This window comes from Pogona vitticeps, chromosome 10 (assembly GCF_051106095.1).
Source record: "Pogona vitticeps strain Pit_001003342236 chromosome 10, PviZW2.1, whole genome shotgun sequence".
Lineage (NCBI taxonomy): Eukaryota > Metazoa > Chordata > Lepidosauria > Squamata > Agamidae > Pogona > Pogona vitticeps.
The window spans coordinates 6,403,214-6,475,302 of NC_135792.1; the positions used below are offsets into that span (position 1 = coordinate 6,403,214).

The 72,089-nt window shown below is 43.4% G+C and overlaps 1 protein-coding gene and 1 long non-coding RNA gene across 3 annotated transcripts; one reads left to right on the top strand and one right to left on the bottom strand.

Annotated features, from left to right (window-relative positions):
• Window positions 1-17,394: 17,394 nt before the first annotated feature.
• Window positions 17,395-27,507, bottom strand: LOC144584412 (uncharacterized). The gene is made up of 3 exons (XR_013538636.1): window positions 27,420-27,507; window positions 26,954-27,134; window positions 17,395-18,285 (listed from the first exon to the last, which is right to left on the bottom strand). It is a non-coding gene; the product is annotated as an uncharacterized LOC144584412 (long non-coding RNA).
• On the top strand, window positions 27,386-41,100 carry IRX6 (iroquois homeobox 6). Of its 2 annotated transcripts, XM_072980644.2 has the most exons (7): window positions 27,386-27,518; window positions 29,423-29,677; window positions 32,181-32,299; window positions 34,444-34,751; window positions 35,093-35,719; window positions 39,679-39,790; window positions 40,402-41,100. In XM_072980644.2, the coding sequence occupies exons 1-6, from the start codon at window positions 27,474-27,476 to the stop codon at window positions 39,783-39,785; spliced, it is 1,461 nt and encodes a 486-aa protein (XP_072836745.2). In that variant the 5' UTR covers window positions 27,386-27,473; the 3' UTR covers window positions 39,786-39,790; window positions 40,402-41,100. The 2 variants fall into 2 exon arrangements, with proteins under 2 accessions (XP_072836745.2, XP_078236616.1); XM_078380490.1 differs by lacking the exon at window positions 27,386-27,518 and having other exon boundaries at window positions 28,854-29,677.
• The last annotated feature ends 30,989 nt before the right edge of the window (window positions 41,101-72,089 follow it).

The window sequence follows — 72,089 nt, forward strand, 5'->3', positions numbered from 1 at the left end:
AAAGATGAAGATCTGGAAAGATATCTCTCCACAGTAGCTCCTGGTCAACTAGCAAGACACGGATTTTCTCAACCAAGCAAAAATAATTGCAATTCTGTTTCATTTATTTATTCTTAAACCTAGTTTTCCAGATTCCCAGGTAAACTAGCATATGCAATATTAGCAAATCAGGGTTCAAGTTTTGTCCTTCATTTTGGTGGTGTAGAAATGGCCACCCCATGAACATGGCCCTATTCCCGCAACGCAACAGGAATAGGGCCATGTTACAACTCTGGGATTCTAGGGCCGCCCAGGATCTCAGCTTGATTTCACACAGAGCTAGGACTCATTCCAAAATCCCCTGCAAATTATCATTTTATGTCTCTCAGGAGCCTGTCCTATTCTTCTCCAGAAGCCCACTGGGCAGTAGTAAGAGGGGAGTGTGGAAGAGCGATGGCCAAAAACAGGGAAGATAAACAGCGTCACAATTAGGAGATGGCCATTTGCTATCTCTTCCGAAAAGCATCTTCAAAGTTGCTGTGTTGGTGAAATCAACAACATAAAGACCAACCTCGCTGCTTCTTCACAGTGATTCGAAAAAGCTCTGTTTTGGAATCAGAGAGCAAGTGAGAGAGAAGGCTATTAGAAAAAAGAGAAGGGCTGACAGGAACATTTAAAGAAGTGACAGCCTCACTCACATTTTGGTCTGGCCTTGCCCTGTACTAGTTTCAATACAAGCATCAGGCAGCATCCAGCCTGATGTTTTCCTCAAAAGAAAACATTTTTTCTCAAGCTAGTTAAGGCAGTTTATATGGGGAAGGTCTACTTTGTACCGTAATCCTAGGGCAAAGGTGGAGATAGCCTGGTTTCTTTCTTTTTGTCATTTGTTTGGATAGCTCAGTGAGTTCAGCATCTGGCTGCAGAGCCAGAGGTTGGGAGTTTGATTCCCACCCTGGACCTTCAGAAATAAGAGCTAGCCTGTGTGACCTTCGGCAAGCTGCACAGTCCCAGGGCACCCCCAGAAGAAGGGAATGATAAACCACTTCTCTCTGTTGCAGAGTTTTGAATGTTTACTAAACTCCTCTAGCTGTGCAGAAGAATTGCAGGGACTTACAAAGCAGAACCAGTTACAAGTGCCTTCAGAGTATACTACCCCTTTTTGCTCTCATCTGCTGGCACTTACAGTCTCAACAACTGACTCTGAAACACTGGTAAGAGGAAGAATAAAAAAAAAATCATTTTCTCACAGTTTGATAGATCAAAACAGCATATAGTAAAAAAAAGAGACTGCTTGGGGCTTCCAACAGACTCCTGTAGACTACATTCCAACTGCACTCTAACATCACTGACTGCGTAACTAACTCCTAAATGCCAGCAAACAAAAAGGAGAGAGGGAAAGGGTCTTAAGCAGAGAGGTGTGGCTCTCTTCAAATCAGAGGCAGAGAAGGAACAATTGGTTACTGCTGGATTGATTGACAGTCATCCCAGCCCATCTTAACCTACTAAAGGCAGCATACGAGGTTGAAATAACTCCAACACTCTCTACTTAGAAAAACCTAAGAAAGGTCACCCGAAGTCAGAATTGACCTGATAGCACGTGATCTTTATTGACTGAATCAGCTTTCAACTAGCACGGGGGCATCCTAAACATTCCCACATCCTCCAAAAATTATGCCTTTATGTAGTTTCAGAACAATTGTACTGTGCCCTCCATTTAAAAAAAAATATTATTAGCCACTAGAGGGTGCTGAAGGGAAAAGCTAATATTTTTCTAAGTGGGGGGGAAGGGAGATGGGATGATGCAGAAGTGGTTCCAGCCCTCTGAGGTCTAGGAATGGTTGTGTTCAACCAGTGAGTTTCTGCAAATCACCCACGCCTGCACTGCAGGTATCATCTAATGAGAGCAACAGATAATTCCCCCAAGTGCTAACTTCTAAACCATCCATAATTATGCCCACAAAGCGCACACCTCCTTTGGAAAAAAAAAAATCTGTGAATTACTTTTCAACCAAGAATTTCCAAGGTGACTCATTAGCTCTTTTTTAAAAATTAAGGATCTGCAATCATCAAAAATGAAAAGGGAACGCGGGTTACTTAAAACATCAGTCAATAAAATCCATAATTCCAATAAAAGGCAGCAGAGGAAAGGATCTCTTTAAAAACTTTGGCGAATTAAAAAGAAGTGCTATTCTGGCAGCAAAAGGTGGGGACAGAAAAGCTTTTAAATCTATCAATCAATCAATCAGTGAGTCAATCACTCAGTCAATCCATCAATGAAGCTAAGTGAGCAAAAGGAGGAAACCAGCCCCTTCTTTGTCTGCAAATACCAGGACCTGCTATTGCCCTTCAGACAGGAAAAAGTTACTTTTGAAGACCACAGGTTTCAGATTCCCCCCATCCTCCATGGACACGATCCGGGCAGTTCTTGGACATATAGACCAAAGGTTGCCATAGGTCTCCATCTGGTTGAAATCTCAAGGAACTGAGGGAGGTTGCTGCGTTTCTAGGCCAGGAGACAAATCTCAGATTGAGCAGCATTAAAGGACCAGAGGATTGGACTTTTGCAGGTAAGATGTAACTCCCATGCAACACAATTATGGAATCATAGGAGAGAGTATTCAATTCCTTGGGGAAGGCTGACATAGGACATGAACTGCTGGCTAGCTCAGTGGTTTAGGTCTCTGGCTGTGGAGCCAGAGGTTGAGAGCTCGATTCCCCACTGTGCCCCTTTAATGGGGACTGGACTTAATAACCATAGGGTCTCTTCCCGCTCTGCAGTTCCAAGGTCATTATAGATCAAATCCACTATATATAAAATCCATGGTTTGAGACCTGTTAGAAGCCAAATGAATGGTTAAAAATCTGGTTTCCCTTTATTGAACATTCAAATTCAAGTAAATATACAACCACTCCACCTATGACTCATGCTGATAGATGGAAATTACAGATGGGATAATCGTATTCATCTTCCAGGGGAGATGAATATGAATATCACTATCCCCGGAGATGACCACTCAGCAGCTGAGTGGGGAGATTCCCCATTCCACCTCCTCTCCCGAGTGGTCAGCTGCACAGAGAGGCAGGGAAGTGCTGACCAGGTGACTTCCACAGTTGGCGCAACACGAAAAACGACGGCGCAGTGCGCCAACCCTGTGAGTAGTAAGTGGACCGGGTGGTTCTGGAGGGTGGGTCCAAAGGGCTCGGCCACTTATGTTGGCAATATCCGTATTCGTCTCCCCTGGGAGACAAATACGAATATCCCATCTCTAATGAAAATATGTTTTGAAGAGATATTGATTTTTTTTCTAAACCATTTATAAAGCACCCTCTAATTGTTACTGCTTTATTAATGAACCCATTTCTAAATGAATTTATTGAACAGTGCCTTTAAAACCTTGGGGGGCCCTCTTTCCCCCCCTTCTCCTTCTGGTGCTAAACTGACTAGTTCAGTCCAGCGATGTGCTTCTCTCTCAAGCCTTACTTTGATGACATCATAAGGACCCCGCCTTGGTTACAGATTTTGGACCTGTGATTTCAGGAATTGAGATGTTGCTGGTAGAACAATCCTATTTGGACAACAGTTCTCAGAGCAAGTCCCTCCCATGCACCCGTTCCATCCCCGTTCTTGTTCTTGGGCTCAGGAAAAAGCGAGCTTATGCGCCTGACACAGCGTGAGTTTTCCTAGAGAAAGTCTGATGTTTCTCAGAGCTCTCTTGCAGGAATCTGAAGGATACATCTGCATTCTTCAACCACTAAACCTCAGTGCTGTAGTGGAACTCAGGCTTCCATGGTCAAACCACTGGGACTCATTCATGATCAGGGATGATGTTGGAACCTCTCCTACTTGTCACTCAAAGAACAGCCAAGGCCAAAAATCAATCAATCAATCAATCAATCAATCAATCAATCAATCAATCAATCAATCAATCAATCAATCAATCAATCAATCAATCAATCAATCAATCAATCAATCAAATATGACTATTTATTTCGGGGTCGAACCTTGCTGAACTTGACTGTTGCTGCTGAGACCTCACCAAGCTGATGACGCTGACAGAAGGGCAGCCTGAAATGATCACAAAATAAATGCTCGTGAAAGTCCGGTTATTTCAAAGAAACTCATCTTGCGCGGGCCATGACATCACCCTGCAGAGGAAGCCTTGATGCCTGCCGAGCAATTGGGAAAAAAAAAAGAAATTTCCTAGGTGGGGAAAAAGCCTTTTCTGCTAATAACCATTGACAACAGACCATTATCTCATCCGCCTGCCTGCCTTGTTGTGCCTTTAATGTGTACACTTAACAAAATTAGCAAGAAAAATCCCTCGCAACAGATCTTTAATGAAGCCTCATCATTACTTTTGAGAGTTGCTTTTTATCTGGGCTCGGTGAAAGAGCATCACCCACAGCTATAGCTCAGCATGCGCAGATTGTAAAATGAGAGGTTCTCTGTGCTGGGAACTTCCTATAGACCATTCCACCACATATTTAATATATATATAAAGCCAGTGCCATGCTAAGACTTGTTGCTGCCTGAGACACAACAGCAAATCATTCCCTCCCCGACCCCAACCCATTGCCCCGACTCCAAAGTTTGCAGGGCAAGTAACTTGATTTTGTCACCCAAAATGGAAAAACCATAACTGGCTCCCCCGAAACCTAGCATAAGAACAGACCAAATAACTACCAATTTCCATCACCATCATCTTACCTTAGCTAAAGATAGGGTCAACTGCAGAGACATTCTACTTGGAGCAAGGGACACCCCATTGTGATGGGAGGAGCTTTTACAAGTATCGTCTCCCCTAAAGAAGATGTAGGAAATAAGGTTGCCATGGCAACAACATCCCATTCCCTGAACTTTCAGGGATGCTAGGTCCATTATGATATCAGATGAGGTGGACTCTTGTGTAACATTTTCCCCTCCCCCCAAAAAATAGTGATGAATGAGAAAGAGCGAATGAGACTCAAGATGTGGATTTCCCACACAACCTTCTAAACAAGGATTAGGGGTGCTACACAAAGCCCTTCCTACTGAGCCAGTGAGGCCTGGCATTTGTTGCGGGGTGGGAAGACACCCCACACAGTAAAATGACGCTTTCTCCCCCATTGGTGCTCATCTTGAGATCTGCCTCACACCCTAGAGGCTCAAAGAAGCACAACAATTTGCTGAGACTCCATGTATAAGACTATAAGGTAAAAGTAAATGTTCCCCTTGACAATTTTTGTCCAGTCGTGTTTGACTCAGGGGGGGCAGTGCTCATCCCCATTTCCAAGCCATAGAGCCAGCGTTTGTCCGAAGACAATCTTCCGTGGTCACGTGGCCAGCGCGACTAGACACGGAACGCCTTGACCTTCCCACTGTTGTGGTACCTATTTTTCTACTCGCATTTTTGCATTTTGCATGCTTTTGAGCTGCTAGGTGGACGGGAGCTGGGACAAGCGATGGGCGCTCACTCCATCACATGGATTCAATCTTACACGTGATGGAGTCTCGTGTAAGTATAAGGCCATACTTTTGTCGAAAATCTTTAGACTAAAAATTGGGGGTCGTCTTATACACGGAAGTAAGCGGGTAACGACATTACCTCTTATGTGGCTCTTTCCCTTTTCATTACTCTCTATTACTCTCTATTACTTGAGAGGGAGTGGAACCACTTGCAAAAAATCCGAAATTGTGTGGTACTGTATATTCTCTCTCTCTCTCTCTTTCACACACACACACAGAGAGAGAGAGAGAGAGAGAGATTGAGAGACAGAGAGCACACTTCTAATCACATAATGTACAGGAAACATTAATTACATTATCAGCTTTTCTTTTTCACTTTTTAAAAAATGGCATTTTCCTTCCAGCAGGTCTTCCTTGATATCTTAACTTAAACTTCATTTGCAATCCTATTACAAGGCGTTACAGGGCGAGCAACGGATCTCCTCTAATAACTGAGAAACGGGACCTGGTTTCGTATCACTGTATCCTGCTGAACTAATGAGATTGTTCATTTCATAACTTTGTTTCCATTTTTTTTTTGTTTCATGGAAAGAGAGAGAGAAAGGGAGGGGGAGACACTCTGGAAAGCCCTTATGCATTTTATGAAGGAAAAGGAGAAAGGGAAGGAAAAAAAAAACACCACCAAACCTTTGCGAAATTCATTAAATAAGCATAAAAAATTCATTAAACAAGCGAATTGCATTCACGGCAGCTGCGGTGCAGATGCCCTTTTCGCAATGTAAAACTCCATATTGGTTTAACCTTTCATGTTCTGTTATTTCCATGTGGAGATATATATATATATATATCTTTATTCAAGGAATGAAAATTAAGTCCTGATCCCTTGATCTGGAGACTGAACGAAGTGTGTTGGCCAATATAAACAGATGCGGCTGAGCCCCAAACAGTCTCCTTCTTATGGGGTCTTGGGAGTATGAAGAGCAGGTGAGATGCTCAACTTGGATTGGGTTACCACTTTGGTGGTGTTCAAACTGGGAGTCAGAAGGACCCAGCTGCCTGAATGTGTTGCCACACAAATTATAACAACATTGTGTTGCACATAGAAAACAGTGAGACAAGACTTAGCCCAGCTCTATCTTTCTCTCTTTTTTTGCATAATTTTCCATCAGCAGTTGAAACCCTTTGGAGAGCAGAATTTTCAAGCCGTGGCTTCTTCCAGAGCAGGGCCTCCTTGTTTGGTACCGTGTTTCCAGATCACAAAGCGTCAATGAATTTTTCTGCTTCCTCGGATCACCAGGTAGGCAAATCTCAGGTCAGGTGGTGCTTCAGGAAGAAAAACTGGATCTTACTGTTGTTGTTCTTTAGTCATTTAGTTGTGTCTGACTCTTCGTGACCCCATGAACGGGCCCCATGAAGGCCCTCCTGTCTTCCACTGCCTCCCGGAGTTGGGTCAAATTCATGTTGGTCGCTTCCATGACACTGTCCAACCATGTCGTCCTCTGTTGTCCCCTTCTCCTCTTGCCTTCACACTTTCCCAACATCACAGTCTTTTTCAAGGAGTCTTCTCATGAGATGGCCAAAGTAATAGAGCCTCAGCTTCAGGATCTGTCCTTTCAGTGAGCACTCAGGGTTGATTTCCTTCAGAATGGATAGGTTTGTTCTCCTTGCAGTCCAGGGGACTCTCAAGAGTCTCCTCCAGCACCACAATTCAAAAGCATCAATTCTTCGGCCGTCAGCCTTCTTACTGTACCCTGTGGTATTAATGACCGAATCATTCCAATGCAAAGATACTCAGCTGATGCTTGGGCTGGCTGGCTAAATGTGAAGTTGTCAGCACACGGGTTGTGCACATATTTCCTCAAAAGCCAGTGGAGATCATCCATCCAGTTTGTCTGACATATTTTGCTTTCTTTTTCCCCCACAGATTTTTTTCCATCCCTCATCCAACGGCCCTGTTCTTGTGACATTGCAACTCACAAAGATAAGACTCCACCTTGAAATCTTGACATGGGAAGCAGGGTGGATTTGATTTAAATCAACCCAACTTTTAAATCATGTTATAAATCATGACTAAATTTTTTTAAAATCTGATTCTTCGACAATGTTAATCTCAAAAATCAAAATTATTATTTAAATTGTGACTGAAGTAAAATAATAATAATAATAATAATAATCAAAGTTTGTTTTAAATTGTGATTTTTATCCACCTTGGGAAGCTGCTATGTGAGCTAGGCTGGTTATCAAGAAAGAATTGACCACAGAAAACTATGGAACCAATTGGTCTGGAAAGCTTCCCACAGCTGAGCCTTGGCTACAGGCCACACAAACCCACCTCACAACTTCTTGGTGCTTTCTGTATACCACCCTCGATGCAGCTGGGATACAGGGACAGCTGAACCCTCTCCTGTGTTTAGTCAAACTAGAATTCTCAAAGGCAATAACCCTTCAGCTATGGGGAAACATCATCGTTTGGCGCTCAGTAAAAATGACAGCGAGTGTAGGCATTAACACAACCATCTTTTCTCACACCACTGCCATCATCTTCCTAGTAGTTTATTCATAAAATATACCTCCTTTGGAGAGCATATCTGACTGAGCAGGCCTCAAAATGGTTCTTCAAGGCATTTATCTTAACCATTATTAGATTCTGGCTTAGGTCTCCCTTGACATTTTACTCTGGCAACCAGGCCCCGAGGTTCTTCCAGAATGCTTAAATATAGCTCCTCTTTAGAGAATACCTTTGAACCCCAGGCAGCATTTAAAAGCACCATTCCGTCTCTCTGTGTGTCTGTAACACACACATAAATATCTATAATATTAATGCGTGCTTTTGTGTGTATAATAAATATACACGTGTGACTCTATGTGCATATTCATAATCTTTTCCCCCCCTCCCTTCACCAGCAATTACTAATTTAACAGACAGAAATACCGCTATGTTTTATTGATGGTTTCAATGGTAAATTTGCCTTCTGTATACGCTCTGTGAGCATATACCAGTATCGGACGGGAGAGAGCACACATTACTGTGCTTAAGGCTCCATTCCTAAATGGAATTTCTAGGGAGTAAGCCCCACTGGACACAGAACACATGCCTTTGGGTAAACATGATAGGTTTGCACTCCAAGGCTTTTTGAGTATTAAATGCTCTGATTCATGAATTTAAAAAAACGGTGCATGTGGGTTGTTTTGCATAAGACAGCAAAAAAATGTGCTATTGGGGATGATCCAGGGCTACTTATAAAGATACAAATAGCCCAGCCTGAAAAGAAGAATGGAAACCCATGCAACTTAACTTACATCTTAGCCCTTAAAGATATTGCTTCAGATTGAAATCCCTTTGGATTTGGCTGAATGCAGTCATAAATGCATATCTACACGGAAATGGCATTGCAAAGGAATCACACCATTGGTAGGAGTGGAGGCCTGGCTGGTCATCTCACCACAGTGACCAAGAGTTTTGTCACCCCCTCAAGAGATCATGGGGAAGAATGTCTCCCAAAGGTCCTGAATCTGTGTACCACAAGAGATCACGGCTACAGCCTAAGACCAAGATGTCAAAAATTGTATGTTTTACCCCTCCTGATCATGGTTTCTTTAACATAATGAATGTGAAGTATATCTTATGCAGAATTCCTGTCCCTGTGCAATCATAATTGTGCAATCGTAATCGTAACTTTTCCATTTTTGTGAAGCTAAGCATACACACACACACACACACACACACACACGAACAGGCTGATTGTTCTCAAAGACTCGAGCAACCCACCCTAGGCTACCTCTTGCCCAAACGCACATTAAAAAGCAAGTTGCCTTATTTTCCCATTTTATGAAAAAGTGGCAAAAATGAAATGAAATAAAGCCAAACTGAAAGCGAGTGAAGTTTTTGTGACCCTGACAAAACTAATAATCGTAGGATCAATATCTCAGAATAAGGAAACATTTCCCCTCCTCATTCTTCTATTTGTCTTATAAGGAAAACCCGAGTCCAGGTTTACATTTGTCCATAGGTCCCAAAAAACTCAATGTACAGCTTGTTAGAATAAGTATGCTTAGGACGGCACTATCATTCTCTAAAAGTACATTTGAACATACTTGCTTTAAGAGAGCTTAATTAGGTGGTGTAAATCAGTGGTCCCCAACCTTGGGCCTCCAGGTGTTCTTGGCCTTTAATTCCCAGAAATCCTGGCCAGCAGAGGTGATGGTGAAGGCTTCTGGGAGTTGTAGTCCAAGAACATCTGGAGGCCCAAGGTTGGGGACCAGTGGTATAGACAATTAAAATAAATAAATGGTGTACTACTGTTCTTGCTTCAGAAGATGTTTGTCACCTCACTTACTACAGAACCAAGGCCCACTGACCCCAATAAGATAAGATAAGCCACATTTGCTTGGCTCTTGTTTAGAACAACTAAAGATGGGCCTTTGTGCCTATGGAGAAGCTGAGTTTCAAATTAGGTTAACATCAGCAGATGGCAAAAATTAAAGAGATGCACATTGCTCTTAAATGAAGGAACAAAAAGTGCAGATCCACCAGTAAGATTTTCTCCTGTTAGCTTCCCATAAATCAAGCCATCATGTTTTTCTCTTCTGCAAACCAGACTGAAGGGATCTCTCATCGACCCAAAATGGGAAACAGCTGCAAATGATGGGATTTTGGCCAATTTGCAGTTTTTTCCCCTATCTCCTTCCCTTCCAAACACAGTTGCATTTCGTTCAGCTCCACTTGGGAAACAGAATTAGTCCAGTTTATGAGTCAGGGCAAAGTTTTGCATGGATAATTTGTTTTTCTTTTAATTATTTGCTTATGTGCGGTCTTCATCTTCTAGAGTAAATCATGAGTGTGTATATCAGCGAGGGTATCCCCTTCAACCAGTCCACAACTCAATAATGGTACACAGATTGGGAGATGTTCCTCCCTAGACATTATATGGATTTGTACAGTATATTCATGTTTCTGGATCTCTGAGAAAATAATGATTTCTAGTAGAACCATCCAACCTAGAGCATGAACACAAAGGAACTAGGAGACAGCTACTACGGATGGGATTTTTGGATTTCCTGGACTACCAACACCATAATTCTCCATCCCAGGAGTTCTATCTTCCTTGAAGGCATCTTTCAAGCACCATAATATGACGAGCCTGAGAGAAAGCCTAAATTAGAAGGCTTTGAGGCTTAGTGAGGACAAGCGGCACACAACTTCCGATACAGAAGGGATGCTCCCAGCTGGCACTGGGGCAGAAACAGGAAGCTAAGTGGAGCTTTGCCTCGTTACACCTCAAAACCTTCTAATTTAGTCCTTTCTCCCAGGTGCCTCCCATTAAGGTGTTTGAAAGGTGCCTCCAAGGTAGGTAGAACTCCCAGGGTGGAGACTTATGGTATCAGAAAATGGTTCAGAAAATCCTTAACAATTACTTTGAACTTTTGCAGTGACATCAGGGCACCAACATGAAAAAGGAGACCGAAGGCAGAGGTTAGAAAGACAGATCCCAACATCATAAAGTGAAACACTGTAGAAAGGCAAATGTTTATCTACATGCACACACACACATGTGCGTGTGCACACACAGAGTGAAACTAACTAATTAAAATAAAAAGGAGAGGACAAAAGAAATTTTAAGAACTACTGACAATGCTAATCCCACTGAGGGCATTTTGACTCCTTTGGATTAAATTTTTTTTAAGTATATCTACAAGGGGATATGGTGGCGCTGTGGGTTGTGGAAATGATCCCTGCTAAATAAGAAAAACCGGAATGTGTTGTGAACAAACTATATTTTCAGATGACCAGAGTTTTCTACTTAGGACCTCAACACCCTTGAAGCAAAAGTTTGGAAACTTCATAGCCAGCTCATTACATGGCACTGGTAAGTGTGGGAAACTCAGATGTACAGTTGTAATAAATGACCCTTAGAAGCCAGAGTTGGACCTTTTCTCTGGTTATGCTTTGCCCCCTCCCTTTTCATCACACACTATCAAGCAAAACAGCACACACAACATTAAAACAAAACTTTACACCGAGGCGATGTGAAAACAAAAAAAAATATATTTTCTGTGAGTATAAAGTTCTCAGCTATGCAAATCCAGTCCAATTATATCAACTGGTAAATTAAGAAATGAGCCATTCCAGGCAGAAAAAAAGAAGTTATAATGTAGCTACGAACACGGAGGCGAAGAAATAAGCAGGGGGAAAGAAACCTCCACCTCACAGAGATTCCTTAATGCTATTCCTTTCCGTATTTGCCTCTTGATGTACCATATGTTGTTGTGAGTCGCCCTACGAAATGTTCATAACAAGACTGCAATTATAAGGTTTGTTGAACTATAGAGCCAAGATTCTGCTTATTTGTATGTAATTGTGTGTGTTGGTGAACTGAAGCATCACAAGCTTCTCTCTCTGTTCTTGACTCCGGGAAAATATTTGGCTACCAGAAGCTGGAAGACTCCACAATAGATTGGAATTGAACAATAAGTAAAAAAGGGAAGAGCTATATAAACAAGTTGCTGTTTCTCCTGCCACCTGACTTGTACATTTCAAGGTTTGATTATGAAACATTAGATCTGCGTTTCCCGGAGATGTTGGCAAGTCTTTGGGTGTGGGTCCAAAGCCCGACCTTGAGTCTTTGGTACTAAGTCCCAAACCCCAAATCCTGGTCCCTAGTAAAAACAAACTTTTCCCCCAGGAAAAAAAGGAAAAGGTTCCATGTGGTTCCAAAGTTAAGTCCAAGTCATTGGGGAAAAAAAAAAAAAAGTCGAGTCAACAGCATGACTTAAGCCTGACTTGTGTTTGGACTGCATCTACTTTTGATGCATTTCCCTTCCCAGGAGCTCACCAAACATGTAAGAATCATGTCCTACGTTTGCTTTTTTCCTCTGCCCTCCCAATCCCTTTCCTTTAGTGTTGTGCCTGCTAGGATCTGAGCCTGAGAGCAGGCGCTGTCATATTATTGATATGCACCAGCCATCCTGTTACAGCGGAACAGTGAAACAGCAATCCTTTAAGCAACAAATGCCCAACTCTTTTCCCTTGTTGTTATTCAGTCTCTCGCTGAGACTTTCTGCGGCTTTGAAGAACATTTTCGAAGAATACTGTTGGAACATCATTCTTAAGCAAGGGCAGAGGGAGAAGAAAATCAGGTCTAAAGTAGCACATTCCTTAGGTGGTATTTCTCATAGTTGGAGAGCATATGATAGTATTTAAATTTCTCTATTCTGTTCTTGTCTGAAGAACTTATTGTGCTCTTCACAGTATATTTGGGCAATAATTATTTCCTTCCCCTAAACACAAAAGCCGCCGCTTTCCCACATCCCATCATTTTATGACACGTGCCCTAAACAGAAGAGACACTTTCATAACTATTGCTGGCTTGTGTTACCAGTGAGCTAATAGATTAAATTCTGTTTCACTTATGGCCAGTTTGTGTGTATTGACTTATTCCTGAACACAGAAAAATCCAGCTGCATAATGAAAAACACTGTTTTTTTGTTATCATGTGGGCTGTTTTTTGTTTGCTTGCTTTTTGCTGCTTGAATGTGTCAGATCCAGACTGAAATCCTATTGTTTAATACATTAAGTCCCAACTAGAGTTGGTGCATTGAATGCATGGAACGTAAGATGGAGATGACTCACAAAATCCTCACTGATTCAATGAACCTACTCTAGTTGCAATTCACTATGCTAAGCAACAGGACGAAATGGAAATGTCTAATAAAAGGGAAAGGTATAATATTAAAGTTGCAAAACCATGGCAACATACACATAGGCCCAGTCTTCGATATCTGTCTTCATGGAAACTCTGGAGAAAGACTTGTTGTAACCATTTTGCAATAGGTTAGGCAACAGGGGAGGCTGGCGGCTGGGCTGTTTAATCTGAGATAGGCCTGATTTCAAAGTCCCCCCAGGAGCTGGCCAAGGTGCTGAACCGTATTCTCAAAACAACTTCAATGTCTTGGATAATACCATCTATAAAATTCAATAGAAAAAGCTGGAGCGGATGCATCACCCCGCTCATTTTGGGGAGCCATCTTGTGAAAAAGCAGTCAACCATGGGCCAATTTTTCACTCCTACCCATGAGGAAAAAGAGAAGCACTTTGTTGCCATATATATATCGAATCCACATGACGGAGTGAGCTCCTGTCACTTTGTCCCAGCTCCTCGCCAACCTAGCCATTCAAAAGCATGTAAAAACGCGAGTAGATAAATAGGGACCACCTCAGTGGGAAGGTAAACAGCATTCTGTGTATAGCCGTTCTGGCCACGTGACAACGAAAACTGTCTTCGGACAAATGCTGGCTCTATGGCTTGGAAAAGGGGATGAGCACCGCCCCCTAGAGTCGAACATGACTGACTAAAATGTCAAGGGGAACCTTTACCTTTACCTTTATATGGCACAAAATGCAAAGTTATTTGCAAAAAAACTTAATGTAGTTTTGGTGTAAAATACAAGTTTTCTTTGGGGGAAAAAACCCTTCTTCCTTTTTATTTTCACAAGGAGTATGAAAATGGGGGAGGGAAATACACAAAAATTGCTGGAATCTCATCAAGAGAGGAGAAAACTTTGGAAATTATTCATCCTTGCCTGCAAAAATGAACAAGCAAAGATTTATATCCTTGATATGAATGATGTGGATCAAATAGTTTCAGCTCAACAGGGAACCCAGACTCTTTAATTGGTCTGAATTTAGTTAGTGTGATGAACATTTTGCCTCTTCATTTCCCCTTTTCACATTAGGCTGCATTTTACATGGAGGTGAGGCCGGCCCTACCATTGAGTGGAATAAGGCAGCCACCTCAAGCAGCAGAATTGGCTTGTCATAAAATGACAGTAGGTTATCCATTATTTTATTCATTTTATTCATGTTTTTAATGCCATGGAGAAGGAGAGGTGCTTACAAAATTTTCAGCCTGATAAAACCAGTCATCTGTATTAGTATCGGAGGTATGTAATACTTTCAAAGAAGAAGAAGAAGAAGAAGAAGAAGAAGAAGAAGAAGAAGAAGAAGAAGAAGAAGAAGAAGAAGAAGAAGAAGAAGAAGAAGAAGAAGAAGAAGAAGAAGAAGAAGAAGAAGAAGAAGAAGAAGAAGAAGAAGAAGAAGAAGAAGAAGAAGAAGAAGAAGAAGAAGAAGAAGAAGAAGAAGAAGAAGAAGAAGAAGAAGAATGGTTTGTGCCCCATCTGATTTTATGTGGGACTTAGGCCCAACTAAATCTGCAAAAATGGATTGATCATCCTGGGAATAAATGTGACCATTCTGCTTGGCTCCAGACCGCAAAGAAATCAGTTAGAATCAGGCTGACATGGTTAGTAATCTGGGCTTTGGCCAAAGATAGTGGACAGTCCTATAATTACCTGTCAGAACATCTTTTCCCAAGGTTATCTACCCATTCCACTAGTTCCTCCCTGGCCATGATCCTTTGGGAGACCGGGAAATCATCCATTAGAGGCAGGGCCTTCTTTGCTGTGGCACCAACACTTTGGAACAAATTGCCAGTGGAGCTGCACCTGGCTCTTCCTCCCCCCAACAACTGTTAAAAGACTTTAAAACACTGTTTTATAGAGATATCTTTTTTGGCAACCCTGTTTAAGATGTTCCTCTGCTGCCCTGCTTATTTATATCCCAGTGCCTCTTTTTATTTCAGAATTTCTGTCTTTTGATGCTGTTGTTTGAGTGCTGTTTCTGCTGTTTTCAATTGAGTTCTCTTTATTGTGTTTTAGCTGACTGTAAACCACTCGTTTCCCTAATGGGGCGGTACACAAATCAAATACATCCATCCTATATCCCATTATTCCCTGCTTCAAAAAAAAAATCACATCTCTGAAATTACATCAGGAAGACTTGTTCATGGCCCCAGTTGTGTTTCTTGAGCATTAGTAAAGTCCTCGTGTCTATGTGTCTGTGACTTTTAATGCAAAATGGTCACCAGTGAGGACAGCCTATGTACCTCACTCATAATTTTTAAAAAAATCTATTTTATTTTCATCCCAATTAAAGTATGAAAGGTTAACCTGTTTTTTCAAAACAGGAAGTGAAAGGAATCAGAGAAAGGAATTCTAGGAGGTGAATGTACGTAAAACTACAGAATGATCATTATAGCCATCCATCTTGTCCTTTGGTTTTCCTGAAACAAATATTCCATGGTTCCTCCTTAAAAAATAACCCTTCTCTCTCTCTCTCTCTCTCTCTCTCTCTCTCTCTCTCTCTCTTTCTCCCATATTCTCTCTTTCTCTCTCATTAAATAGTTGGCTGTGAATCACTCCCATGGTATCTTTAAAAGGATGATCAATAGAATATTTCCCCATAAAACATGTAGTTTGAAATCTGATTTTAAGTGCATTAGAGGGTTTTTTGTGCACCCAATGAATGAATGTCATAATACATTGTCATCAAATAGGGAAGAAATACAGCACGGATGAATTGTCATATTTATTTATGAGTCTATAAAAATACATTGTGAAAGTCCTGGCACATTTTGGGGGATGCCAGGGTGAACTTTGATGCAAAAGTTAAAAGCCTGAAAGGGAATGGAGACTTGATTTATCGTCTGAATGTTTTTAATTGCAGTTGCAAAGAGTCACAGGTATAAAAGAGGTTTTGCCTTTAATGGCCATGTCCCTTGTGAGATTTTTTCTTCCCCTTTAAAAATGATATACTTCCGAGATTTTTCTCCTATTGATTTGGCAAGATTTACTGTAGATTAGCGCTGCTTGGGTGTGGAAAAAGAAATGGTCCCAGGCTCCCAAGAGGAGGGACATATAGCAGATGGCATACCCAGGAAGGTCTCCCCCTTCAGTATTACAAATATGTTGCCAGAACAAAATGAAAGAAGGAAGAAAAGATAGAATTCCTTTGAAAGAGAAGGAGATGGAGTGCATCCAGACATAGTTATGGATTTACGGAACTCCCACTGATTTCTTGATCTATGCACAAATAGCCTTCCGAATTTCTCCACTGTATTCGTAGAGAGAGAAATCAGGCTCGCCATTTCACTGAGTTTTGCCAGGGAAAGGAGAAATCGGCCGACAGTATCTCCAAAGTGGAGCTCGCCATCAGCTGTAGAGATCGGCATGAACCATGAGTTTGGTGGTGCCCGTGGAACATCTGTTCTTCTGAAGGATGAACCATTCCAAACCACCAAACTGGTGGTTTGGAATCAGTGGTAACATCTTCTTTCTCTCGCTCCTTTGACCGCGCACTCCCCAAGATTTTTGGTTTTTGCACTGCCACGTCAAGTGAAAGCAACAGGAATAGCTGGGATATTTTGCCCACCATTTTGATTCTTCCGTAGAGTCGCCTATCTAGGATCATGTCAGGACGTTCTAATTCTGGAGGCAGGGAAGCAGCTGTCCCCAAAACGGTGAGGAGATTTTGGAGATAACTCTGCTAAGTGGCCTTTCTGTTTCTAGTGAAGGAAAGGAAATACTAGAACCTTTCTCAGAAAAAATGTCTGCTTCATTTCAGTTTCACTTATTCCTACCTTGAAAAAGGGATTGGATTCGATGGCCTTATAGGCCCCTTCCAACTTCATTATTCAATGAGATGTTTAGACTATAACTTTGAAAAGAAATCTAGTTCTCGACAGGTTCTGGACCTCACATTTACAATCAGATCTGGCAGCATCACCTCCTCTAGACTTTGCCCTGGATTTCTACTTGACTGACAAGTCAGCACTATCTCCCTTCTCAAATCAAACTTGATGTAGCATCCAGTCCATTGACTGGCTTCCTCTGAGAATGTCCCATTTTGGCTTCTCCCCTGCACACCATTGAAAACATCTTAGCACCATTGTCATGCACGCCTCCCCAACGTCCCAGACATTCTTCAGGTTCTCGTCCTCAACTCCCACCCCGTGCCTCCATCAGTCGGTGGGTATGTTTAGATGTCATGGCTTAGCATTTGCTCTGGAAATAAGGCAAAACAATCAGCTGGACTCTGCAAATAAGCCAGCGCATATCCCCGTTTGTCAAAACAATTAGTGTTCGTTTTGAGTTTATTCGTTCAGATCTGCAGTGACTGATCAATATAAATTATGTATTAGGGCTGTCCAGATGTACTTGTTTATTCATGCAGAGACTTTAAGAATTTCCACGTTTTTCATACCACAGTATATACAAACACACAAGATCCAGACTCTAACTTAGAAATATGCTTGGGTTGCAGCTGTGTTTTCCCCAAATAGAGTATTCTGTTAACTTTCCCTTAAATTTCAGACCCTTGGTTTATATTCTTGCCACTCAATTTCTCTGGCCCATCTTTTTGAACAAAACAAAGTGGTGTTTTCAATGTTTCAATTCAGCTCTTCTTTTAACCCTCACTGCTCTTATTTGAGTAGGTGCAATTAAAAGACATGTACCTCAACACACAGCAAATTATTTTAAAAAATAAAAATAAAACACTGTTGTCAAAATTCGTTCTTTTAAGTGTGATATGTAAAATCAAAAACTCCCTGTAGATGCTACACCATTACTAAAATAAATACCCCATGAAAGGTCATGAGGTCTCAGGCACAACAGTTTCAAGGACATACAAATGTATTGCACATTTAATCTGTGCAAAAATGCACATGTACATATGCACTGTGCATGTATAACACAAGGAGGAAGCGCTACGATGCAGGTTTGGAATAACAGGGTTTCTGTGTTGAAGCTGTCTCTCATATTCTCCTAAGACCTTTATTTTAAAATGTCTTTGTTGGAAGGAAAAGAGAGGGAGGGCGGGAGAGATGATCCTCAACAGGATTTTAAGATGTCTTGAAAAATCAAAACCATTTCTTCGTGAAGCCAAGACCGTCGTCCAAGAATCCATTAAGGCGAGCTTGATGCCAGCTCCCTCCAAGAAAGGTTTGAGGATTTCTATCACCCTGCTAAGTGAAAAAGAAGAAGAAATCAACTCTAAGCAGAGGTTGGGTTGACAGAACAACAAAAGATGGCTGGGAAAAACAGGTAGACATTGCACTGGCACAGCTTCACATGCCAGGTTGCAGTAACTGTACTTCATATGCCAGGCTGCAATAGCTGATTTGAAACAGGCAGAGGCTACGAGGCTGAACAAGTGTATACTCAGAGCATGGCACAGAAAAATCACTGAAAGGCAGTAAGTGAGAGAATTTAATTGCCAGCCTCTTATAAAGCTAACCTCAGCTGCCGGCCACCTTACAGGTAATTAATCCTTCTTTTTCCTTTCCTTTTTAATTAACAAATGTACTGATTTGCATGATCTAAATTGCAACATTGATTTTTTTTCCCCCTCCCTCTTCCCTCGTCCAGAGAATGATGGCTTGGTTTCAGGTCTCCCATTTGTTTGTAAAGACTTTACCGAGGGGAGAAATGAGCTTTAGTTATAGCTAGAACAACACGAGAAAGATACCTGCCTATAATTCCAGGAAGTCGCTACTTTTTTGTCTATTTTGATAGATGAGGAGCGGGAATGCACATATGACTGGGGTATTTTCAACATTTCAAAGAAAATATCTGACATAGGAATGCAGACATAACATTTTCTGAGCCAAATGATTTGAAAGCCATAATTTTATTTCACTGTAATTAATGTACTCTCCCCACGAAGGCTTTATGTAATTAAATAATTAGCCATCATATCACTCCAGGGAGTTTTTAATGACTTTTGGTATACATCCGTTTCTGTTAATAATAACTCAACCTTCATCATGCTTATGGGTGTTGTGAAAGGATCCTCTCTTTACTTGTCCCTCAAGGGAGAGGAGTAAAAACGACGGAGCAACTTTCTATTTTTCTAAGTTTCCTCCCTCTTTCTGCTCCTCGCAATGAAAGCAGATTGACTTTGGAAGAGCCAGTTGGAACTTTTTTCCTGAAGATTATTAATTTACACCAGTCGATGTGGAACATTATGGGTTAGGTCTGGACGAAAAAAGAGAGGGGGTGGAGGAAGAAGGCTATGACCAAATGTTATGACCAAAAAAATTGGCAAATAGAAAAGACATCTAAGATACCTTTTAAATGCTGTGATAACTGTTCTTTAAAATAGTGTCGTTGTTGCTGTTGTTGTTGTTGTTGTTGTTGTTGTTTGTATTTTAAAGTGCCCTAGGTCAAATGTGAAAACTGCATTTCCTTTAAAAACAAGAATCTTTAATCTACTTCATTCCATTTGAAACCCCCTTTTTAACAAAGTAACTATGCTTTGAGATGTTTCATACATCATCAGCAAAGCCATGTCATATGTTTAACGACAAGAAACACCTCTTATTTCCTTAGGCAAGCTTGCTTTCTCAAATCCCATTGTTGCATTGCTACTTGATGTGTTTGGGTGAACGCTTATTTTTAGAAAAATATAATGCAAAACATAGGTGTATATATTTCTAAATGTAACAGACATAATGCTAGTTCCAAGTCCCTAAGACTTGATGGCAGGATGCTACTCATTAGAAAGGTGCTGGTGGTGTTCCTGGACATGCGTCTCTAAACTGTGCCATCTGGCCAGGAAAGTAACCTGCACTTTATTAACAAGGAGCAATTCACGGCCATGACTTATGTGATTTCCCTTTCACAAGCATAAAATCAGCAACAGGATTTTGGGGACGCATGTGGTGCGGCTCTGCATTACATGTGTACATTCAGAACATTGAAAAAAATTCTGAATTCAATTATGCGGGCTACACGTCAATTTACGGACCTCAGGAGCATGGAAGGCTGAGTGAACCTTAAGCCAGCTAACTGAGCCCATCAGGATCACACTCAGGTTGTGAGCAGAGACTTGACTGCAGTACTGCAGTTTAACCACTGTGCCATAGGGCTCCTTATGAAACAATGACAGTGTGATATAGCTTTGAATTTGGAATCAAAAGAGCCTGGTTACATTTAGAGTCAAGCCAAATATTTCACAGGCAACATGACTTAGGAGTTATTTATTTTAAATGGCGAGTTATTTCTTTTTTTCTCTCTCTCTCTTGCACACACAAATTTTCTCCATTTTTTTCCTGGCTGTTAACTGGAACATTGTGTGGGACGTAAACCAGAGGCCAAAGAAAACCAGATATGCTACTGGCATGATTAGTAGTAAGCCCTCTGCTCAAAAACTTCTAGAGAGTTTTTCCTCTCTCTGAAGAAATGTCTAGATGGGTGATTCACATTTTATTTCACCCCAAAATAAGGTGGGAGATTTTAAGAAACCATTTTAATACAGCTCTAGATATAATTCCTGCTCGTCCATGATGTTCATTGGTTGACTTCCAGTCTAACCTACCTAATAAGGTTGATGTGTATATAGAATAATGGAGAGACTGCTCGGAGGAAGAACACTCCCAACGCTAACCTATTTCGTCCTTCTTTGTTGCAATTATTGAATGCATTTAATCCCATCTAAATACCACCATCTTATGGTTAGAAAACTCGAGTATCATCCTTCCCTCTGCAATTTGAACCTACAAACTCAGCTGAAGCCATTTCTGGGTCACTTTTCTGACCACAGAAAAGTGACCTGTTGGCAACTCCTTGAACGGGTGGCCTAGAACAAATGGGGTGGCCAGCAACCTACATCCCATGGGCCCTCATCAGGCCATCCAGGGATGTCACTTGCACACCCAGAAAAAAAGGAATAAAAATTGTTTTGAAGAATATTTTGAGAGCCTTTTCTCTCCCTATAAGACCCCGCCTTTGAACTGAATGGCAAAATTACAAGTGCAAAAATTTGTGAACTTTTAAAAAAGAAAGTCTGCTGCCGAAACTAATAGAGAAAACTGCCTCTAAACGAATGTGAAGAAATCGGGGTCGGCGTCTCCATTATCCATACAGTAGGAAGAAAACAGAACAGATCCTGTAAGGGTCGGGGCCCCTGAATTTCCATTGGCCACAAACTCTGAGAAAGAAGGAATAAGGCAAGAAGGGGGGGGGGTTTCACCGGACTGAGCTTATTCCATCCTTTGCAGAAACAAGTCGAGGTGCTTTACCCTCTCCTTTTTAAAACCCCGAATAGAAGGCTATGGGACGCGCAACGTCCACGCTCCCTCCTCCTGTAATCCGCATTTAAGGCTGTGCTGATCTGATTTCCGGCGTCACTCGCGGCTCTCTAGCGCCACCCTTAGAGGGCGCGCGTAACTGCCTTTCCTTTCTCAACCCCTGCGTTTGACAACGAAGGTTTTCTGTCCTTGCCATCACTCCGCCGCCTTTTGTGCGCGTGTAGGAGAGCCGCGATCCCTCCCTTTCCACTGGAGCAAACCGACGCAATCAAAGCAGGAGAGGCGAAAGCGACAGAGTTCGGCGCGGCTTCGAATTTAGCCCAAGCCCGGCGTGTTCTGTCCGCGTTTCCCTGGTTTCTTCAACTTTCGGGTTCTTTCCTTTCCGAAGTGACGCTCAAAATACGGCTCACACCGAGAGGACGGCAACGCGGCTCGCTCTCAGGCACCCGAAGTCACTCCGGTTTACACAGACCGGTGAGCCTGAATTCGGATCGGAGCCTCCCTCCGCATTTCTCGCGGGTTTTATAATACAAGGCGAATAACACCAGGATAACTCCTGATTTTCATTATCATAACACACTTCTGCCGGAACACCAAAACGGTTTTCCTTCAGACAACCCGGAAAGATATTCTGGAATATTCACTCCTGGTTTTCTTTTGATCGCCACGCCCGGGGAAGAGAGGATGATTTTCTTGAGACACACACAACACTGACTCTTTCGATGCTGCTCCATAATATATCCCTGTAAGGAAGGAATTAAAAGATTCCCCTAAAGGCGGATCAGATGCTCACATCTTTGACTAGCTCCGGTTCCTGTTGATGCCCAGACACGCCCGTCAGTCTCAAGGATCAGAATAATCCGAATTTCAAATTAGGATCCCCTAATTGATTGTTTTCATCACCTCCGGGGGGAGGGGGACATAAAGACACCTCTCGGTGCGCCCAGGTCCCCTCCACGGCCAAACCGGGGGGGGGGGGCGTCGTGTTAAATTGGCTGCTTAAACCAGGGCCTCCCCATTTACTAATTGAGGCGATTACGCCCCAGCGGTAATGAGCAAGCTGGTCGCCGGGCAGCCATCAATCATCTTCGTATTGATCTGTCAGTGATTCATCTCCCTTTCCTTCTCTAGTCCCCCCCCCCGCGCGCGCACCTGACCAATGCCGTTTATTGGATTCTGAACAAGACCTTAATTTATTGGAAGGTGGGGGGTGTTTCGGTCTTGGAGGAGGGAGGCGTAAATCGAGATCCACCAAGCTAGAGTCAGACGCCAAGAGACGGATACATACGTGGAAGGAAGATGTGGGTCTTGCTATCCCCACGACCAACGCTGGTTTCACTTATGCAGTTTAACGCTGTTGGTGAGGCGGAGGTCCCCCTCTCTTAAGGTGGAGTTGTCCGTGCCGGCTGAGGGATTCTGGGCGTCGTAGTCCAAAAAGTTACTTTCCCAAGCCCTGAGTAAGCTATTTGTTGTTCCCTGCCTTCAGATCGCCTTCTTCGAGTTATGGTGACCCTATGCATGAAGGACCTCCCAAGGCCCCTGTCCTCAACAGCCCGGCTTAGCTCTTCCAGACTCCCGCCTGTGGCTTCCTTTTAGGGAGTCAGTGCATCACATATTGGGTCTTCCTCTTTTCCTGCTTTCTTTAGCCTTCCCCAGTCTTCTGGCCTTTTCGAGACAACCCTGCCTTCTCCTGATGTGCTCCTAGTAGGGCGCCCTCAACATTTCTGCCTCCATGGAGGCAAAAGGTCGCATATCCCACATGCTAGCAAATTTTGGGTTGTCTCTTTCAGCCTGGAAAAAGTGAGGTGGGAAGCCATGGTTTAGACTTCCTTGAGAGTAAATGCCACACACACACACACACCCCATCCAGGATATTTCCCATAGGCGGGAGGAGAGGAGTTCTAGTCCACAAAAGCTAGTCTCATAGTCAATGTGGTGGCCCTTCCTGCCCCAGCACACCCACCCACAGATGCACAACAGACCAACAACGTTCCTGCCCCTCTGGAGATAGCTGCAATGTGGCAACCCTTGATGGAGATGAAAAGCTGGTTGTGTCCCATTTCTGGGACACAGAGACCGGTGGCACCTGGAAAGCCAACACGCTTGAATCTCTCTCTGTGTGTGTGCGTGTTTGCACCCGGTGCAAATCATTGCACCTATTTTGCACGGTTTTGAATGCAAATATGTTGAAACCTTCTTAAAATATTTTACAAATATTTTTTTAAAAAAACTACAGGAGGCAAACATTTCTAAAAAGGGTTTCCCTTCCATTCTGGGTGGGGTAGATGTCCCTTTTAAAACTGGTCTCCAGAGTGACAGAATAAAGTGGGTTTTATATTCAAATCCCTCCATCCATGAATTAATCAACATTAAAACGCATCTAATCAATCAACTGAAAGGGATTTAATCCGCAGGTGGACTTGACACTGCAATCTGACCCAAGTTATTTTTACTCAAAAGTAAGCAAATTACTCCCAGGTAATAATTTTACACTTATAATTCCCGTATTTCTGGTAGCACATACAACCTCTGTGTGTGTGTGTGTGTGTGTGTGTGTGTGTGTGTGTGTGTGTGTGTGAGAGAGAGAGAGAGAGAGAGAGAGAGAGAGAGAGAGAGAGAGAGATGTGAACTCAGTGCAACCCTAATGGTGTTTTCAAGGTTGTGAAGTGTTTAAGGAGTTGCCCACCGTGGAGAGAAGATTTGAACCCGGGTCTTCTGAGTCTTGGCCCGACCCTGTAACCACTACATTGCATTTGTGAAGGGACTCTTTCCCTGGATGTAGCCTTGATCTCAAAAAGCCCGGTATCTCAGCAGACGTGATTAAATCGGCAGACAACCTCTGTAGACGCGCCAACCGGCATAGAACCCAGTTCGGAAAAGCTGAGGATGCCACCATTAGTAGTCTTCCAGATGCCACAGAACTCTTAGTGGACAGGAGGAGACAGAACGAAGCCTTTTACAGATTTCCCTGCAGCGGAATGCCATTTCCAGACATGGGGAAGGGGGCTTTGCGGGCGGGAGAACTCGCTGCGCGTGTAGGTGTGTCAAAATATTTACACACTGGGAATCTCAGATGTTTTCAAAGTGTATGTGTGTGTGTGTGTGTGTGTGGGTGGGTGAGAGAGAGAGAGAGAGAGAGAGAGAGAGAGATGGGAATAAGAGAATACCTTCTCCCTTGAAGAGCGCCTGTTGTTGCTGCTGCTGTTTATTTTGGTTTTGTTGTTGTTGTTGTTGTCGCTGCCATCCTAGCCAAAGTTCTGTCTTTGCCATCCTGGTTTAGTCGCCAAGGTGATCGTGGGAACGACGCAGGCGATCATACATCGTCTCGGTCTTGATGCTTGCGGGCGGAGACGGGTGAGGGGATGTGGAGAGGTATAAGATAACACTTCTTTTAAAAGGCGATTGGATACGGACAGTAGCCATCCACGGACGCACCCCAGGTGTCTTTTAGAGGTGCTAATTTCTTTTACGACTTTTGTGGATTTTCTTTTTTTTTTTCCCTTCCCTTTTCTGGGGCTAGAGGGGGTTAAATAGGGAGGAATCAAAACCAGTGACAGATCCCAAGTTTTAAAAAATACCCATTATTCCAGTCTCTCCAGCATACATAACTCAAAAATAAAAGTGGGTGATGCCCTGATTAAATTCCCCCTGGAAGAAGCAGCGCCGGTAACTTTCCCAACTCCAGTTCAGACTGGGCATTGCAAAGCCTTTTTAGGGAGAGAAACAGAGAAAGGGACCAAAGGTGGAGACTTTAGGATCTGTAGAATGGGATCCTAAGACAGAAGCTGCAGGGCTGTAGGCTACTTTGAGAAGATCCTGGGTGTCCCCCGGAAGGCGATGTGGAAACCAGGCTCCCTGGAAATTCCCGGAGGAAGGCACGCCCTCTCCTCCAGAAGGTCTCTGGCCGCAGGGAGCGTACAAACTCCCTTTCGAACGAGAGATGGGCAAGAGACTGGAACGAGCAAAGAAGTTCCGTTCTCCGTGGCTAAGTTACCACCCACCTCTCGCAACTTTTCCCGTTGCTTTTGCAGTATCCAGATAACGGACCTCAAACGGCAGCTAGTCGCTGGGGCTCGAATCAGGGGTCCCGGGAACGAGCCTTCTCGATCTAGAATCTCTGGGACTGATCGGGTACATTTCCTCCCCGCATCCTATACATCTGTCGGGCTTTCCCCCTCTTTTTTCTTTCTTCCCCCTATTTATTCATTCATTTTAGCCTAGAAGGGAGGAAAAGTTGGGTATGCAATGCGCTTTTTTACCTGGTTGGAAGCCTTCCTTAGCTAGAAATGCAATTTCCATTCGCATAAATGCGCATAGGATTGCGCCTTAATAGAACTTAATTTTGGAGGATGCGTGGATTAGGTTCTCTTTGGCAAACTTTGTAGTTTTGTTTAGTCGTTAAGTCGTGTCCGAGTCCTCGGGACTCTTGGCAAACTTAGCTCTCACAAATTAATTGACCCTACTGATTGGGGGGGGGGATACCCACTGTGGTGTTGTGGATAGAGCGACTGGTTGGGACCTTGGAGGCCTGGGTTCGAATCCCCGCTCAGCCACGGATGCTCCCTGGAGAAGTGGAACTGACAAAGCCACTCCTTCAATATCTTTCCTATTTCACCCCTCGTGCTCTTTTCATCCTGATTCCTCCAATTGGAAGAGGTAGGATTTGAAGGAGAAGGAAGGAGAGGGCTAAAACTGATAGCAAAAGGAGATTTTCTAAAAACTCTTGAGGTTCTAGATCGGGGTGGTGCACGCGTCTGGAGGCCATCCTTTTACCCACGGGAGTGACGATGAAGGACGAGGTCTGTGATTTGGGGGTTGACTGGTGGGATGGCGTGGAACCTCTGCCTCAAAGCCTCCTGGCGAAAATAAAACTTCTCTTTGCCTCTCGCTCTCTCAAAGGCAGCGATGGTGTCGAAAAAGGAGAGGGGTGAGCGAGAAAAATAAGGGAGGAACAGGAGTTCAAAATATCTGGTTAACTTTTTTGGGGGGGGAGAGATGGCAGGACCCCCTTTGAGAATCCACTGGAAACGTTGAAGCCCCTGCCCGAGGGGGAATGTTATAAATATAAATAATAAATATTTCAAAAACAACAACAAAAAAACCGGAGGGTTATGATCTAGGGAAAAGAGTGAAAGAAATATGTAGGGCTGGGGAGTAGAACAGAGCCCCCCCACTTCCCTCCAAACAGCGGCACGGAGGGCGGATCCTTGCCTTCACCCCCCCACCTTGCACATTTGAGGAACACCGGAGGCAAGAATCCGGCGTGACACCGGCGTGGCCCGGCGCGCGGATTGGGCCAAAAATTCGGGATTTACTTCTGACGTCACGTGGCTTCCCCCTCCCCCCTTTCCCCTCCCCCCCCAGAGGTGCTCCAAGAGGAAGGAAGGCAAAACAATACAACAGCAGCCGCAGCCAGTCCGCTTTGACGTCGGAATCCGCCCCCCCCGCCCAAATCCCATCCCCTCCCCGGCATCCTTCCATCACCACGTCTCTTCTCAACAACCCCCTTCCCCCCTCGGCATCCCCAGCTTCTAGCCTGCTTCTCTCTCTCCCCCACCCCTCTCTCCAACCCAAACTCCGGCTCTGGGAAGCAGCTTCTTACCATAGATTGCGCTCATCCGTTTCTCCAGCAGGCTGGCCATCTATAAATTATCTATACGGATCGCTCGCTCTCTCTTTCTCGGGCTCCACGATGAGGCGGAGGAAGGGGTGGGGGTCTGACGGAGCCTGGAAGCCTCCTTCTGGCGGAGGCAGGCGGGCGATCGTTTATCCCTGACGCGTGTCTTCCGGGGGGGGGGACAGAAAGAGAGCCATCCGAAAAGAGTGGGGGAGGAAAGAATAAATTATTATTATTATTCACATTCACCCACATCATCCAACGTGGGCATGGGGGTGTGAAGACGTGGGCCGGGGGGGAGAGAAATAGAGGCTTGGGGGGGAAGAGAGAAGATTTGGGGAGGGGGCAAGGGAGGAATCCACCTACACCTCGCCTCTGCTTCCAAACGGCCTCCCCCCCGTTGCAAAAAAAAAAAAAAAAAGCCCCCAAACACCTCCAGACCCAAACAAACCTTCAAACCACACGCACACGCCTCCAAAACAAAACAAACCACTGGCAAACCGCGATGTCTTTCTCTCAGCTCGGCTATCCTTACAGCGCGTCCTCTCAGGTAAGGATCAACGTCCATCAATATATATAGAGATATATACAGATATGGGAGGGGGGTGGCTATTTTCCCCTTGGCGTGCCGTTCCATTACCAGGTATGACCTGCCTTCTTTTCTTAAAAAAGAGTTTTAAAAATGCAACCAACCGCCTTCCTCCGTTTTGATTTAGTTGGAGAGCATTTTTTAATGCTTTCGCCTCTCCTTTCTCTGCTCGCTTTGATCTCTGCGCTCTTGATGTTTCTTGCCGGTGTTTGAATGAAGGGCGCGTAACTTTGCGCGTGGAGGGGGGGGCAAGGGTCGACTCGGATGAACGCCCATCCCCGATCCTCCCCGCGTCCACTCCGAAACCAGCGCCGGTAGACCTCCTCGCCTCGCTCTGGGTTCGGATTCGCCGGAACGCGAGTTAGGGATTGTTACGTGGGAACGCGATCTTGGATCTTCGATTTTTTTCCCCTCCCGGTAAACTTCTTATTGATTTTTTAAGGAAAGGCGACTTCGTTGTGTGTGTTCTTGGGGAGGGGGAGGTTTGAAGGTGGCCGAAGTTGAGGTTAGGGGGTGGGGTGCTTGGGAATAGCCCCCTTGGGTCCATAACTTTTGGAGTCATTGGCCTCCGCCCCCGGCCAGTCCGGCCCTAGGATATTTGATTGATTAAAAGTAACTTGGAAATGAAGTTTACCTTTCACTCGTAAAGATCAAAACCCAGGCATTTGACGCGATTCGACTTGAATGGTCGATTTTCCGTGCAACTATTTGCTTAATTACTGCGATTTGATGTTCTCCCTCTAGCTTTCCTTTGGAGTAAGCCCCAGTTGAAAAAGGGACTTAACTTTTGCCTGCACATTTTTTTCAGCTTTCCAAATCTGATGTACTTTCCAGGCTGTGCCTTTATTCCGGATGTAGTGTTCAGGACTAAACCCATTTCGGTCGGATTCATCCCCTTTATTGATTTCTTCTCCACGTGTGTGCGCGCAACGGGAAGAGAGTTAATGGAAGCTTAGTTAAAAAAAACGCAAAAAAACAGCCAATATTTACTATATCGTACAGTGAAGTATAATGCCAATGTAGGGAAATTGTTGGCGTTTAATCCAATTTCAGCCCCAGCCAGAGCAGGGGCTGAAACTGAAATGAATGGGGCTTGTTTATCAAAGCTGCTGGGAAGTTCCCATCGATGCCACCGGGTCTACTTTACTTAAGACTTAGATTTTCTCCCACCGTGACTGTTAAAAACGTGATCCATCATTTATTCATTTCCTACTGGAATCCGGTACACACCTGAGATCATAGCTGCCCAGTTACTCTTCTCTTCCCCCTTTTATCCCAGCTCATTTCTCCTGCTTATGTTTCCCTTTTATTTATTTTTTTAGAGAAAGCTTTTGTATTTTAATCGCCTTCTGCCTGATTCCCACCCGCCCCATCCTCTTAGATAAAGCAGGAGGGTCCCCCAGCACACCTGCGCGCTGCCAGGCGCCCACCTTCTCTCTCTGTCAATGGGGGGGGGTGCCTTTTTAAAAACTAAAACGCATCCGGTTGGCCAAGATGGTGTGTGGGTTCCCGGGCATCACCCCTTTCTCTCTCTCTCTCTCTCTCTTCCTTAAACTGATCGACTCACTTAGATCAGGAACTCCAGGGTGATTTGGGTGCGTTTGTTTTGAGCCATGTTTGGTAGTTTCCCGCCATCATCCTCTCCTTCTCTCCCTGTTTCCTGTTGCTGCCCATTTCCAGCCTGCTTCGGCTGGCCTTATTTATCTTTGAGACAAGCTCCATTGATTTCTATAGGTCTTCCATCCTCAGGAGATCCCCGCGGTCTCCTCTTATCCCCCGCCTTGCCAATGAACCAACTCTCCTCGGCGCTTTTTATTCTGACATTTCTTCATCTCTCTCTCTCTTTCTCTTTTTCAAAATCGCAGTTCTTCGTCTCGGCCACCTCCAGCACCACTTGTTGCGACTCCGGATCGCGATCCGTGTCCGATGTTTCTACAGGATCGTCTCAAACGGCCCCCCTCTGCTGCCCGTCTTACGAAAACCGCCTGCTGGCCAGCTCCCGGACGGATCTCAATGCGGCGCTGGGCATGTACGGCTCGCCCTACGCCGCCGCGGCCGGCCAAAGTTACGCCAACTACCTCCCTTACAGCGCGGACCCCTCGACCCTCTACACCACGCTGGTGAGTGGCCAAGACCCTCCGCTGCCACGTGTCCCGGCCGCCGCCAAAAGTTACCTAAAGGGAACAGGTGGGGCGCTAGTCCCTGTTGAGTTAGGCTGGGAGCCAGTTGTCTTGAGCGTCTTAGGGCAACAGGCGAGGTGAGGGGGAGGGGAGGTGGAAGGGAAGGGAAGGGGGCGGAGTCAACACAAAGCGTTGGGGTGTTTACTCAGAAGTAAGCAGACACCTGGTTGTTTCTGTACGTCGGAGTCACTTCCGAATTATGAGGACCCTAATAACGTTTTGGGAAATGTTTAAGGGTTGATTTACTATCGGGCCCACGCTGATGATTTTCCCAGCAGAGGGGGGATTCGAACCCAGGACTCCTAAGACCTTCTAGCCTGAGACTACCTCGCGCGCCCCGGCCTCCCACCCCTATTGCCGGCATAGAACGTCCTCCCAAATGAAATGAAATAAGGTCGAGGGGAGGCAGACCAAACGAACGAAGAGCCTTGTTGCACCCTAAAGGTGAATGCATTTAATTTAGCTTGAGTTTCAGTGTCTTACAGACGACTTTTTCAGATCCCACCAAAGCGTGAGTCAAAAGTTTCCTATTTAAGGAAATTTTCCTCGTTTCTGATCCCAGCAAGGAAGTACTGTAGATACCTCGGAATGCAGACTACCCGCAGTGTGCAAGCGTTCCCTCTTTACTCCGAAGTAGAAGCCTTCTAGGTATGACTCCCGAGGCTTGCTCCCTCTCCAGGGCGGGATACTTCTATCCCATTGAGCTGCTTTCCCAGGGGAATAAGTCCACAACCACAGGCCTGCGCTGGGATTTCCAGAGAGAAATTCCGTTCCATGCCCTCTGAGTAAGATTGGAAACAAACGCTCCGGTGGGATTCGGGAGCAGAGGAACAGTGGCTGGCAGTCTTCGCTGGGTTGTTTGGGGAACTGGAAAAGACAGGTTTCTCCTGAATAAATAGGCATCAATAAAATCCCCTTGCCAGGGTGCAAATTTAGCTTTATTTACTTTGGGAGCAAAGTGCGTGGGATCAATTCAACAGGGCTGAAATTGGGGTAAAATTCCACCAAGCCTTTTTCTCTGCGACCTTCTCTGACTTCGCCACCCCCCCACCCCCAAAAAAGGTCAATTTCTTGCCCAGTCCAGAGAAAATCCACATACTTTAATGGGGTTTAGATCTAGGGACGGAACTGCAGATTAAATTAGGTCCTCTTTCAACGCCTTCCCTCTTCCTCCTAATCGGCAGGAGACCCTAAGCAAAAATAAGTAAGATACAACGAAGGGGGGGAGGGCAGTGTCAGTTCCCTGCCCCGAAGAGGCTGACAACCTACATTTCATCAGCAATTGGGGCTTGGGGGGCGAAGGAAGGGGAAGGAATAAACGTTGATATGGTAGTAACATCTCTTCCTTTCTATGCGTGCTTACTCAGAAGTAAGCCGCCCTGGGATCAGGAGCGTTTGTTGTCTTGCGCCTGAGAAAGAGGGTAACCAGTGTGTGGTGTAGTGGACAGAGGTAGGGCCTAGGACTCGGGAGGCGTGGGTTCGAATCCCCACCGAACGATAAGAACTGGTAAAGCCAATTAAGTTCTCACTTACCTTGGAAACGCTAATAGGTGGCTACGGGTGGGTTCCGTCTTGACAGCACATATTGGGGGGGGGGGAGGGAGAGAGGAAGAAAGTTCCCCGCCCTTTAAAGGTCAACATCGTCCTTGATGGCTCATGTCCTTGTTGTAATCCAAGTTCAAGGTCTGTGGTGGTTAAAACCGAACTTTTATTATTTATACATGGGGAGCCAGGACGTATCCCTTCCCGACTTTCTATTCGTATTGATTCCCAGATCCTACCACCCGATCCACATTGTAGGGACTGTAATTAGACATCAGTGGGTTGGAGGCGAGATGACAAGCAGGGCCATGGCCATATAAGGTCCTCATGACCAGCATCCCTATTGTTAGTCCCTTAGAATCTCCTAGTCTTGAAAATAGACCCCCCAGATGGATGGGTGAATGGTAAGGCAACATCAGGGCATATCCCCGAGTCAATGGGTCTACTTTACTTGGGACTCACCATAGAATACTACCCTACGGTTTTAATAATGCCATCCTATATCCTTCCCCCCCCCGCCTCCTCCCCAATAGGGCTTTCGCCCTCGTAAGTTTGCTTAGGATTCTGCCCCGACCTGCAAATTTTCCACCTTAGTCATGTATGAAGGGGGTGCGGGGGTCCCCATAAAAGGCAAACCCCCTCCAGTGGTCCACCAGCCACGTTTGTGGGCGACCAGGGAGCGTATCTACTCCCCAGGAAGCCTCCGTGCGCTCTGCGCTATACTTCGGAGTCGGAGCGGTGGCTCATCCGGATTACAGACTCCGGAGTAAACCAACGGCTCTCTTGGCCAAATCGGTGCGGTTGGGAAACAGGAAGGAACAGGTGGAAACCGGGAGAGAGGATAGACGGTGAGTTCTCACCTTCCTGCATCTTAAAGAGCTTCTGTTAATTCGTTTCCTAGAACTCTCAATACGATTTGAAAGACGGCTCCTCGGCGCTCCACGCGGGAATTCCGCAGCCCGCGGCCGCCACCGCCTATTACACCTACGAGCACTCTTTTGGGCAGTACCAGTACGACAGGTAAGGCGCGCTTTGATCCGGAGCTTTGAATCTCTCTGGCATGTCCTCCCGCCCTACCAGCTGACACGTGTCTGTGTCGCCTCCATCAAACTCGGGCACTCCAACTCCCAAACTAACAAGAGTAAAAAAAATCCTTGGCAGGCTTGGAGAGGGAATACATGAACACACGGACCCAAAAGGAGAATTAGACTTCTGAGTAAACAGGAGAGTGACAGTGCGGAAGTTCGTTGCTTTTGGGAGGGAGTTCATATCTACACGTCCTTTTTCCCCCCAATCCATCCTGTACCCGCCCTCATCTGACCTGTAGATCTGGCCAGATTCGTCCTGGATCTGGAGGGGAGATCTGGTCTAAATCAGTCCAACAGGAGAGAGAAGGAGCCTGAGTAAGGGTGCAATACTTGGTGCCTTGATCTAAGAGTCCGAGAACCCCAGGAAGGGCACCTGAGAAAGCAGGCGGGGGTCAGATCTGGTCTGCTATTAAGGGGACAGTCATTGCTCCCCACTTTGAGTAAGAAGATTTGTGAGTAAAGTAGGATTCACAGATGGAGGGTTTTGATGTACATGGACGGGCTGCTAGTCCCCAGAAAGGTGGCTGGAGAAAATCCTGTTCATCCCAGTTGATAGATTCCTCCACTTGGGCCACCTGTCTATTTCTTGGCCTCGCTATCCAATCAGCTGTTGCACACAATGAAATAATTTAGAAGAGCATGGGAAAATGATATCCGTACCAGTACACAGGCCATAAATCAGTTTAAATGCTAGTATGCACCAGAGATGGAGAAAGAAAGAGCTCAATTCTGGGTTTTAGTGCAGATTTGTTAACAGAGGGAGTTGAATTGAGTGGTGTTGGACTGCGGTTCCCATCAGCCTTGCCATGGTCAGAGGCAATGGGATCTGTACTCTCATGACATCTAGAAGTTTACGGTCTTCTCTTGCCCTGCAGTTTTAGACCAACAAACCGTGGTGATCCACATGACAAGACTGCTGTTGCCCTTTTTGGGAATTCTATGCCAAAGACGTTAAAATGGGTTGCTTATGATAATGAGGAATCCTTCTCAAGTAAGCAGCTGTCTAGTACTGTATCAAATTAGAGCTTTCTCAGTCCTGTCTGCACCCATGTCCACAAAAGGGAGGACATTTGGGTCCCCTCTGTGTCTTGGGCTTTGACTCCCAGAATCCCCAACCAATATGGCCAAGAGTAGAACAATGGGAGTTGTAACCCCAAAGTTTGAGAGCTTTTCACCCTTGGGGTGCTCAGGTTCTCCCTCCTGGTCCTGGAGCTCACAGGGATAATGGCTGGAACCTTCCTCTTCCGTGGATAATACAAAGATGGGTGAAGGCATGATTTGGTACATGGATCTTTGGAATGCAAGACATGAGTTCCCCACTGAACGATGGTGTTTCTCCAAACCAGTCAATGACCAGAACAGCTTCCTCTGATAATGGAAAGGAGCATTATCTTCCCAGAAGAGGACTTAGTAGGCTGGAGTCAATTCCCATGGAAGCAACACTCGTTGGCAGTATAACCTTTAGTCTTCCAAGGTTTTGGTATGGATTAGGCCTGAGGAGGTTAGTGGGGGGAGAGTAGAGGATCGAACTATAATCTTCACTCCAGTGCAGTCCATTTAGGGACAAAGAGACCTGCCAGTCTTGCTTTCTTTTGCATTTGAATGTTGACTCTTGGGTTCTTTCCATGCCCGAATAAATGTCAATAAATATTTCTAAGTTTCTCAGGGTGAAAATACCAAAGGCACAGAGATGGTTCATGGTTGGAGAGGCAAAAGGAGCATCTCATTCTCAAATTTCAAAGTGAGCAGCTCTTTGAAGCTGACAAATGTGACCACCACCATCATCTTAGAATTGCAGAGCTGGAAGGGACCCTCTACATCAGTGGTCCCCAACATTGGGCCTCCAGATGTTCTTGGACTACAACTCCCGGAAGCCTTCACCACCACCTCTGCTGGCCAGGATTTCTGGGAGTTGAAGTCCAAGAACATCTGGAGGCCCAAGGTTGGGGACCACTGCTCTACATCATTGAGTCCAGTCCTTGTCAAGGAGGCCCAGTGACAGAGGCTGGACTTGGGGGGACGCAGATTCTCAGCTCTGTGTCTTGCCATTTCATCTCCTTGTTCTCTTTCCTCCAGATATGGAACGGTGGACTTCAGCAGCTCAGCCAGACGCAAGAATGCCACTCGAGAGACCACCAGCACTTTGAAGACGTGGCTGTATGAGCACCGGAAAAACCCCTACCCCACCAAAGGGGAGAAGATCATGCTGGCCATCATCACCAAGATGACCCTCACTCAAGTCTCCACCTGGTTCGCCAACGCCCGGAGGAGGCTCAAGAAGGAGAACAAGATGACCTGGTCTCCCAAAAACAAGGCAGGGGAAGAGAGGAGGGAGGATGAAAGAAGGAATGGAGAAGACTGTGACAGTGAAAGTGAAGACAAAGGTAAGTCTGGAGAAGGTTGGTGGGCAATAGCTGGGTAATCAATGTGGCAGCAAGGAGCTGTCCGACCTATTCAGTCTTAAAGCACTCAGATCTGCTTCACTTCATCAAAGGGGGACATCAAGGTGTGTCCTGTTTTTAACACTTAGGGAAAAGCTGAATTGAAATGCATTCCTGCTAGCCTTGCCCTCAGTGCAGCTAGTATTGCCTGCTATTAGTATTACTACAATTACCGATATTCTGAAGCACTCTTAGAAACCTAAAGTCCAGTTTTGGATAAGCCCACTTTGCAATGTGTTTACTTCTCGTTCCAACCATTTCGGTCATTATTTTCTGAAATGCAGATCTCAAAAGCTGCAAAGAAGACAAGGAGCTACGGTTGAGCGATATGGAAGAGTTGGATGAGGAGGAGCCGGAGATCAAGGCAGAAGCTGAGCCAAAGCGCCTGCATGCAGAAGGTCTCCTCGTTGGCAGCAACACGTTGGCTGAGTCTCAGAAGAGTAACTGCGCCGTCACCCTGGCCAGTCACTTCCAGACTTTCTCCTGTGCCAAGGGGGATTTGGCAGTTGCAGGGGACTTTCTGAGCCCCAAGGGGTCGGCCATAGTGAGCAGTCTTGGAACTCAAGGGCAAGGATACGAAGCCCCAGAGAAGCCCAGGATCTGGTCTTTAGCTCATACGGCAGGGGCCAATGTCATTGTGGGGCCCAGCTGCAATCCTGCTCAAAGGACAGAGAGCCCGGACTGTTTGGTGCTTAAGGGAAGGCTCTCTGGGGCTGGAGGACAATGCAGTGATGGGAGGCCGCTGGGCAGTATTGTGAGAACGCAGCCCATTCGTGACAAAGCCTTGGATGAGTTGACGCAACCGACCAAGATCTTTAAGAATTCGGCCTTCAACCTGCAGTCCATCTCAATCAACTATGCTTCGTATCCCATGCTGGGAGAAACCTGTCAATATGCCGGCGGAACTGAAGGTAACTGGTCCCTGCGATTTCCCCTTTCTTAGATTGGGGCTGTGCTTCGTTTGATAATACAAGGTCATTCCTTTGGTGTCTTAAACCCTCACCCTGGCAGGTTCCTCCCATAATTCTCTCAGCCATTTTTGATATGGTTATTACTGAGCATCAACCCTCTCCCCTCCATGTTGACTTCATGAGGAAGCTCTACTATCCTTCTCCATGCTTCAAAACATGGGTGAGGATTAAGGTACCTTCACAGATACCTTGAACCAGTGGATCCAAACATTTTGAGGTGGCAAAGTGGTCCAGAACCTTCTTCACCCACATCTCTGTTTACCAGAATGACCCAACTGTGGGATTGTCTTGAAATGCCACAGTGACAAGACAGGGGTAGGTGAGCTTACATAATATTGAGATGTTTTTTGAGTCTAGTGGTGGAAACCGACGTGCCATAAGACAGTGTGTGGAATGAATCAGGCAAATAGATAACTTCATAAAAAGGGACACAACAATAAAAAAAGGGAATACAATATTAATCAATAATAATTGTATGCCATCAAGTCACTTCTGACTTATGGTGAGGTTTTTTTTTTTTTCAGGATTTTCCAGAAAGAGAATACTCAGAAGTGGATTCCTATTCCCTTCTTCTAGGACTAAGCCGCTTGCTCAAGGCCACATAGGCTGGTTCTCCTCACGGGGGTGGGGGGTGGGAATCAAACCCCGAACCTCCTACTCTGTAGTCAAAGACCTAAACTACTGAGCTATCCAAATTCTACTAATTTCGCCGCATCAAAATGGCTGCCTCTATTCCCCCGGAACAATCCCAGGGTATGGTAAATTGCAGTAATCTGGCCTTGTAGTAGAGTGCGTTGAGGATGTAGCAATGCTTCAAAGAAAGGCTTACGTCTCATCAGATATTTCATTTACACACACATACATGTGGTAAAATCCAAATGTTGGTCTAGAACAGCGGTTCTTAAACTTGGGTTATTCAGGTGTTTTTGGACTGCAACTCCCAGAAGCCTTCACCACCAGCTCTGCTGGCTGGGGTTTCTGGGAGTTACAGTTCAAAAACACCTGAGTAAACCAAGGTTAAGAACCACTGGTGTAGAACACTGGTTCTTAACCTTTGTTACCCAGATGTTTTTGGACTGCAACTCCCAGAAGCCTTCACCATCAGATCTGCTGGCTGAGGTTTCTGGGAGTTGCAGTTCAAAAACACCTGAGTAACCCAAGGTTAAGAACCACTGGTCTAGAAAACAATCAGCTCAATCACACATCCTTTCTCATTTTTGTTTTACTTCATTTTGTTTATAGCCCTCATTGCTTCCAATCATGAAACCCAAGATGGTTCATGAGATGTTTTTTTCTTCATCCTCTGCATGGACCAGAGCAACAGAAATGACAGCAGAGGTGGCTGTCATTCCTTCTTCCCTGAATATGATTTTCTATATTTATTTCCATTCCCCCCCCCCAAGCTCTCTCTGATCCTAAAATGCCTTAATAACTGTAGGGATATCAAATGGTGGCTTAGTGTTTTCTCACATGATAAATTGTAAACATTTCCTCATTGTCAAGAGAACATGATAATTTTTTTTCCCTGTTGGACTTGGAAATAACTTTTTGCAAAACTGATTTTTTTGGGGGGGAATAAGTTGTTATAAATGGTATTTTCAGCGAGACTTTACATATTAGTGGGAATGATTTTTTGAAGCACAAATTGCATAATTGCAAAGAACTTGTGAGGGCTGATTTCATGGACTCAGAAGCACAAGATGGGTTCTTTGTGTCTTTCTGTGCTTGCTGTGCATGTACATTTTTCTTCCAAGTCAGGAAGAGAGAAAAGGGTGCTGAAGACTATATTATTTGGCCAAAATCATATTGCTGGCAAAATTCAAACGTCATAACTTTAGGTGTAAATTGCTGAAATTATGAAGTTCATGTTGACATTATTTGTTGTGTGTTGAGCTTCATGATTCTATACACAAGTTAATGTCTACAATGACTTTGTAACTTGCAACAATTCACTGCCAAAGATTATGTAATTTGCTTTACACTGGCCTTTAGCCGTTTATTTGTCTTTCTTACTATTTTATCACCTGCATTTGTTAAAAAAAAAGCAAAATCTCTTACATATAGTGTTGCTTATTCAGAGCACAGCATGTCAAAGTTGGGCATATATGCTAGCAAACAGACACCCGTACAAGTGAAAAGTACAAAGTCTGGATCCAAAATGGTGTAAAACAATTTGTTCATCAAACAAATAGTGTGGTCCAGGAAGCAAGTGTTCAAAGTACAGTACATGTGTGTATGTATACGTTAGATATTTCAGTCTTTACTTGCCTTTTTCTTGTGAGAAAGAACTGGAAACAGCAAACACTTAGACTGAGATAGCAAGAAATGTTCTGAAACTGTTGATGAGAGTTCATGGATCTACAAGAACAATTTTTGCTCAAGTTGAGCAATTGCACAAAATTGCAATAGCTGTCACTTTGTTACAGGGATCTTTTTTTAAAAGGTTAGATGCAGTGGATGGGTTGTTTCTCTCTGTTTCATCAGACTGTGTTCTTTTGTGCTTGCTCTATGTGCAGGTATGCATGCACTTATGCTTCTTTCACCAAGTGAAAAGAGACCAATTTCAGGGGGAAAAACCTGTGCACAGATTGAGGACACTGTAATGGAGAGAAAAGCTCTCAGTGTCTCAATATCAACTGAAATTTTAGCAGTTGATTTTTAAGGAAATAATTTAAATAGACACACTAAACCTAGCTGTACGTCCTAAAATAGCACTTTTGTTGAAGGAGCTAATGGCCAACTAAAAAATTAATCTCTAATTTGTTAATAGTGTCATGATTGATCATTGCTAGGCATTGGAAAACAGGTTATAATTTCCAGTTAATTGATTGGTATAGGGAAGTTTTGGCTATAGCTATCAATGATAAGCTTATGTGCAATATAAAATTTAAGAGAGGATAGCAGGTAGAGATGAATCTATAGATATATGGGGGGAATTATTGATTTTGTATTAACAAAAGAGAAGGGACAAAATTCATTGCAGGAGTCAACACAATTCTAGAAGGGAGATAGAGCTTCACAATGGTAAAAGTATAGATTGATACTTCCAAATGGCCCTGGTGAAGGGGAGCATTAAGTATTTCGATATCTGTTTATTAGATGTTTCTTCTTTTTCTGGTTTTCATTTTCTTTTTGGTAAAAATTAAAAATTAACAAATACGAAGCAAACTTAGAGCAGTATTTCATGAAGATACATAATGTTCTTATCATTGATAGAAGGAAGCACAGCTAGAATCATCCAGAGATACAGTGGGACATCTGTTGTGCATGGGCTTCTGAGCCCCTTTGCGCCAACATACTGTATTTGCTTCTTATGACATGCTAGTAATTATTTTGCAGCCCCATGATTTGAAATGTCAGGATGCTAAAAGTGACAGTTCTTTGTCCAGGGAAATGTAATGATTTGCCTTCAAAGGTTTCAGGAGATAGGACACCCCCAACATATTCAAGCAAAAAGGGAGAGCAGATTTGCATGGGTCCATGTGTTCTCCATGCCAAATGGAGAGTTATTCGAAATAGTTCTTAAATTTTACCCTTTATCTTTTTCGGACCTTAGCTTCCAGAAGTTATAAGTAGAGGAGGTTTTCTAGGAATTCATTAAAAGTCTGCTGGTGGATCAAAGTTTGAGGAACACTAGGTTGGACAAAATAGAAGTTGCCGTATTGGGAGAAGATTGGTAAAAACTACCTCTTGCCTTCTATTACTGGCTGCCTCCACAGTTTTGAAGATGTTTCCATTTGTGGAAGAACATCTAGTGTAGATGGAAGGAAGCCTTTGCATTCAACTGGATATTGATAATTGAGTCTTTTCTGTTAAAAGTAGGAAGGCTGGAAAGGTGATGATAAGGAGTTGACCATACACCCACTGAAGCATTTGATGTTCCTGTTTTGTCTCAACAGGGTTTGGGAGAGGCATGAGAGCTGCTCAAGATCATCTGAGCGAAGTTTGTCTCGGTCAGCATAAAGAGAAACTGAGGACGGCTTTCAGGCCAGTGCTGAAGAGGTGAGAAAGGTGAGTCACTGAAAGTCTTTACAGAGTCGGATTAGGAACCTGTAGAAAAACTCTGTAGGTGTTACTGGACTCCAGATTCCATTAACCCTGATACCTGGCTACACAGCTAGTGCTGATGAGAATTCGAGCCCCATGAAATCTGGAGCAACAGAGGTTCACCACCAATGAAATAAGGCCTACATCAGACCAATATCTCAGGTTTTATGTACCTTATAGCAGTGGTCCCCAACCTTGGGCCTCCAGATGTTCTTGGACTTCAACTCCCAGAAGCCTTCACCACCATCTCTGCTGGCCAGGAGTTCTGGGAGTTGAAGTTCAAGAACATCTGGAGGCCCAAGGTTGGGGACCACTGCCTTATAGGCACTATATCTGCAATTCATCACATGCTTTGCCTTTGTAGAATGCATACCTGCTCTCAGCAACACAGATTACCTGCATTTTAAACAAATATTTGCATTCATCCCTGCCTCCCTTTTTTTTTCCATACTATAAAAGCAGCAAAGTAAGTCTTGGTTTGGAGCTCCGTGTACATTACTTGATTTTGCTATTGTTTACCTGGTGAGTCCAGGTTAAAGCATGAGGTTGTTAATGGGTGGTTTTCTCTTTCTCAGGCTCATCCAGTGCAATGGGTTGATGAAACTTCTCCAGAAGGTTTGGAGCCTACAGACTTTCAGAAGAAAGCACTCTCCACCCCTAATGTGAACTCTCTCTGTGTGTATGTTCTCTGTCTCTGCACTTTTCAAAGCATGAACTGCAGCTACAGCTTCTCGTGGTGGTAAAGGAGAAGACGTATTCTTATATATGCACAATATTTGAGGGACTCTCTTGCAAGACCAACTAGAAAGCAGCTGTAAGGACTTGTGCATGCTCTGCTAACCAGAATATGTCTTGCACTGAGCTTTGCCACCAACAATCAGTTTTCAGTAAAGCAATTCTACAATTTCATTCAGAATTTTTGGGAGATATCAGTTTCTGTTATTGACCTACATATCTTCTGTGAAATGCAACCTATCTCTGTGATTATTGAAAGACTTCCTTCCTTCCTTCCTTCCCTCCCTTCCTCCTTTTTCTTTGGACCCATCCTAATCTTTTCAAAAGCAAACTACAGGCCACTTCCCTTCCTTTTTATAAAAAACACACAATCCTTTGTCTTTTTTTTAATGAGATGTATATGTCCTCCATGTTGTTCTGTGTTTGGAAGAGGATTCCTTAGTAGTGCAAAATGGAAGTCTGTTTATTTTCTGTCCTTGTACATAAATACCATGGAAAAATATTTTTAAAAGTCTCTAATTAAAAAGGAAATTAATGAATTTTGTCAAACAGAAATGGGAAGTTGAAGAGCAGAGGAAAAGTGCACCCACAAGAGAAAGAAAGTTGGAGAGAAAAGTGGCTAGACAGATGTTGTGTTCCGCAAAAGAGCAATGGGCCATCAAACCCAGTATTGTTAAATCAAGTTCACAATTCCCAGTGTTACCGCCTGAAATCTACTTAGCTGGCTACTAGGGGCCCATTCACTGCTGAAAACCCTATTGCACTTGGCATTGCATAAAGTGACAGCTGCAGAAGTTATGGGGAGTTATGCCCAAGCAGTCTGTGTGTCCCACTGCACAACTCGACACAGAACTGGTTGCACAACTGCGTGCTTGGAACAGCTTCCTGGACATGATTTTCACCTTGGTACAAATTTTGCAGCAATTTGCTTGGTTTTTAGTTATGCAGGCATATCTATACAATGGGATTTTGGCCACTCTGCTACATTTTCTGCCCTCCCATATGGTTCTTCAATCCCCACATGATTGTCACAATAATCCTCTTTAGTAAGGTAGACTAAGATCAGCCAGTAAGGGTCTTCAACCACACATTAAGTTCAGCAAGCAAGGTCAAGGACTAAAACTGCTGGGGTTGTGATAAAAAAATGTTTGCTATGGAAGGCTGGCCTATGTTTTGTTGCACACTACACTGCATCCAACGACAATCCTTGATCAGGCTGTTTGGAGACCGACAGGCTCTTGCCCAGGAATGGGCAATGTGTTTCTCATGAGCTACATATGGCCTTCTAGAACCCAGATAGTCTTCCAGGATCCCTGACCCATTGCCCAAATCTCCTTTCTTAGAAACAAAGACAGCTTAGATAGTGACTTATTTTGCTATGCTTGGTGGGGCTGAGGGTGTCTTCAGCATTCCTGACAACCCCCCTGGTTAAAATGCTAGCTACTTGAGGGGCAAGGGGCCATTTTCAGTGGCCCTTCAAAATCCAGAGAGGGATCTATGAGCTCAGGCAGCTGCCCAACTCTGCTAGCACCGCATTCAGACATTACAGTAGCAAATGTGGATGAAACTGAGTGTAGATGAGATGGACTGCATGTAAGGCACCCATATCCTTCCCTCAGCTGGAAATGTGGTGGATCTTTGGAAGCGTGTCCAACTGACTGTGCTTACAGTACAGCCAGAACTTCATCCTCTGATAAAGCAGGGGGCTGTCAGTTACAGGAGTGTTGTATGAATGTTTAGCTGAAAACACAATGAAATGCATGACTTCCAGGTGGGGTAAGGATGTGAAAGAGACCCTTGTACATATCCACATTCCTCACCAAGATAGGAATCTCCCATCCGTTCAGGGATCATGCATAAATAGGGTTTGCAGGAGCTCATCACAATGTCTACATGGTGGGACACCGACTAGCAAAGGACTTGACCGGTCATTGACTCCAGGACTCTGGACAGCTCCCAGACCAGCAACTTGCTCCCATAAGACTGCCGACTTACCTGATGGTTCTGTTCTGGCGATCTAAGCCAGGCTCGAAGCCTTTCCAAATGAGGAGTGCCTCCCAAAGAGGCCTGTTGTCTTGTATGCCAAAACTGTAAGCTCTGACCTATCTCATCCTTGTAGGGGAGTCATAGCATTCTGCCCTTTGACAACTGCAGGACATTGCCTGCTGTTCTCAGTTTTGTGAACAGTTTTTCTGAGGACTGTTTTAATTTAATTTAATTTAATTTCAATGGAAAATATTATTAATATCTGTGCAATACCAGGCTGATGTTTGAAAAAACAATTAAACCCTTGGTGACTTGCTTGCTCCTTTTTTAACCAAAAGAGAAGCCTTCTGTACTAGCAGTGTGTGCTTCCCTTCTCAAGAGGAAAGGACACTAGTCTTATGCAAGTCGCACAGAACTTCAACAGCAATCTCACGCGGCCTTAAACAGACATGCCAGTGGCTCCTCAAGTCAGCCCACTTGAATAAGAATGCGGAATTCTGAGAGCATTCTGCAGAATCTTAATTGTTGCCTGGTGTTCCTCTGGTGCTTGGCCATCTGTTGTTGGGTCCTCAATGGTGTCTCCAAAAAAACCAAGGGCTCGGACCGTGTTAACTTTGGCCCTTGAGCTCTGTTGAGCTGCAGTTCTGTCTACTTAGTTTTGAGACCTAGATCCAGTGATACAACAGACACACAAATTCTTTCTCTCTTGATTGGACTGCTTCTCCAGACACACTACATGGGGCCTCTATGACTGCCTCATTCTGGTTGATACTGGAGCCTCTACTCCTGTCTAGGCATGGGATTCCACCCCCCCTTCTTCCATTCTGTCTGCAGCCTGTTGAGAGGGGCCACGACATTTCCTTCCGGGATGGAATCGTTCTGTTCTGGAATGGGCAAAGTAGGCCATTGTTAGTGGGTCATCATCCTAATTCAGTTAAAAGAGCAACCCTGCATTTTACGAGGATGACACAGAAAAGGGGCACACCCTTCTGCATTCTTCTGCTTTAATTAAAATAGTCACCAAACACTTTCTGCATGGACTAACAACCCAAGCTGAGGCTAAGGAGAAGAATGTTGCTTTGTTTCCTGCATCACTGGAAGCTGTGCCCGTAATTTAATCACTGTGCTAATTAAGAGGTCATCTGTAGGATCAACCCAATACCGGCTTTCCCCCAAGTTCACCAGGGTCAACTTTTCCAGTAAGTCAAGTCTGATCAATAAAGCCCAATGGGTTCTGCTTTCATAAATCAGTGGGATCAATTCAAATATATTGAGTGGAGATGCATGTATAGATTGGAGATAAGAAAGAGGCAATTGCTGGATGGGGAGGTGGGTGGCAGAGGAATTGCTGAAGTTTCAGGGCTGTTTTGGCAGTGTGGTTCTCAGCCCAGATAAGTCTTAAGGGGTCAGTTGTGCATCCATGCACTATACAATTCATACGTACAGTCAAGTGGATATTTTGCACCTTATTGACATAGTATGTCTGACCTTAGCAGAATGGATGAATAGCTATACTGAGAAGTATTTTGCCTGGGGGTTTTATGACTGTGCAGCTTGACCCGTGACAGCTCATTCAGAAGGGCATTGCTTACTTCACTGGGATGCATATGCATGTCTGAACCTCTCTGGAATCTGCCCTGCAATTCTAGGACCGTTTCATTGGGAAGAAGCTTCACATCATTTAGTAAATGCAGTTTATTATAAGTGGATCTCTAGGTACTGAGCACGCCACTTCCTCTGTACAGTTGAAACCTCCAAAGGTTTGCCGTTGTCTCTTACTCTAAAGGCATCCACTGGAAAACCGTAGGGCTGCTCTGCAAGGGGATTGTGCTTCTTGATTTGTCCTACACTAGAAACAAGTCCTCACTATTAAAGATGAGTATACACTGTGAATATCATTTATTTATTTATTTATTTATTTATTTATTTATTTACTTACTTACTTACTTACTTACTTACTTACTTACTTACTTACTTACTTACTTACTTACTTACTTACTTACTTACTTACTTACTTACTTACTTACTTACTTACTTCCTGCCCCATTAATGTAAAAGCACTATATCTCATCCCATTGGCAAACTCTTCTGAGTTCATACTATGGTAATTCTCTCTCTCTCTCAATCTCAATCTCTCTCTCTCTCTCTCTGTGCATGTGTTTTGATGAATTGTGTAAATCCATGAAAAATAAATACCAAACTCTTTTTTTGGATATTTAATCTCTTTTCCTGGATCATGATAGATCACTTCACACCCAACTGGAATCATCTGACGCTACAGTCACTGGATGTGAGTACCAATGGCTTGGATCAGTGGTTCTTAACCTTTGTTACTCAGGTGTTTTTGAACTGCAACTCCCAGAAACCTCAGCCAGCAGAGCTGATGGTGAAGGCTTCTGGGAGTTGCAGTCCAAAAACATCTGAGTAACAAAGGTTAAGAACCAGTGGCTTGGATGAAGGAAGCAACCATCATGGATTGTTCAATTATCATCCAAAGAGTTTTCATTGGATCTGACATTAAACTCATGCACAGAGTGAAATGTATGAGCCTAGAAGAGGAAACAGTCATAGGGATGTACATTGGTGCAAGAGACAATTGGGCTAATGTCTGTACATTTAATATCCTTCACTTCAATCTAAGAGCGCCCAGTTGTTTCCTGTTTGCCCCTTCACACACATATGGACACGTCTGATTTCATCCAGTCTGTTTGCCATCCAGTCCTTTTCTTGCATCCTTCTTGAGTAAGCTGAGAAGATGAAGAAAGAAGCAGCACAAGCTGGCGGAGTGACCTGCAGCTTAGAGCCAAAGAAATTAAGCTGCAAAAAGATAAACATTATTTCAAGTCGGATTTGAAGGATTAGTGCTTGTAATAAAGAGTATTAGGCCCATTCAGGGTGTTTTTTTTTTTCCAAGACAGCCTTCTTGATTTCTCCTCCCCTTCCTTTTCCAGGAGAGACTCCAGGTGCATTCCTGTAATTGGTGAAGCTATTTCTTTGCTTCCCACGCACTCTTCAGTAAAGATCTGGGAACTAAAACACACGGATCCTAATTTCTCTGGATCAAGACATGTGTTGTCTGTGTACTTGGTCCCTAATCGGTTGGGATCACCCGGAAAGAAACTAAGCAAAGAAAAAGACAGCATCAATGAAACAACAATGAAGTACAAGAGCATATCTGGAGTGATGAGACAAGAGGAACACCAGTTAATTTGATCGGTGGCATTGGTGTTGATTCTGGAGGTTTAAATCCAGATGGCCCCACAAGTAATGCAATCCAAATATTTGACTTTGTTGCACAAGGCACACACAGATGAACTTTGTCGAGGTAAACACATACAAATAGAAAACAAGAACTCTTCTTCATTTTGCTTGTTTGCATGCTATTGGATTGGCCAAACCACTTGCACGAGTAGACTTTGTCTAGAGGGGCAGGGTATAAGTCTAAATAAAGTAAAAAGTAAAGTGAAGGGACGTGGTGGCACTGTGGCCTAAAACCGCAGAAGCCTGTGCTGCAAGGTCAGAAGACCAAGCAGTCGTAAGATCGAATCCATGCGACGGAGTAAGCGCCCATCGCTCTGTCCCAGCTCCCGCCAACCTAGCGGTTCGAAAGCATGCAAATGCGAGTAGATAAACAGGGACCACTTTGGTGGGAAGGTAACAGCATTCCATGTCTAAGTCGCACTGGCCATGTGACCACGGAAGATTGTCTTCGGACAAAAACGCTGGCTCTATGGCTTGGAAACAGGGATGAGCACCGCCCCCTAGAGTCGAACACGACTGGACAAAAATTGTCCAGGGGAACCTTTACCTTTACCTTTAAAAAGTAAAGTAAACAAAATCTGGAGAAATGGAAAACCATAAAGAGAGAAACAAAGCTACCAATTTTTTAGTCAACAAACTTTTTGGGTAAACACTGAGGAGCACCATTAAATTTTGTTTTTGTTTTTTTAAAAAGCTAAACAGATTTGTGTCCCACCTGGCTTAATCTGTGTCCTAAATACAAACCAATTTGTAAATTTGCTGCTTCTTTTTTAAAGAACCGAATCTGGCCCTTCCACTCTGATCCAGACCTCACAGACATTGGATCCAGTCAGCATGATCCAGCTAGTAACCCTCACTTCACCCTCAAATTGGTGCAAAGTTCTAATGTGCACCCCATCTTTCCTCTGTTGAGTTAAAAAACAAACAGACATGGTTTACCTCCTCTTTACCACAAGCCTGTGAGGTAGAGTCCAGCTGAGGTAGAATGATGGGCCCAAGATTTCATGGCTCAGTGAGAAGACTTGAGGAAAAGTTGGCACTCGAGGACTGAACCTGGATCTCACAAGTCATAGACCACCAGTATAATCACTCTACTGCCGACATGCTACATGATTCTGTTTCAAATTTTTGTGCATTTATTTCAACTGTCTGCCCTTTTCTTGACCCTTCTTGCAGCTAACATTCTCTTTACAAGATGAATAAAATAAGCATGACAGTTCTGATCCAAAAGGAAAAGTGGCCTTTGCCAAATACTGTTCAACGAGGAAAAGACCCACCTCCCCTTCCCTCTGGGGTGAGGCTGGGGGGCAGGCGGGTTGGGCTCACCAGAAAATACAACTTCATTTGCTATAGAATGCCTTTGTTGAAGAGCCATTTGGAAACAGGAATTAAGAACATACTAGTCTAGCTTTCTAAGCCATTTTTGCCTCTAGTATTTGATTTAATTTGAATTACTCTTATTATTAATCATCATCTTGGAACCCTATGGGTCATCAAGTCCATCCCCTGTGAAGGAGGTTCTGTGGGGAATCGAATTCCCAGTCTCTGGCTCTAAACCACTGAGCTAGCCAGCAGTTCTTCAAGATGAAGCAAAATACAAATTGATCCATATGTTCAGACAGGTGAATGCTAAACTAAAACCTTTTCAATTGTCTGACATGCCACCTGCCACTGGTGGTGTTATTAATATTATGGTGGTGATAAGTAATATTATATTTCTGGATAAGCAACAATGCAATATATACCTCATACAAGTTGAAGCTTCATTAACAAGGAAGCTCAAATGTACAGACATTAAATTTTTTTTGCAAAGCACCAAATATTAAGCAAACATGGAAGCAAGGTCAGGTCATCTTCCACCCCATACCAATTTCAGTGGCTGGTATCCTTCCAAAGGGATGTGGTGGCACTGTGGGGTAAACTGCAGAAGCCTCTGTGCTGCAAGGTCAGAAGACCAGCAGTCGTAAAATCGAATCCAGGCGACGGAGTGAGCTCCCATCGCTTGTCCCAGCTCCTGCCAACCTAGCAGTTCGAAAGCATGTAAAAATGTGAGTAGATAAACAGGGACCCACCTCGGTGGGAAGGTAATGGCATTCTGTGTCTAGTTGCACTGGCCACATGACCACAGAAACTATCTTTGGACAAAACGCTGGCTCTATGACTTGGAAACGGGGATGAGCAACATGCCCTAAAGTCAGACTGGACTAAATGTCAAGGGGAACCATTACCTTTATCCTTCCAAAATCTTTGATTACCAAGTCAGAATAACTGCTGATTGCAGCTATTTGCTCTTCCTGAAATTAAAAAAAAAAAATATCAGTGATTTTGTGAAAAAGTTACCCTACCTTGTTAGGACTTGATTCCTAAATTTTTGGCATGACTCTGTCTGGTCTGCACACATGCCATTAGCAATGCAAATTAGATCACATTTATTGCACTAACCATACACGCTGCTAATAACACCCACATCCCGAGTATCAATGCATCTAGCAGGATGAATTCCTACAAAATTCTATTGTGCTGGGAAAGAATTCCTCTTCTAAACCATTGTTTCTTGTGTACACAAGACCTGTGATGGGAGCAAATGTGTGGGAGGAGGCAATACTCTCCCTTCCTCTCTCTCTCTCTGATATCAAAATCTGATCTATAACAAAGATATTCCAAGTCTGACAAATTTTAATCATTGCCTTTAATGAATGTGTGGCGGGTTTCTTTTTCTTTTTAAAAGACCAATCTGGCTGAACCCATTAGTCTATTTTGATTATTAAATGCACCAAGTCCTCCCCTCACTGCACCCCTCGTCCTCTTCATATTAGTTTCTCATCAGTCCCAGCTCTGATTTTTAATCAAAACAGTATTCAGAATATGATTCCTAAAGATTATATTTTGAGAGATTTGCGATACATATCTTGCTGGTATGACAGATTGCAGGGAGGTCTGAGGTAGCGGGATAATCTTTCCCAAGGCTAGCTTGACCTTTAATAAAAGGAGAATTGGAAAGGGGGGAGAGATAAATACAAATCTTACAAGACTCCAATAGGTCACCTTCAGTCGCTGGCTCTTAATGCACGGTGGCTGGAATTGGAGGGTGTCCTCTCTCTCGCCAGCCTTTTCTGAATTAATCTCCCTAACGTAAATGGGTAGGGCTGGAACAACGCCAAATGACAGCAACTTGAAGTGGCCTTGAGCATCTTCAGGGGTGCCAGGGTGAACTTGTCCATACATTGCAGAGATGGACTGATCTGTCAGTTCCACTTTCTCGTCGCTTCCCGTTGTATTTTTCTTCGTATGACCATGACTACCTTGAAACAGATCTGATCTCATCTGATTTCAGAAGCTAAGCAGGCCTGGTTAACAGCCAGATGGCAAACCACCAAGGAATATCATAGATGGGCAGGTTACTCTTGGAAAGAATCTTTCCTGAAACCTGGGAGAAGGGTCACTGATGGTCAGAGTTTGACAATACTGGGGTCAATGGGCCATAGGGCTGACTCAGTATAAAGCAGCTGCTAAAGATCTTTCTTTCTTTTTTTAATATCTTGAACTACAAATCTCAGTTCTCCATTCTGTGTGTTTTACCTGACTACCAGACACCTTACAGACGCCTAATGTGACTCACCTGGGGAAAAGCGGTGGTCCAAGCTCCATGTTCCTGCCCCAGTGCTCTATGGGAGCTTTTTTTATGAACAGGAAGCTAGGCAGAACTAGGCCTAGTTCAGCTTCAAATCCTTCCATTTGAGGCCCTCCTCCAGATGAGTCACAATTAGATGTTTATCTATCCGGTAAAGTTCCCAATAAAGAGTTATGGGATTTATATTTTAAGAAATCCAAAAATTCCATCCCTAGCAGCTTTCTGCGTTCCATTCAGGAGCCATTTAAATTTAGCTCCTGAAAGTTGTGATTTTTTTTCAACATTACATTTGTTTCATTCTGGATTCATTCATTCATTCATTCATTCATTCATTCATTCATTCATTCATTCATTCATTCATTCATTCATTCGAATTTGTATGGATATTCATGTGCACCTTTGTGCTCATTTCTCTTAATGCATGGATTTTCCCATGCCATTCTGGAAACATTTTCCCTAAACTACTACTGTTTGGAATGGGATTTTCACCAAGATTATAGAAGGATCTCCTCCTAAACAAGCATGGATTTTAAAAGGCAACTCAATGTTGGGTTGTTGGTCAGTTTGAAATTACTAAATCTGGCAAGTTTGATTACAATCAGAACAAATCTGTTCCACATGCATCATATGTTGTACTACTGTGGGTTGGTGCTCTTGGTTTCCTTTAAAACATCCTACACTCCAACGGGCTCAACTTACAGGAAGCCAAATTCAGGGTGAATATTGGGAAACATGTCTTAACTGCTAGAGAAGTATGACAATGGAACCACTTACCTTGGGAGGTGGTGAGTGCTTGAATGCTGAAGGCATTCAGGAGAAAATTGGACAACCATCGGTCAGATCTGCTTTGACATGGATTCCTGCCTCGAGCAGAGGGCTGGATTTGATGGCCTTATAGGTCCCTTCCAACTTATTTATTCTATGACTATGATTTCTAGGAGATACTGCGGCTTTGGTGAATTTCCAGGAGAATCCAAATCATTGATCTGTGTCCATATAGTTTGTTACAAGACAGCATTTCCAGTTGATCTCAAAAGCTGTGTTCAGACAGAATGATAAGTCTGGTATGAATAACAATCCATGCAGGTTTAGAGTTTTTTCAGAGTCTACACCCATAGCTTAGTGGTTTAGGTATCTGGCTCCAAAGCCAGAGTTTGGGAGTTCCATTCCCTACCATGCTTCCTTGGCAAGATCTGGACTCCATGATTCATAGGATCTCCTCCAGCTTGGCAGTTCTAAGATGATGGTTGGATTATATTAAATTAGACTAGAATATGGAGTCAACACAGTCGTGGGAGAACTTGAGCCTATTCCCTCCACCCCCAGGTGGTGATATTGTGTCAAGGACTTCCTTTCTCAGAAGATGGGCTGTGACATTCCATGGAGGAGTGTGTTCCACAATGTCATCAAAGGCAGACTCACATCAAGAGTCTTGCAGCAGTCTAATCCCAGTCTCATCATAGTTTCAGTCATGGTTACTTACTCTGCATATGCAAAGGGGGAAAATAACTCTTTCTTAACAAGCCAAAGTGGAGAAGGACACTCCTGGCTACCACAGGACACAACTCTATCACCATGTAGGAGAACCAGTTTCTCTTGGCTTGAAGCAATCTTATCTCCGGAGGCAGTGCGGTGTCAGGAGGAAGGGCAGGAGAAAGAACTCCCTGATTAGATAGAAATGTACAAACTTGTGCGTTGTCATTGCTCATTATTCTCCAATTAGCAAACATGCAGACACTTCCACCTCCCAGATTATTTCCACCTGTTGCTCCCTCTCTCTCCTCTGCCTCTCTGGGGCCAGGAGGAACTAGAAATACTCGGTGGGTGCCAGCTGGGTTAGGAGGAAGCTTTTTGAAACAACCACACAGAGTTGTTATGCTAATGGTGTTCAAATGTGGATTAGAACATCCCATCTCTACAGTTCATTACCCTCAGTCAAAGAGAGCGAGGGGGAAAAAATGCATGCGTGGCATTGTATGGGATCATGTCTAGCCCCACTTGGAATTTCTGGGGCAGCTGATGCCAACCTCTCCTCAACCAATGAGAGCTGCTAATGAATTTTTAGCCAAGTTAATTGGAACACTCAACAGAGCCCCTGGCACCCAGGCTATCCATGAAAAGCTGGCTTTGTGCACTGGAGACGAGTGGGTTCCTTTACGCATCCTGCCTCTTCTAAAAGCCTCTGTGCCCGGCCTGTGACCTGGGGTTGCCCGTGGGATGATACCAAGGAAGGATTCCACCACCCTTGCTGATCAGAAGCAGCTTCAAGCCTGAGTGGTTGCTGTGACCTACATTCCCAATCTCAAATAAAGTAAAAGGGACTGGAAAAACCAATGCTCTTCTCTGGACCAAGGTGGGAAGCAGCCTCCAGTTCTGTTTTTTTTTTTTTGCAGCAGGCCATCTTTGCTTTCAGTTCCCAAGGAACTCCAGAGATGTAGAAGGCGAAGACAGACAGACTGAGATTCTCCTGGTGAAGAACAAGGGTGGAGAAATGCATGTATGAATTGTTCCATAATCCGGCTGAAGGAGGACTGCTTGAGAAGCTGCGTTTCTCACCCCGGTTCTTCACTACTTTCCATCATAAACCATCTACAAGGAATTAGGCCTTCTCCACTGTAGCACCAACATTCTGGAATCAGCTCCTGGTTGAGCTGTGCCCGGCCCCCTCCATCCTAACATTCAGAAGGCTACCGAAAATGCTGCTTTTCAGGGAGGCCTTTCCATGTAACCCTCCTTGATCCTTATGCCTCCTGCTCCACCATTTACTTGGAAATTATGCCTCTTGTGGTATGCTGACCCTACATGTGTGATGTGCTTTATTTATGATTTTTGGGTGCTGATTGTGTTGTCTTTTATTTAATGTAAAACCACCGAGATTAGAGCTTTGCACTAATGAGGCAGCATATTAAGCAAGCAAGCAAACAGACAGACAGACAGACAAATGATTTTTGAAACATAAATGCAAGAGGAAAAAAGAAAGGAAAAAGAATACAGTGGGGAAGAAAGGGGAAATGCCTAGAATATGACTATGGACTAGGTTGTCTGGTTTTGATAGTTTAGTGGTCCAATAACGGTATTCCCCATCCTTGTGTTTAGACTTTCAAACCCTGTAATAATCAGCAAGAATGCATTCTTTTTTTTATATGTAACTTTCCAAGCCCTAAGTTTAGCAGCTGTGGGGGAGTGAACTTCTTCTTGTGAAGGAAGTGGGAAATTAAGAGGTAGACCTTTCTCCCTGTGTCCTGCAGCCTTGATGTCACTCCTAGCCATATCAACCATGTATTTCAAATATATGTGCATGTTACCTTGTTACATGTTGCCAAGTCAGAAGCAACTTATAGCAACCCATCCATTGCATTTCTATGCTGTCTTTCTCCCACCAGTGGGATCAAGGTGGCTCGTGGTAGCCAGATAAAGTTTTCAAGTGAAATATTTAAGGATTGGTTTTACTAGTTTCTCTCCCGCCACCCGTGAATTTCCATGGCTAAGGGACTCAAACTCAGGCGTACTGAGCCCTAATCAAAGATTATCTATTGCACCACAGTGGGTATCCAGCATATCCTCTCTCTGTGTGTACCTATGTATCTATATTTATATCATTTATACCTATCACCACATACTGTTTGGTTCAACACTACAAAACACTGATGTCTGTTGACCCTGGAATCAGGTGTCATTTCAGGACTTCAACATCTGCTCGTAGGCTCTTTGTTTGCGTTGTTTTTACCTGCTGTTCATCCGAGAACAAATTGCAGACCAGAACAAGGTGGATAACATCCTGGGGAAATTTAATGATTGCTTTAATCTGGATTTCTCTTCCCTCTCCTCCCACAAATCTACTAAGAAGGATCACTCTTCCCCCCTCCCCGCTCTGAATCATAAAAGCTGGCTTTTTGTGATGAACAGAAATCATCCTCATGAGCTTCTGTGCTCCTTCAAGCCACGTTGCTTTGACTTTCTTTACCACATAGTCAGGAGACAGTTCAGCTTTTATTTTCCCCCCTGCAAATGACCTTAGAAATAATCTCAGAAAGGCAGAGCTGGAAGGGACCCTATAGATCATCAAATCAAGCCCCTATCAAGGAGACCCAGTGGGGAATCGAACTCCCAACCTCTGGCTCTGCAGCCAAAGACCTAGACCACTGAGCTATCTCGCAGCATGCAGCAAATCAAGCAAAGCTAGTTCAGATGTTGCTACACCCATTCTTCATTACATTTAGGTGGCTACTTATTCCTTACCAAAAAAAAACAAAGCTGATCATTCCTCTAAAACAAGGGATTTGTATAAAGTATGTGCATACTCCCTTGTACGTCAAAATGCAAATTTATTCAGTTTTTTTTTTTAAAAAAACTTGTTTAAATATAAATAGAACATCTCTATCCACAAGGAGGAAAACTCTGGCTACTTTAGCTGAGCTGCACTAAAACAAATTATGGTGAAGTAAACGTTTTGATGGCCAGGAACTTGTTTTTTTAACCAATAGCTTCTCTGACAAACCATAGGAGTATTAACATAGTTCAGTCCCTCCCTCCTCATATGTGGTCACTAGAGATGGGCACGAACCTCAGTTTGGAGGTTTGTGTCAGTTCATCAGCCTGGCATCACAGGTGCCATGTGTTCCTTTCCTCTACCTCCCAGCCGAATCCTCCACTCTCCACTCAGCATGTGCCTCCTCTGGCAGCCACCCAATCAGATGTGGAGGTGGGGCAGGGATTCCTGCTATGCTCCCTTTGAGTGGGCGGCTGCCAGGGGAGGCAATGGAGGGAAATAGGTGCTCCTGCCAGGACTGGATGAATACCTAAAGAGGAAGAGATGACCAGCATGCACCAACTGGTGAGTGAAGGATTTGGCCAGGGTGTGGGTTGGGGAAGGGAACATGCAGCACCTGTGGTGCCAAGCCGACAAACCAGCACAAACTTCTGAACTGAGGTTCATGCCCATCTCTAGTGGCCATCTTTCCTGACTTCTATTCACAATTTTCTAATAACTATATATTCAGCTCTAACCATCTGTCACCATCTTGTCTAACTTCAGTTCATCCATAATTTTAAAATGTGCAATAATACTGTGATATGAAAAAAGAAAGGAACACTTGCCTTCAAAAGTCAGGATTACAAGAGAGGTCAGAAACTTCAAATCTTAGATATTAAATCTTTTGTCATCAATATTATTTTCACTAGTAAGTGAATACTTTCTTTTTCTCCCCCCCCCCCCCCAGTGGTGGTTTTAGCATCTGTCTTATTTCTTGGGTAGTTTTGGTCTTCCATGTTGTAATGAATTTTATGCAGTCGACTACATCCAGGAGCACCTTTCAGGCTAACAGATTTATTTTAGTATGAACTTTCCACTCCCCTGTCTTCCACAGTCCACTTTATAAAGGCACATTGCATTTCTTATCATGTCCAGTTTGTATTCATCTGCATTTTTCTCCTGTTGGTTGTGTTCTTCTTGTTTTACGATGCTATTTGTATTTCATGGCATTCTTTTCCAATATTTGCGCGATGCCTAGAGAATCTGTTTCGTGGGCATCCTATACATACAAATAATAAAGGAATAATAATTGAGAAATCAGGATTCCATTCTACTTCCGTTCTTCCTGACAGAGGCCAGCCTCACAGACTCCAACCCTTTTCCCTTTTGATTTTATCTTGCATTTGATATATCCAGGGAGCAGGACTCAATTGGCTCACCAAGGCGTTGAGTGTAGCAGCAGACCCCCGCCTGCCCATCAAAATGCACAGAGCATTCTCCGCTCCTGGAACTTCACCGGCTACAGGAACCTTTTGGCTGAACTCTTATGTAAAAACCTTGCCTCACTCATGGCAATTAAGCGGCAAGTATCTAAACAGGAAATGAGAGAGATTTTCCTCATTTCCTTTCAATTACAGCGATAATGTAATCTCTCTCTATATACCCTTTAAAGAACCTTGGCTAAAAGGATAATGAATGTTAATGGGTACAATTTGATAAAAGAATCTGATACAACAGTAATGCCGGACACCTGACTAGCTGTACAAGGACCTGAAGATCCATTAGTTCTTTCTCCTCGAGGAAGAAGGGACTGCTGTGTTGCTTTAAAATACCTGTGGCCCTTGATGCAGTGGTCCAAAGCGATTTTGTATCATCCTTATTTCCTTGGGTGTCAAGCTTTGCAAATACCCTGGACTGCAAGCAAGATGAAGAAGTAGCTCCTAGACGAAATCAAGCCTGAACTATCTCTGGAGTCAAAGATGTTTTTGACTCTGTCCTACTTTGGGCAGTTGGTGAAAAAGGAGGATTATCTGAATAATGCTGGGAAAAGGTGGAAGGCAACAGGAAAAGAGGAAGACAGACTGACTCGCTAAAGGAAGCCACCGGGTTGAGTTTGCAGGAGATCAGCAGGGCTATTGAGGAAAGGACATTCTGGAGATCACTCATTCATGTACTGTAGTCACCAAAAATTGAGGCCGACTTGACAGCACATAACAGAAACAGCCTTTGGGAAGAACAGGATGGTGGGGAGAAAGCCTAAGCCCAAAATGTGTGAGGCCTCCAACGTCTCTCTTTCCTTTCCTGCCATTTTGTCCCTCCACCCTCACCTCGTCTTCCCTCTACCAGTCCAGTGAGCTGATGGGAGAGACAGCAGGCTGATACAGACCGAAGATCACAAGCTGCCCTTCAAGTACAATTAGGGACGTACATCTTGATTGCAGAAAACAGAACAACAACAATAACAACAAGGACAACAGATCTCCTTGCCAGGGAATGGCAAAGGGTTGTTGTCATAAAATTAGCATGTACACTTTCTCCTAGTTGGAAAAATATGAGAACCTTCTTCTCTGCAAGTGACAGGGAAACTCAGAAGAACAGAAATGCTTACACGGTGCCAAAAAAAGAGACTATGAGTACGGGGAGGAAAGGTAGCATAGATTTGAAGAGTATTAGCACGCTCCTTTTAGAGCCAGAGAGGAAATTTGAGAAGCAATTGGTTGGATATAGCTTCAGGTAGGTACAATAAGACTGGTACCCATAGTTGTTCTTGCTGAAGGCAACTACCCACTCACCCCATCACCTGGAAATACAGTGGTGCCTCACTTAATGATGATAATCCATTTCAGGAAAATCACTGGTAAGCGAAAACAACGTAAAGTGAAATTAAAAACCCCATTGAAACGCATTGAAAACTGTTCAATGCGTTCCAATGGGCTAAAAACTCACCGTCCAACGAAGATCCTCCACATGGTGGCCATTTTCCATGCCTGTATAGTGAATCCATCGCTAAGCACAGGGGGGAGCCATTTTAAGCACCCAGCGGCCATTTCGAAAACCCGACGATAAGCTGTTTTTGATTGTCGTAAAGCAAAAATTGGTTCCCGAAGCAGGGAACCGATCATCGCTAAGCGAAATTCCCCCATTTAGACCAACGTTTTGCGATTGCAATTGCGATCACAAAAACATCGTCATAAAGCGGATTCATCATAATGTGGTGCACGACTGTACTGCACTGGAGATCAGGGCATATGGCTGAGTAGGGTGACCTGTGTTGTGTTATGATGTTATTTGATTGCCCTTCAGGTTTTAACTTACATTTACATCTTAATTTTAATCTATGTTATTCAGGTACTATCTGGGGACTCAAGCCATTTATATAATAAATCCCATCGTTCAGTTGCCTTTCGTATTGGACAGTCTTTCAACACTTCTAATAAGATATCAATTTCTGCCACTTCCCGGATCTTCTCAATAAGTTCCTCTTGTTTCGGTATCACCGATTTCTTACATTCTTGGCATAAAGAATTCTATGTATGGTGGGTGGACAGAGCCATCCTCATCGGGAAGTTCTTTGACCCTCCATGGACAAAGAGCTTCTGCCAATGGAAACCCAATGATTAAACCCAATGACTATGATGTAAGTTGGGATCCATCTCACTATAAGAGAGGAAGACTTGTGCCCGAGTGGCAACTGTGAAAGGGGCACTCCCAAGATCCTTGCTATTCTTCCTTTGTGGACTCTGGGAGGATCATGGGAGATCCTAAAACAGGACCAGTTTTTCTCATTGCCCCCTGCAGGCAGGAGTGAACATTCCGCCTACATTGCAAATCTCCATTTTAAAATTCCTTTCACTCTGCTGAAGATATGAGAAACCAGTGTACAGTATTTATCATGTGTATGTTCCTTTTATCTGAGAATATCCCCCCACCCCCCTGAAATTTGTTTGGGGGGAATGCAATACAAGAAGTTCTACAGCGGCAAGCCACACCTGGAGTATTGCATACAATTCTGGTTGCCGCACCTCAAAAAAAGACATTGTGGAAAGGGAAAAGGTGCAGAAGAGAGCAACTCAAATGATGACTGGGCTGGGGCACCTCCCTGATGAGGAAAGGCTACAGCATTTGGGGCTCTTTAGTCTAGAGAAAAGGTGCCTGGGGGGGTATATGATTGAGATGTATAAAATTATGCAGGGGATGGATAAAGTGGATAGAGGGAACCTCTTTTCCCTCTCACGCAATACCAGAACAAGGCACATCCACTCCAATGGAATGTTGGGAGAGTGAGGACACACAAAAGAAAATATATTTTTTTACCCAGTGCGTTGTTACATCTGTGGAACTCCTTGTCACAGGATGTGGTGATGGCATCTGGCCTAGATGCCTTTAAAAGGGGATTGGACAGATTACTGCAGGAAAAGTTCATCACAGGTTACAAACCATGATGGGGATGTATTATCTCCAGGCTTAAAAAGAACGTACCTCAAAATGCCAGATGCAGGTGAGGGGGGTCAGGAGACAGGCATCTTGTTGTCTTGAGGCATCTGGTGGGGCCACGGTGAGATACAGGAAGCTGGACTAGATGAGCCCTTGGCCTGATCCAGCAGGGCTCTTCTGATGTACAGTACCAAATCTCCCCAAAACTAGAGGGAAGAGAAAACAAATAAAATCAACAGAAAACTCTATAAGGGCACCTCAGTGGAAAAGAAGGAGTGCATTCACATCATGTTGGCTGATCTTTCTTGCTTTTCCTTCTTTTCTAATCATCAAAAAATAACATTCAAAAGTGGCTGCTGTGTTACTTCTTTCTTTCCCTTGATTCTTCCTGCACAAATACACAGATCTTTCTTTTCTCTGTTTTCTACCTGGATTCTTTTATTCACCTTCTGTTGGCCTGTGGATTGGGAACGAGGAGTAAAGGGGAGCACGCCGGTTTCAAGATGTGGAAGAAAAGGATGTGGAGTTGCAGGTCTTTGTTTGAGCAAATAATTAAGGCTTGAAGATGGAGCAGAGGTACCCAGTTATTTCAGCTGACCCATGCTCCCACGTTTCTTGCCATCAAGCTGTTTCTGGACCCCAAGCTAGAAGTGTGGGAGCCCCCACTTCTTGAAAGCGGACATATAGCAAGTGTGAGAATGGGGATTGCCACAACTGCAAGACTTTATTACCGGCTAGGAAAGGATGAAATTTGTTTCATCCACATTGTTATAGATTTGAATGTAGGTTTTAAATCTCTCTAAATGCACAGGGCTGGAATGCTATCGAATAGTTACACTGGTGTCAATAGTATAAACTGTAGGAGCAAACTGCTGCTATTATCTCTTACTGCATGTAACTGATTGCATGCACCCCTCATCATAGACCAGTTACTGTATTTTTCTGTTTATAAGACTATACTTTTGTCTAAATTTTTTAGACTAAAAATTGAGGGTCTACTATACACGGAAGTAAGAAGGAGAGTACAAAAACAAGTGGAGGGGGAAGCAGGGATCAAATTGTTCCTGCAGGGCTTTGATCCCTGCTTTCCCCTCCACTTGCTAATCCTTAGCAAAAAGAAAGCAGGGACCAAAGTGCTGCAGGATCACTTTGATCCCTGCTTTCCCCTCTGCTTGCTAAGTCCCATGGGGCTTAACAATAGGAGGGGGGGAAGAATCAAAGCAATCTCGTGGCTGTATAAGGGGGAAAGGGATCAAAATGATCGTGCAGTTGCGGGATTGATTTGATCCCTTTCCCCCTCCTTTTGCTAAGCCCCACGAGGCTTAGCACGAAGGGAGAAAACAGGGATCAAAGCAATCCTGCAGTGCTTTGATCCCTTTCCCCCTACACTTGCTAAGCCCCACTTAGATTTTTTAATTTTGGTTTAGAAAAGTGGGCGGTGTCTTATACATGGGGTGTCTTATACATGGGAAAATATGGTCTATACAAGAAGACATATTAGCAGCAATTTGCTCCTGCAGTTTGCACTAGAGACGGGCATGAATAGCTGGTTTGGCCATTTGTACCCGTTTAGCCTATGGCTGCAGTTCAGTGCCTACTCAGAGACAGTGCTCCAGATTTCCCATCTTCTTCCTCCGAGCACTGCCTCTGAGTGGGCGCCTGCTGGGTGGAGCAAGGTGACAAACCGTGGCTCCTAGTCTCCTTGCAAAGCTTGGAAGTAATGCATCCTTACATTTTTGTTGCTTTTATGCACTCACAAGTTGATCCTGATTTAAGGTATATTCAAGGAATGGCTTATCACTACCCCTCTCCCCATGAATTTTCATGGCGAAGTGGGAATTTGAACCTGGGTTTCCTGAGTCAGAGTCCAACACTGCAACCACTATCCCCCACTACCTCTCACATTTGGATGTAACTAGTTACTTTTCTGAGTAATGAACCTGCAATGTTGTCTCTCAAAAGCAACGTTAAGAGATTGGAACGAAATTACTATATGGGTGCTTTGAAGAATGTGTTCCAGTTCCTTTCAAAACCTACAGGCGATGACATTTTAGAGGCATTTTCAAAGCAATTTTTCAAGTTGTGGCATTCTCTTACCAAAATCTGTTTCTTTCTCTTTAAAAAGAAACAGACGTAAAATAACAGTGACAAGATAAAAAAATAATGCAATAAATTACTTTTCCAGCATTATAATGAATAACGGACGAGTTACTACCCAAACTTAATTAACAAGTATTGGAAAAATACTAAGTTTTTTTTACCAGAGGTTTCCCTAGATGTCCCATAGTTCCATTCCTCAAAGAAGCCCACAAAATTCTCTCCCTCACATATTGTGAGGCAGCGAAACTCCGATAAACACGAGAAATATTGCCCTGCTGTCTTATGTATTTTCAGCTGGTAGCGAAGTGTTGGCTTGTTTAAACAACTTTCTATTAAAATAACCTTTGGAAATAACAGGCATTAATGCTTGTTTACATGGATGACATGTCTAGGGTTTTTTAGGCCTTACAAAGTTGTCCCCCAGTCAGTTTTAAAAAGATTACTTCCAGTCTGGTCATATATTAAGTGTTTATGACATTATGCAAATGGAATCCATCAGAAAAAAAACCAGATGACCAGATAATTGACAGTCTTTAAGAAATTATTTGATATTTTACCATGTATATGAAAATTACAGTGGTCAGAAATCAGCTTAGGCCACAGTCCCTCGGGCCCTTTTTGACTCAAATAACTACGTGCACCCTAAGCGGATCTTGGATGGCTTTAAGTTGGGGAAAAATTGCTTTTTAAAAAAACATCATAAAGGAATTGAACTCAATGAGGTCGCACCTGGTGTAATTTAGAATGGAATTTCATCCACTGGGTCATGAAGTATTCTTCATAAACAAAAGGAAACAAACAACCCCAGGATGTGGGGGGGGAAACCCTGGCCTCTGATTCCGTGTACTACATCATAATCTTTCCCTTAAGCCAGTCAAAACACAACAGGCTGATAACACTGCTAGGATCAGAATCCAATTTATTCATAAAGATAACAGGGCTGTTTTAAACAAACTGTCCTTTTGTGGAAACGGTGATCTCTGATTGGCAGAAGGAAACAAAGGTCGGTTTCATAAGCCAATAGAAATGGATCAGGATGGGGAATTGTTGTGATTTTCTGCAAATGTCAGTTGATTGAAGGCTGCAAGCCAGTTCCAGATGTGCATGGAGAAAGACTGCACCCCAAAATGGAACATCTTTCCATCCAACTTTTAGTGTCATTAAAGTGACTGTGCATTGTCATGGCCAAGAATTTCTTGGTAAGATCTGAAAAGCTGCAAAGCCACAAAAGAGTGGTTTTCCTCCAAAGATGATTTTCTTGACTGACCAAAACCCTGTTGTTTGGCTTAGTAAATCATGTTAGACTAGGCCCACTGAATGGATGGCCATTTCGTGAGTCAATTTTCAAGAGATTGTTGAATACTTGGCTCTTTAGACAGCTTTCCTGGATATTACACGGTTACAGCACAGAGGTGTTGTCAGCGGTTAAGTTACCTGTTCTGCCACTTTGTCTATGCTAATTGTTTTCAAATTGTCTTTTCTTAGTTTAGGTTGAGTGATATGTTTAATTCATTTTTTGTATCATTATTATGTTGCAAATTTATTTGAAGTGTTATTTGTTGTTTTATCATGTTGTACAGAGCTCATGGTGGTCTTGTAACCAGAGGGGTGGGATAGAAAATCAATCAATCAATCAATCAATCAATCAATCAGTCAGTCAGTCAGTCAGTCAGTCAGTCAGTCAGTCCGTCCGTCCGTCCCTCTCTCTGTCTGTCTGTCTGTCTGTCTGTCTGTCTGTCTGTCTGTCTGTCTGTCTGTCTGTCTGTCTATCTATCTATCTATCTATCTATCTATCTATCTATCTATCTATCTATCTATCTATCTATCTATCTATCTATCTATCTATCTATCTATCTATCTATCTATCTATCTATCTATCTATCTATTTCAATGATTCAAGTGCTACCATATCTGTGACTTACTTTAGTTGCTATTAGAGTAAGTTCATTTGAATCAATGGTACTTATGGAGGAGTGGACTCACTAAATAACCATGTTTCAGTGGGGCTACTCTAGTGTCTCCCTGGAAAAGACCCTAATGTTGGGAAAGTGTGAAGGCAAGAGGAGAAGGGGACGACAGAGGATGAGATGGTTGGGCAGGGTCACCGAAGCTACCAACATGAATTTGACCCAACTCCGGGAGGCAGTGGAAGACAGGAGGGCCTGGCGTGCTCTGGGCCATGGGGTCAGACATGACTTAACGACTAAACATCAACACTCTAGTGTGATTTACAACACTAGGCAACAGGATTTGGGCCAGTGTTCAGCAACAGGCAGCAACTGAGCAATTTCTATCCCAGTTCTAAGAAGTGATCTGGCTTTCAAAACCATCACAATTTAGAAAATGACTGCATTTTAAAATCTGGTGGCCCCGTCACCATTAATTAATTTGAGATTCACTGCAAAGCTACTGTTAATAATTGGAAACGGTGGTGGAATATAACATTTACGGCTTGGTGTTTTCAGCAGAAAGCTTCTGACGTTGCTAACAATGTAACCATGAGACGCAGGGTCTTTCCCTTGGCATGCCAGCCATCAGCCCATAAGCTTAATAAATCATTAATCTTCCCGCAAGAAAACAAATATATCTGAGAGATGGGAAGAAAAAAAAAAAGAACAGCATACAGCATATGACATCCACAACTTTGAGGTTCTTCACTTGTAGCATTAGAATAAAACTAGCATGCTAATATGACATTTACAAATAATACCTAACCACAGCCTAATTAACTTATTGTGTGCTTGCTAAAGCAACATACATATTGTATTAGAAGGGGGAGGAGGGGAAGTGTGTTGTTTGTTCTGTTGCAAGGAAACTTAATATATTTGCATATTTAACAAATTGTTACAGAGAAGGATTTGGTTTTCTTCCTAATGCGGAAGCCATCACTCTGCAGCAAACAATGTTAAAACACAAGATCAAAGATGAGATTGTATGGTTGTTGTTATTTTCTTTTGCCGACTGCCTTTGGGTAGCTGAAGAAGGCAGCTCCTAAACCATACAGAAATGTCTGTCTATTATTATTATTATTCTGAAATCATCATCATAACCTCGGAACTGCAGAGCTGGGAGGGACCCTACGGATCATCAAGTCCAACCCCTCTTCCAGCTTGGCGTTTTGTTACTTCCTTCACTTGCAATTAAATACTGAGATGAGGGAAGCCCCTAACTGGATCCCTTGGCCTCTACCACATCATCATCATCATGGCTATATTATATTGCCAATAAAAGAATTCCACCATATTACCCTGAATATATCTAATCTTATTTATTTATTTCATTTATAGACCACCCCATGAGTGCAAAAACACTATTCTGGGCAGTTCACCAAGTTCAAACTTATTATTTGATCCATAGATAGAAGGTAAAACACGCTAACAAAAAAACAACAAAACGGTGTCAAAGGACACTTCCCATTAACAGAAGGACAGGATGTAAACCAACAGTCCTGAACCTAACAAACTAGCTTGATTATGTCTATTTTATATCTTATATGACAATAAAGGTTATTATTATTATTATAAACCAATGGTCAACCAGGGTCGGTATGAAAAAACTCTCTGAAAAAGAATGTTTTGAATTGTCTTCTAAACCAGCGGTTCTTAACCTTGAGTAACCCAGATGTTCTTGGACTGCAAATCCCAGAAGCCCCAACCAGCATAGCTGGTGGTGAAGGCTTCTGGGAATTGCAGTCCAAGAATATCTGGGTTACCCAAGGTTAAGAACCACTGTTCTAAATGACATTAGGGAGGGAGCCTGATGTAACTCCTCCAGGAGCTGATTCCATAAGGTTGGTGCCACCACGAAGAAGCCCCTTTTGGAAAAGACTTTTGGAATTCCATCAGGGTGGCTACACAGAGAAGCCTAGCTTGGGAAGATCTGGTGGGTTGGGCAGATGACGTTGGGGAGACAATCTGACAAGTCATGTGGCCCCAACTGTGGAGGGCTCGCTTGATTTTGGAAGCGGATTAGCATCAAATATACTTAGATGGCTATTGGACAGGGACGCGAGGTCTTCCTACAAAATTTGCATTCTCTACAATTTTCTGTGCATCATCATGCTGAGGCTTCCCACCTAAATTTCTCTCTTCTTCCTGACATAACAAGAACCAGTCTTTTCTTTCTTCTGCCACCCCCATTTTTTGCCCGCTCTGCATACAAAACTGGCGATTCTCGATGGCTTCCTGCCTGTTGTGGTCAGTCCTGCACAGGAGCACTGCCATTCTATGCAGGAATTGTAAAACTTCTGCAGTTTGCTTTCTCTTCTGCCCTTTCCATGTGAATCCTGCACAGAAAATATGCCATGCTGTGCCGGAACTATAGCAACCCTGGCATCTTGGCATCTCCGAGTGTATTGCACTCCTTTCAAAGCACTATGTGTGACGAAAGCTTCGTTATAGAGACATATAAGTCACCACTTGTCATTTTTTAAAATAAGCAATTTCCCCAAAGAAACACTATCTATTTAATTTGATGGACTGGCATTTCATTGTTTCTACTCTTCTGGGGCAGCAGTTCATTTCTTGACTAAATAATAATAAAAAAAGGAGAGATGAGTTAAGGAGCAGACCTCAGAAATTATTATTGGAAAACATAGCTGTGTTCTGCGTCTTCTTTTCAAATTAAAGATCCTATTGTTGAAAGCAATTAATGTCACTGGTCTGATGCCCCTTAAGATCTTGGAAGCATCTGCTCCTCATCCTTTTCTATATTTCTTTTCCGATTCAGTTTTTAAACTCTGCTTCTTTGTGGTTTCCTGGGGCCCTTGTGACAAAGCCACATCTTCAGTTCCTGTCCTTTAACAGAGCTGGAGGGCAGTTCAGAACACATAAAATTTGTTTCCAATTTTACATCTGCCAAAGCACATTCCTGGCTTAACGCATACATGCCAGCAAGAATTGGGAAGCCTTCCTCTTCCACCCCCACAAAGCAAACAAAACCAAGAGGAAATCAAATATGACCAAAACGCTGCATAAACATTTTCACACTTCTTTTAGCTTGTGAAACATCGTTCCCAAGCAAAGTGGGACGTTTACCCCTTCCTGCTATTCCACCGTCAAGATCTTTGGGAACATTTAGAGATAGTGTGTGAAATAGGTTGCTTCTTCCCTAATTATTATGCAACATAGGGTTGACTTTGGATTGACAAAAGTAGAGCATCCAAATCATTGTGTTTTGGCCAGACTTCACTAGGAATAGCATGTCCTGTTCTGGGTGCCACACCTCCAGGTGGATATCAACAGGCTGGGAAATGTCCAGAGAATGACACCTGAGATAGTGAATGGTGAGGAAAACAACCCTATGAGATGTGGTTGAGGAAGATGGGAAGGTTAATCTTGGAGAAGATGACCAGGAGGTGATATTACAGCCATCTTCAGATATACAAGGTGCTGTCAACTTGAGAGATAGATCAAGGGCCATGCGTTTAATCTACCGCTCCAGAGTGTAGGACCCAGACCAATGGATCAGGTCCAAGCTGTCTCAAGGACCATGTTTCCCTTTATGAGACTGCTCAGGTGTTAAGATCATGAAGGGAAGCCTTTCTCTCAATCCCACCACCTTCACAGGTGCGTCTGATGGGGACACAGGAGAGGGCCTTCTCTGTCGCTGCTCCCAGACTCTGTTACTCCCTCCCACTGGAGGCCAGGCTGGACCAATTTGCTGTCCTTCCGCAAGGAGATGAACACCTTTTTCTTCAGGCAGGCTTGCCTTTAGTAACTGTGGTTGTTGTTTTTACAGAAACAGATGATTATGCCTTGTTGCTTTTAAATATATATTTTTAGAATTTTTTATTTCTTTTTTTTAATAGAGTATCTGTTGCATTCTTTTAATATATCTGTATTCTTATTGTTTCTAGCTTTGGGGAGGAGCCTCACGGTGCAGTGGTTACACTGCTGTACTGCAGTGAAGACTCTGCTCGGGCACTGAGTTTGATCCTGGGCTCAGGGAGCTGGCTCAGTGTTGACTCAGCCTTCCCTCCTCCTGAGGCTGGTCAACTGAGCCTCCAGTTCACTGGGGGGTGAGGAACTGTGTAGCCTGCTTGATTAATTTGTAAACCATCCAGAGAGCTTTAAGCACCACAGGGCAATAAAGAAGCCGCACACTTTTTGCAGGGGAAAAGTACTTGGAGATCATATTGTAAACAAAGACTTTGAGCCTTCTGAAAGCTTTTTATTAGATTGTGGTGGGTGCAGGCAATGACCAGGGTGGAATCGAGCCCCACACTCAACTTGGCTCACCTGAACTGCTACCTGGGATTGAAAGACATCATCTCAACGGTTACTCAAATTTTACATGTACTTTTCAGTCCTTTAGGATCAAACTGCCCATCTTTGCTTTCTGGTCCATCAATAACCTAAAGAAGAACTCCTGGATGGCTCAGTGCTTTAGGTGAGGTTGGGAGTTCGATTTCCCACTGTGCCTCCTTGACAGGGGCCGGATTCATTAATCCAAAGGGTCCCTTCCAGCTCTGCAGTTCTAAGGTGATGACAAGGATTGATTCCTATTATCATTATAACACAGTTTCTGTATCTACCTCAATCTTTGGTCAGTTCTCTCTAGAAAGAAAGAGATAAACATGATTGTTAACAAACAGTGACGTACTAATGGCTTCTGATCATTACGTTTATTTGAGCAAAAGGAACGTGGAGATGCAGAGAAATTGAAAAAGTTGAAAGCAGCTGAACGGGAAAGTGACGAGAAAGCAAAGACTGTGGCTTGAATGTTATTCCCGGTAGAATCCCTTGACCTTTCTTCTGTGTCATGTGTGCCATTTAAAAACCTAGGATGTTTATTGGGGAATGAGGCTAATAGAAAAGAGATGGTATTGTAAGGCCGGGATGGAATCAAAGCCACCCAGCAGCTGCTTGTCTAAATGGCATTGGTAATGCTTGTGTCAGGCTGCTCCCTAGTGTTGTTACGAGGGTGCAGCACCTCCCTTGAATGGAGAGACACAATCTACAGATATTAGAAGACAGACAAGACTGGGAGATGCTGTGCTGGCATTCTTTGATAAGGAAAGGGAATCCGTAGACACATACTATTTGCAACACAAACACACAGAGGTGTGTGTGTCGCATTTAGTGCTTTTTGACTACTGACAAGAAAGAGGGGAAATCTACACAAGCTCCTTGTGTTTATTTTGTGGGGGGAAAGAGAGCAAGGTGTGTCCTGCTACACCCACGCTGATGTCTGTGGTCTCCAGAAATCTCTCAGACTCCATCGGTGCACCCTCTGACAAAACAAATGTGGGAAAAGATCATTTCTGTTTCGTCAGAACTTTTTTCCCCCCCTCCCATTGCTCCTAATCTCAGCCTCAGTTAATACCAGAAGTGGACCTTCAGCCAATTCCACTTTTGATCTCCCCTCTGCATCAGGTGGGTGGCCAGGAGACTGGTGGGGTTTGTGGTGAACCCTGTTGGTGGAACTCCAAGCACTTGTCCACCCTGATTTCTAGTTAGCATCAAAGTTGGTTTCAGTATCTTAATACAGCCTGCGTGGACTTGAATAGAAAATTGTGACACTGATTCTCCCATTTTCAGGATATTAGAAAACAGAGCAAATTTGGAGAATTCAATATGGTTTAAGAGTAGAGGCTGCTCTTGGTTTGCATTCTCTGAGGGCTAGCTAGGACTAAAACTGGTCCTTGATACAACGTATAGTTAGAAGGCTAGGTAGATGAATATCAAATATAATTATATTGTTTGCAAACATATTTGGAATGTCTGTGGGAGGGCCTTAGTGGTGGTACAGCACATGTTGCACAGATCATAATCAAAAAAGAAGGAAAGTTAAAGAGATATCTAAAGTTAAAGAGATATGCAGTAGTACTGTGATATCCATGGAAAATTGGTTCTAAGTCCCAGAAAAATATCTACTTCTGCTTTATTGACTATGCAAAAGCCTTTGACTGTGTGGACCACAACAAACTATGGCAAGTTCTTAAAGAAATGGGAGTGCCTGACCACCTTATCTATCTCCTGAGAAACCTATATGGGGGACAGGAAGCAACAGTTAGAACTGAATATGGAACAACTGATTGGTTCAAAATTGGGACAGGAATACGACAAGGCTGTATATTGTCCCCCGGCTTATTTAACTTATATGCAGAATACATCATGCAGAAGGCTGGACTGGAGGAATCCCAAGCCGGAATTAAGATTGCCGGAAGAAATATCAACAACCTCCGATATGCAGATGATACCACTCTGATGGCAGAAAGTGAGGAGGAATTAAAGAACCTTGTAATGAGGGTGAAAGAGGAGAGTGCAAAAAACAGCCTGAAACTTAACATAAAAATAAACTACGATCATGGCCACTGGTCCCATCACCTCCTGGCAAATAGAAGGGGAAGATATGGAGGCAGTGACAGATTTTAATTTCTTGGGCTCCATGATCACTGGAGATGGTGACAGCAGCCCCGAAATTAAAAGACGCCTGCTTCTTGGGAGGAAAGCAGAGACATCACCTTGCCAACAAAAGTCCGAATAGTCAAAGCTATGTTTTTTCCTGTCGTGATGTATGGAAGTGAGAGCTGGACCATAAAGAAAGCTGACCACCAAAGAATTTATGCTTTTGAATTGTGGTGCTGGAGGAGGCTCTTGAGAGTCCCCTGGACTGCGAAGAGAACAAACCTATCAGTTCTAAAGGAAATCAACCCTGAGTGCTCACTGGAAGGACAGATGCTGAAGCTGAGGATCCAGCACTTTGGCCATCTCATGAGAAGAGAAGACTTCTTGGAAAAGACCTTGATGTTAGGAAAGTGTGATGGCAAGAGAAGAAGGGGACGACAGAGGACGAGATGGTTGGACAGTGTCATGGAAGTGACCAACATGATTTTTACCCAACTCCGGGAGGCAATGGAAGATAGGAGGGCCTGGCGTGCTCTGGTTCATGGGGTCACGAAGAGTCGGACATGACTAAACGACTAAACGACGATATAACATAGTCTCTGGTTCCATCTAGTGGTAAGTTTTGGTAATGCACCTTGGGAAGATGTGTTTCTGGGTTTTATTTCATTTTATTTTCAAGCAGCAGATAAGTGAAACTGATCCTGCAGATACGACGGTCCTACTGTACTTTAGGACATTTAAGTGAGGGGACTATATTTTTTTTCATAAAATGTTAATATCCCTTTTTTACATTTAAAATAATTAACATCAAATATATTGAATATGTAAAAGAATATTAAATGTATTTGCCACCCAGAGTAGACTACCTGTCTAGATGGGAGGGGTATAAATCTAATAAAATGAATAAAATATTGTTTAACATTTAATATGCATTTAATTAAGGCAGGTTATATTTAATATTTAAATAATGTAATGGCCCAAATCTTGTTGAGCAGGTTAAGTTGGTGCAACACGAAGGATAGCATCAAGATGTCTCATCCAGCCCAAAATAAACGTGAATGAGTCTTTCTTCCACCTTTGGAAGGACATGTGTTCGATTAGTGGTTCCCAAACTTTTTTTACCTGCATTCCCCTTGGCAGCCCATTTCCATAAAATCATATGAGCAAAATGTTCATAAGCAATACAGTTGCTGTTATTTCAAATTTATATGTCGTAACTATAACTAAATAGCCCCACAATGGGCCAAAAAAAGGCAATGGAAGAATAAGGAGAGGATTAATTTAAAACTTAGGATGACGACAAAGAGAAGAGTCGTAGAGTTGATCGGGAAGAACTCACACATCGAACACCTCTCACAGGCGTGACAGAGGTGCCCCAACCAATGAAGGGGAGAACACTCGAATGTTCGTGGAGTGGAGGACAGCGAAAGCTGAGCTTGTGAGGGGCACACATCCAAGAATGTGTGCTGTAGTGTTCATAACACATTGTCTATGAAAGGTCTCTCCAACGTTTGCCAAAATAAGAAAGCGAGGGAACAAGGCTTAATAAGATAACCACTCTGTCGTGCTTCATAATGTTCAATTAATTTCACAACTTTTGTCTCACGTCTTGTCTTGCACTGTCAACATATGTGCCATTTCTGCCATTATTCATTTTTCTTCATGTACCCCTAAATGTGATGGTTCATACCCCTCGGAATACGTGTACCTCAGGTTGGGAATCACTGTATTAGAGGATTAAAATAAAACCAAATTTCCTTATACTGTTTGAGATGGTGTAACAGATACAGTAGACAATAAATGTGTTAAAAATGGATGCCAATTTTCACGAGGACTCGCAAAAAAAAAATCAAACTGGTACAAAAACAGGATGAAAATGGCCTGGATGTTGGACAAACACAAGAAACAGACATTGACGGACTAACTAACCTCAATATTGGGCTTCACCTTCTGATCGGGTGAAACACTTTGATTTGCTGAAATAATCAGTTCAGCCACAGGCCTCTCTTACACCCATTATGCCCTGAACCCTAATTACAAAGCAGGTCTTGGGTTCTAATTAAGCTATGCAAGAAAGAAGCCTTTAAAAACTGTCACCATTCATTCCGGCATGATTTATACATCAATTTCGGTAAAAGCAGAGAGCAAAATATATGAGAAAGGTAATATTGGCAGCCTATATGTGTCTTTATTGATCTCGTTCAACGTGTACGAACTGGGAACACAGTGAGGTAGTGGTGAGTTTTATCATAGCTCAGAATTAGGATTCAGGTATAAAGACAGTTCATGCAGTTCCAGTTTACCCTCAGATAATTACAGAAGAAAGTTGAGTGATAATCAATGAAAATGTCAGTTCTATACTTTGGTAAATAGGTAAGACTTCATATACCACTTATTAGGTTAGGAGACTCATTCATTAAGTGTTAATTGCAGGGGTCTCCTAACAAAGCATCAGAAAACATATTGCTTCCACCTCTCTAGGTGTTCTGAAAGCCAACAAAACTACAGTATATTACTAGCCCAGTTTTAATTATGAAAATAGCAGCCACAGAGAATTCAAAACACACACTTTCTCCTGGCCATTAGTTACAGGGGCAAAAATATGAAATGCTTTTGACAATGAAGTGTTCATATTTCACCCTTACATCGTTGATGCTAAAATGGTATACTCAGGGAAAGAAAATCAATTTTATGGAAGTCTTCCAGGCACCAAAGGGACTCCCAGGGAACTGAGCAATTTTAAAAACATGTCCATAAGCTGGGTCTCTTTGATTCATGTTTCTAGCAAAATTATATTTTGACTATGCTCATAATGATGCGCAGGCTGTCATCATCATCAGGCTGTGCAGGAGACTCAGAAGTGGCTTGGGGAAAGAGAGGATGGGGTATATCAAAGTTTATTTGAAAAGTTTTGACCTAATACTGGATCTGTGAAGACCGGATGCTGAATTCTAAAAAACTGGACATAAACTTGCTAAGCCTTGCTAAGGCTGTGTTTCACATATATTTGTAGACCCAGAAATCTTGGCATAGTTCTGGACCATTTAAAAACCCAAAGGTAGAACACAAAGTCCTTCCTTTATATTGTGCATTGGTAGGTTCTTAAACGGACTGAAAGTTTAAGTTATTTCCTAACCCACTTTTTATCGGTCCTGGGAGGCAAGAGAATCTGATTAAGGAAAATATGGTGGATGACCATAACAAAGAATCTGACAGACCTTCTCTGAAGAAGAATAAAGATTCTCCCTTCTTGTGTTTCTTTGAGTTTTGAACTGAAGTGAGATGAAAGAAACTCGTTTTATGTTTTTGTTGTTTTGTTGTTAAGTCATGCCCAACTCTTCGTGACCCCATGGACCAGAGCACGCCAGGCCCTCCTGTCTTCCACTGCCTCCCAGAGTTGGGTCAAAATTCATGTCGGTCTCTTCGATGACACTGTCCATCCATCTCATCCCATTTTATGTAGGTGTGTGAAAAATATTCACCCATTAGTTCTCGTTCTTGTGAATTCACGTT

Excerpts from the sequence above, each read along its gene's own strand:
- IRX6 (XM_078380490.1), top strand. The coding sequence starts at position 29,171 with ATGTTTGGTAGTTTCCCGCCATCATCCTCTCCTTCTCTCCCTGTTTCC. Across the intron at positions 34,752-35,092 it reads CAGTGAAAGTGAAGACAAAG|ATCTCAAAAGCTGCAAAGAA; the intron begins GTAAGTCTGGAG and ends TCTGAAATGCAG. Across the intron at positions 35,720-39,678 it reads ATATGCCGGCGGAACTGAAG|GGTTTGGGAGAGGCATGAGA; the intron begins GTAACTGGTCCC and ends TTGTCTCAACAG.